The sequence below is a fragment of the Vanellus vanellus genome (genome assembly GCF_965231255.1).
Source record: "Vanellus vanellus genome assembly, chromosome: 4".
NCBI lineage: Eukaryota > Metazoa > Chordata > Aves > Charadriiformes > Charadriidae > Vanellus > Vanellus vanellus.
In genome coordinates this window covers 50,196,000-50,267,513 of record NC_138909.1, presented here as the reverse complement: position 1 = coordinate 50,267,513, position 71,514 = coordinate 50,196,000, and the positions used below count along the sequence as shown (strand labels likewise).

Genomic DNA, 71,514 nt, shown 5'->3' with positions numbered 1-71,514 from the left:
AAGGTTGGTCTAATTACATTTAGAGAAGCTAACAAATATCACTAGTAAGATACTACCCAAACTCTTACATGTTAGTTCCATTGCTAATTTTGCTTTGGGTGACACCACTGATACCGTTAATATCAATGTATTCCACAGAGTCAAGTACTGCTGGGTACTACTCACAGCTAATTTTCAGAGTTATTCATAGGACCTGCAGTCTCTGTGTCACTGTCTCTCCTGTGCTCTCTGGCTATATCCCAAAACATTTTCCACACCAGTGCTGATTTCTGCCTGAATTTTGTGTTCTGCAGCCAGAAAAAAAAAAAAAAAAAAAAAAAAAAGTGCCCAAGCACCTGAGAATTTTCTTGTAGGTTTGATTGGAGGTTTGCCTCAACCAGTCATTATTTGAGGAGTCCTTCTCATTGCTCTCTGCTCCTCACCATCCTTCTGGGTTGTGATTGTATCTCCTGAGCCTGATCTCTGCTGTGCTTGAGCCCTGGTGTCTGATCCACGTCTGCCTGACCTCACTCCCATGTCACTGCTCTTCCTAATCTTCAACTTAATCCCAGGCTAAACTTTTCTTTTCTTCTTGAAAGAGTTCCTAGATATATTTTGGATAAATTTCTGGCCTTTCATCTCACTTATCTGGACCACTGTATTCTTCAAATTCACATCCGTTGACCACAGTCATCCTCATTCACTTCTTTTGAGCCTGGTCTCACCCCGACCACCTTGCTGAGACCTCTTAGCAACCAGGGACCTGGTTAAAGGACATGGGTGACTAGCAATGCCACTGACTGTTCAATAACCAGCATGCTTGGTTACCTTTTCTCCCTGATACAGATCAAGCTGAGAATCTATGAGGCTGATGGTACAGCAGGCTAGAGGAAGAAAGGAGACTTGCTCAAACTTATACCCAAGACCATTCAAGAACAGCAGTGAAGACTCCAGCTGCATGCCTAATGATAAATAAAACAGGTAATGGCTATTTTCTAGCTATTAGGTCAATTGTCATAGCATAATACGGGTCTGGATGGCGAAATGCTACTCATCCCCACCCGGGGCAGGGGCAGGGGTAGGGGTGAAGAAAGAGAGGAAAAAAACCCACGTTGGCCACGTGCGAACTGCCCATTGGGAATCGTTCCTACCCCAGACTATCCCTAACATGTGCCCAAGCATTGTCTGAGAAAACTCACTTGGCCCAGACCAAATCCATCCAATGGAGCGCACTTGTGATTTAACAGCATGGACAACAGCTCTGTCCTCTGATACGGTGTGCATCTCTGGGTGCAGACTGAAGGATGGCCTTAGTTTGGCAGTCTTTCTGCCAACCTGAGAAAAGCTTCCACGGTGGGGAAGAAAGGCCTGGCTGGCATGTTGACACAATCCTGCTATGAGTGTCCTCACCAGGCTGATGGGACAGGAGCAAATTCAACAACAATAACAAACCAATGCATCTTCAGCCAGCTGAGGGACCACCAGTCCTATGACTAGCCAAGGGAGAAAGTGACAAATCACAGACATGGCAATTGAGAATCAAGCTCTTCACACTGTCCCCATGTCACCCAGGTGGATGGATATGTCCAATTCTCAGCACTGAACGACTCACATCCAAGATAGCAGGATACCCAAACCCAACCCTGAAGGCAAACTCCCACTCTAAGGCAGCATCATATTTGACAATGGATCAACAAATTTTGGCCAAAGCCCAGTTCTTCAGCTGCCTCAACATGCTGGGCTTTACAGAGAGACTTTGAACTCTGTATCACAAGTTGACTACTGTACTTCAGCCCATCAAGAATTTCTCTTTCCCTATTTCCTTTTGCTACACTGTCCACCAGGACCCCGATCAGCGTAGAAGTAAGAAGTTCACAAACAAAACTGTCGGAAAATTGATAATGTCCACAGTGTATTCATTTATGTGCCCTGAAACATGTCAGGAGGCCACGGTGGAGAAATTGTATTGCAGAACTGGCTTGAATCTTGGCAGTGGTCATATTTTATATCATATTAAACCTAGAAAGACATTTACTGACTAGTACTAAACCAAGTCCTGCAGTAAATTGATGTATAGGTTACCAGTCCTATCTTTCATATGTTAAGTAATGGAGCTTTTTCTGTACTTGTAAGATGCTGACAGGGAGTAGTACAAAACTGAAGACTTGTGCTGAAAGGAAGTTGAAAGGGAAAGTTCGGAATCAAATGATTTCAGGGATCACAGAGTTTATTTAAACGGCACCTTTTTCAATAATGCTACATGTTAATAGAATTAAGATCAGAATAAAGTCTATTACCAGTAAAATACAGGAATGAAGTTCGAAAAGGGAATATAAAAAAAACATGCACATAGGTAAGCCAATGTTAAAAATTAATATAAATCTATTAAAAACCATTCTGAAGAGCAATTTCCTAAAGCTCTGAAAGCTAATAATAAAAACTGTTCCAAACACTTTCAAAGCAAGTAGTTTGCCAGACAGCTGTTCAGACTAATCGATGATCAATACGTGATAGATGAGCACTCAAGACACATTATGTCATGATAGCAAAGTCAAATAAATACTGAGCATACATCCCATGCTACACTCTTTCCTTACTGGGAGCGTGTCTGAAGAGATATCTCAAATTGAAGCGTCAGTAGAAAAGATTTTCAAACAAACTGATAAAGTGTGTAAGACAAATCTGCAAAACCAGATGGTATTCACCCAAGAGCTCTATGGAAATCCAAAGAGGAAATTGCTGAACGGTTTTCTGTGGTGCAGAGCCAACCTTCTGTTTAAATCAGCCTATGTCAAAAGAATAGAAGCAGTAAACGTGATGCAAAATGAAATAGCAGTTTCCAGACACAGCCCATTGAAGAAATAAATACAGACAAGTGTGATTCTGTATAAACTGATAAATATTCTAAAAAAGAATATCAGACACATCAAGAAGCAAGGTGTAATGGGGAGGAGTCAAGTATTGCGCCTATAGGTGGAAGTCATGTCTCACAAATGGGGTGAGACCCATTTGAGGGTGTCACTGAGTTTTGGGGGATGGTGATCTGGGTAATACAGTTCACTTGGACTTCCAAACGTGGGAACCTCTGAAAAAATTAAGCTGTTCTTGAACAAGGGAGAAGGTCCTCTTGTAGCTCAACAACTGGTTAAAGCTAGGAGTCCAAACAAGGAATAAATGTCCAGGTTTCATAACAAAGGGAGGACTGGATGAGGCTTTATGCTGCTAGGACCTCTGATGCCCAACACATTTATTCTAGAAAAGACATAAGAAGTGAAAAGCAGGGTGACAACTTTCTCTGACAATACTAAACCATCTAAAATTTTCCAAACTAAAGCTGTGAGCAAATAAATTCAGTAATGCTAAGTGACTGCACAATAAAATGGAAGACAAAATTCAGAGTAATATAAGTAATGAGAAAAAAACAATCCTAAGGATACATGTACGATAATAACTGCTGAGTGAGCTACAATTGTTGGGAATAAGATCCTGGAGTTACCGTGGATGGTTTTCTAAAAAAGAGAACTTAGTGCTCTATGGGGATTAAAAAGGCAAAGAGAAAATTAAAAACTAGTAGGAAAGATTTCAGAGCAATAGAAAGAACTTTTGAACATAGCTCCAGTGCACCAATCTCATATAGGACAGAGCAGAACTACAAAAGGCAGGAAAGGGTGACAAGACACTAGAGACAGGGAACAGTTTCCAGACAAGAAAAGCCAAAATAGACTAAACCCCTTCATCTTGGGTGAAAAGAAGACAGAGGGGGTCTGAGGGAGGTCTATGGAGTCATGAGTTGTGTGGAGACGATGAACAAGAAATAATTGTGCACCATTTCAAGGGCCAGAGACTAACTAATGAAATGATCAGGCAGCAAGTTGAGAACAGAAAGAAGGACATACCTCTCACAAATGAGTTATGAGACTCATTGCCACGGACAGAAAAAATTACAAATGAGTAATGGGCTTAAAATAGAAATGGTGGCTGGCTCCAGCAGGGCTGCTAAACACCATAGTCCAAACTCAACTTTTAGTGCAGGAGTTCCCTTAGCTGTTGACTGCCAGAAGGTGGGGTGGTGTACCATGGGTAGGACCATTCTGCACTCAACCTGCTTCTTTTTTTTTTTTTTTTTAGGTTCTTACAGTTTTTCTACTTTATAACTCTGAGACAGTATGACGCTGGACTCTCATGCCCTTATTCACTAACATGCCTCTAAAGTAAAGTATCCCAACGTGAAGTTCAAACTTAACCAGCAACAAGTTGCTACATGAAGTTTTGTGGAAAAATACCGAGTTATGCTGTCGATATACTCTAGAAATACATTCAGCCTTTCTGATGAATGGTTAATAGAAGAAAATAATTAACTTTAGCAGGTGATAAGACCTCCTTCATGAAGATAAGCCTTTCTGGGAATCCTCGACCTTTTCAAAATCTCGATTTCTGCACCATGGTGGTGACTGCCCACTGGAGATGTGGTACTTAGCTCATGTAAATGCAGCTCTCAGTGGTAGTACTCTTCCCTTTTCACCATTGAAAGCTCTTTCACACCTGGAGCATCTGACTAGAGAGTTTATAATAAATGTGCCTCTAATTGCACTCTCTTTAACCACTAAGAGTCATTGGGAATTTTGGGGACCTTGCAAACCACATTCAACAGCCACCATTAAAAAAAATCTGGCAGACAAGTGCTTCCTTTGCCCTCACTCACAAAAGTAAACTTCCATCCAAGATACATAGGTTTGAACTAAAAAAGAGACTGTCCTCTACCTATGTTCTATTTAAAGTTCCACTGTTCTTTTTCTAGAGCCAAAGAATATCAAGTACAAGACTTTAGCATCCTCACACCTCATCCTTTTTTTTTTTTTTCTTTTCTACCACAATTTCTCTACAAATATTTTTAATATTCTGGTTTTGCCATGGCATTTGTCACTAAGCATACAGTCACTGAAGACAGTTTTATCCAAGGTCACCTCAGCCTCTTGTCCACCTGCATTTCAGAGTTGGCCAAAACCTGCAGAGTGAACCAGGCAGTGCAGGAATTGGGCAGGGTTTGAGGCAGACCAGGAATATCAGCTGATGGAGGGGACAGGTATAATGGGACGAGCTTGCTCTCACTGAACAGAGAGAAGAAGCAATGCTGGAAGGAGACAGGCTGAGAGAGGGGACCTGAAACTCCAAAAGAAAAACCAGCAAAGCCCAAAGGATGCTCAGCAGTCATGGGGAAACTAAGGCAGAGGGAAGCCCGACGCTGCTTGCGTGAGCCTGTGTCTCGCTTGTCTAGATGTAAAAAGTAATTGTTTGAAAAGCCTAGAAAATACCATCCGCTTCAGCTCTTACCACCTGGACAAGCTGAAGGACGAAGAGTTTGAGCTAATACTGATACTGGGCATCTTCTTGGTGCTGTAGGGCACATGGACCACAATGAGGAGGTGAGTTGGGGCAAGGAAGGACATGGTACTGCTGCTTGCCAGGACCCACAGGAGACCAGGAGCAGTATGGGGAACAACCCGCAAGAGAAGTGTTGGCAGAACTGGGACTGCACCTCCTGTCCATCTCCACACACAACCCCTCTCCTGACCACATGAACAACCTTCCAGCCTCAGACAGGTCTTAAACAAACAAATGAGAGGATTTTTACTGGTTTCAGTGATGGATGAGGTCACATCGGGCTGAAGCCAAACCAGCTGCACATAAATCAGTGGATTGGCTCACAGATGGAGAAAAAGTTGAGGTTTTTGCAGGTCCCTACCCAGCTATTCCACCTTCCGTACATCTCACATCCCTGCAATGCAGGTGCCCATATGTGCTCTTGCTGAAGTCAATGGAAGAGTTGTCCTTCATGGCTCCAGGGTCACTCTACAAGCTGCTACTACAGTGTGGCTAAGCCTCCTGGCAGGTTAATGGAGACACATCTTTCATCTTGCCTTAGCAGGGTAGGCATTGAGGCATTGGTCTGGGTAATGTAGTACTTCCACTAGGAGTAGGCTGAGAACTTCAGCCTTTTTAAAATTTAAAAGAAAATGTTTTTTATAAAATTGAGCCACTCAATCTATAGTGGAATGCATCCAAATCGATCTGCAAGACCACCAAGCACACAGTGGCTTCCACCAAGATGTACACTGATGTTTCAGAAAGTCAGATAACTGATTGAGATTCAAAGATATTAGGGCCAGAGGGATCCTGTGAAAGTATTTAGTCCAGCTTTCCACATAAAATAAATCCATACAATAACTACTGTATCGAGTCCACAGCTTAAACTGTAGCATAGATTTTTAATGTCCAGCTTCTATTTATACAATCCGAGCAGTATAGACTCCATTATTCCTTTAGGTAATACATTGCAAATATCATTATGTTCAGCATAACTACATAGCTCATCACGAGCCTCATTTGCTTTGCCTCTGGAAATCATTGCGCTTCTTTCTCATAGACTAGAAAGCCACTGGGCAGCAACAATGTCCTCCTCATGGAGATGTGAACGGGCCACGAGCATCTCACCCTTTTCTCTTTGCTGAGATACACTGACAAAACATATTTTTCAGACCTTGAATCACTGTTACAGCCCCTCGTTAAGCTGAGGAGAGGAGAGGAGAGGAGAGGAGAGGAGAGGAGAGGAGAGGAGAGGAGAGGAGAGGAGAGGAGAGGAGAGGAGAGGAGAGGAGAGGAGAGGAGAGGAGGATTAAATGTCATCATTCAGTCTAAGAGAACAAAATTAAGCTGCAGACTGTCGTAAGAACTTTTCCCTCTGAGCGCATAATTACTGTGTCAAGTAAAAACAAGCATTTAAAAAGAAATACGATTTTAAGTCAGTGACAGATATGACTCCAATATACATTGGGTGTGAATAATTCTCATTTCTTACCTCATTTCACTATCCTTCCTCAGTTTCATATTATCCAAGAGGACTATCCTATAATCCTGCCCATGCACATTTGCCAAGTCCCCAAATAGCTTTAAAAAATCCCACTGATGAGAGACCACCAACTTTACGGGTTCTTGCAACTCCCACTGTACATTTTATGAGTATTTAGCAATGCTACAGGGTTTTCCTAATGCTGGAGAAATTTCTCTTCTCTTCACTAATAATAGACATATGTTTCAGCAGCTTTGTCTCACTTTTTCTCTCCTCTTCTGCCTATATTCTCCAATTGCTGATTTTTAAGATGTATTTTTCATAGAACTATAAAAACTGCATTTTTTCTTGTTTCTTTTTTTTTTCCCCCCAGATTAGGGACTGGACAAACTTTTAGCCTGCCAAGCTTTTTTTTTTTTATTTCTTTTTTGTTGTTGTTTAAATACTTCACAACAAAAGAATGTGCTCCTGATGGAATTTTTATTGCAAAAAAGAAAAGTTCTCCCCTTCTCCTTTCTTACATCTTACACACTGCAAAACACAGAGTGACTCCCAAGAAAAACGGCTGCCTAAATGCTGTCAGACTATTAATGATAATGTCAGAGTAAATGACATATTTAAACATTAAAAGAAGAAGGATTAAGGCTGCATCTCAATCTTGCTTTGATGACTCAACTTTACATTGAAATACTCAGCATGCCACTTGTGATCAGACTTCTGTTTTTGCTCTTCAACAGCACTTTAAAATAATTCCTCTTGCCTAAGAAGGATGTTGGAAAATGTACATGAGAGTAAATGTTCTATTTTAACAAGGGCAGAGCTCTGGTTTTTCACAGGATTTGGAAGTGTGTTCTGGTTTTCAGAAAGTACAAAGCTGTCACCAGCTGAATCACCTTTCAGAAATGCTCAGGATGCTTTCCTGGGGAAGATGTTCTGTCCTTCGGGCTCTGCTTTGTAAACATCTCCCTGGCACCCACCTGCAGCATGTCTTTCCCCCATCGTTTATCCTGGGCACTGAAGACAAGCCTTTGAAACACCCCAAAACTGCACCTACCACTAAATCTTGCTACTTAGAAGATTGTTTCCAGTTCCTTTTCCTTTCTAATTATTTATCCTTTAAAAAATATATTATCTGAAGGCACATTCTGGGGTTCCACGGTCAACTCTTTCAACCACATCAATTTTTAGCAGAGTGGAGAGTTGCCCAATGAGGTGTCTCATCCACTAGCAGAAGGCAGAGACCGGTTTAGGGCATGGTGCTGCAGTGTCAGGGAGAACTCAACCCCGTACTGGATGGAGCTAATCCATGGCTTTGAGTAATTCAGCACTAGAAGATGCTGGAATGAGAGGTAAACACTTCTCCAGTGACAGTCTCTGCTCAGATTTTTACCCAGGACTGGCAAAGTGTTTATTTCCTTATGTATTTACCCTTGAAGATGGAGGTAGCAGAGTTGCACAGGAAGCCACTTGGCTGGTGTTTATACCGAAGTTATTTTCTTTGTGGGTCTCACAGCAGAGGAGCAACCCCTTTCCCACTCCACCAGCATGCAGCCACGGCCACACCACCACATCACAAAATACCAGGCATATTAAACAGGACTGGGCTGGGATAGCTTTGCTCACCCTGAGCAAAAAGGTCCCTAGAGCTGGCAAAGGGAGGCAATGAGAGTACAGCGAGGAGGAGGAAGGGCAATGGGATCGGAAAGTGGCACCGGACCACAAGCTCAGCTCTGCTATAGATGAAACCTCCATCTGTGTGTGCCTGTGCCCTGCAAGTACCTGTCTTACCTGTACCTGTGAATACTTGCCCCAGAGGACACTGCAGGGCTGCTAAAAAGATGCAACTCTGAGTACAGACAAGGTTGACATTAAGTGGTCTGCAGAAAGGAAAGGTCAGAAGTTTTGCTACAACTCATAACCACGGCCCTGTTACTTCTGTACTTCTCCCCCTAAGGCAGGCGATTCCCTCCGTCTGTTTTTCACTCCCATGCCATCACTTTGGCACGCAGGTACCATGCAGCAGAATGAGCTGCTGCATCCATATGGCACAGAGCAGCCAGCAGCGCATGGAGATTTTCTAACATTCGGTCCCGAAAGCCGTGTTTCTCTGGTGGCATGGCACGAGGCCATGCTGCCCTTAGCCCGAATACCGATGCCAGCACGGTCCCACTGCTTTGATTTCCAGAGGGAAGGTGGTCTCTGTAAGCTCAGGCATCGCTGCCCATCTCCATTGCACGTGGAAAGCACACCGGTGGCTCTGGGGCTACCACAGCTTGCACTGAAGGGCAGGGTTTACTCTACAGGGAACTCATCCTTGCTTAATTTAAAGAATAACTTTCAGCTAAATAACTTAAGCTAGTACAAGAGGCTGTATGGACCCTTTCATTGCAGTTTAAATCTCTCTCCCTTCAGCTTAGTCTCACGCAAGTTTTAGTTTCAGCTACCTTTTCAGCAAACAGGAGCAGAGTCCACGAGAGAGTCCGTATGCAGTGTGCACTGCTTTAACTAATGAAGCGAAAGCAGGTTAATGCATTCGGCGCAGGTTTGTATGTACACGGCGTCTGTGCTGCATGGCTGGCAGCTGTCGCTGCTGTATCCTCTGCGAACAGGGCACAGACGGGGACAGGCTATATGCACCATGCGGTTTGTCACCCTGAGGGACAGGGACCGTCATGACCCAGCCCTGCTTGGGGCCTCCCCAGCTCTCTTGTGATACCCATAACCACAGGGATACTAAAATGAGAGAAGGGGAAGGTCTGACAGGCAGTTATGTGACTAGGGGCACTCAGGTTTAGGTTTCTTCTTGGAAGCACTCCGTAACGCAGCTACCGCCAAGGGAGCAGCTATATAACCAGCACCCAGAAAATACACGCGCCTTAAGGGCAAGACATGAGAACCCATGGTGTGAATGGCTGCAAATTCCTTTGGTTTTAATGGGCTTCATCTGTTCACCCTCCAAATGGATTTTGTCCACAAAGTCAAGTTGGAACTGCAGGGGGATTTTAGGTAGGCAGAATTTAATGGCTGAGATAGAAATTTGGCCAAGATCTTGGGTTTAATCCTCCTTCTCTTGTGAGAAGAGCCACCAAATGTTTAAAGTAGGCTTCCACTGAAAGATAAACCTTGCTGGAGGGGCTGGTACTACTGCTGCTACTGGGACATGTGGGAGAAACCCGGTCAACCAAAAATCCCTTTGTTGGCTCTCATCTTTGAGAGTTAGAGGAACTCAGAGATGAAAGATGGAGAACATGGTCATTAGGGCATGCCCTGGCATTAGTAGCAATAATCCATAGGCTCTAGCTGAGGAAATCAGAGCAGTTTGCCAGCACCACCAACAAGGCAGAGGGAGATGCTACCCACACTGGGAAGTCAGGCACTTCTGAGTTCAATCGACTCACCTGAAGTCCTTCTGCAAAAGTAAATCAAACATTAGCCACCAGGAAGAGCTTGTCTTGCTTTGGGGACCTCAATTAGGTCAATAGAAGCTCCCTCTGCCCGCCCCATGTGGTGCCAATGGCTGCTAGGTTGACATGCCATGGGAGGAGGTGGGTTAGGAATGAACATCCTTTTCTCTGCAGTGAATTCAAGCATCTCTCAGCTCACATTCCATTGATTGTCAATATGACCTAATGTCAAAGGGGTTTAGGTGACTTGCAAACAGAAGCCAGGTGCCTAAATAACAGATACTTCTTAAAATGACAGATGAACTCCTGAGGTCCCTTCTGTCATGAATTTTCCTACAATCCTGTGAAATGAAGTTTATTCCCAGCTGAGTCCCTGCACTTCTCCATCCCTCCCTCCCACCCTGCCTGCCCATCCTGCAAAAACTCCTGTCCCTGTGGCTCTGGGGCTGCTGCCCCCAGAGTGGCTGGGGTAAGGGGAGTTAAGGGGTTTCGGGGTGCCAGCAGAAGGCAGCCCACGGCTGGTAGCAATTACCCACGCGTCCGGGCTCCCTTGTTATCCCTGTGAAAAAAGAGGGCAGCCCTTTCCTGCCGAAGAATTCTTCCGAGCGGATCCGAAGTCGGTAGCAGAGCAGCAACCGAAGGCATCAGGGAGCCGTGAAAGGCGAAGCGGCGCCGGGCGGGATATCTGCGAGTTGTTGGGAGCTTCCCCGGCTCCCCGGGCTCCCCATCCCGCTCTCACTGCTCCCGGGCGCACTTAGGGAGGAAACGTGAAGTCAGGCACCCCCCCAGCTCGCAGATGAGGATCTCGATGAGGGAGACGAGTGATAGGAGGAGAGAAGCGGAATGAAGTGGGGTTGCAAACCAAAGCACATCACGGATTTCCCTGGGGAGGCAAAGGGGCTGGGGGGGGCGGGGGGGAGGGTGCTGGGGAGGGAAGCGCACACGGTGGGTCGCGACGAGTCTCCGGGGGGCAGGATTTCTCTTCCATCGCATGGAAGACCGAGATTAAAGAAGAAAGTGGGAGTGGGGTGGGAGGGGAGGGGAGGGAAGGGAAGGGAAAGGAAGGGGGGGTGGGGGGGGATGAACAAAGGAGATTGGCAGCACAGCTGTTTTGGGAAGAAAAAAAAAAAAAAAAAGCCAGCCTTCCTGTTTCTTTAAAGCCGCTCATCTGCGCGGCGGGCCGGCTGCCGGCGGTGGGAGGCAAGCTGCGGGGAGCCGCCGACAGACGGACGCACGGACGGACGGACGGACGGACGGACGGAGGGGGCGAGCCGGCCCGCCGGGGCTCCGCTGCACGCCGCGGCCGAGCGGGCGCAGATGGGCGGCGGCGGCAGCGGGGCGGCGGCGGCAGCAGCAGCGGGAGCGGAGCGGCGGAGCAGCCGGTGCTGAGCGCACCCGCGCAGCGCCCCGCGCCATGCGGAGCACGCCGCTGGCGGAGGGCGAGCCCTGGCCGCGCCTCTGCGCCGCCGCCGAGCTCGGGGGGCTGCGGCGGCTGCGGCGCAAGCACGGCTGCAAAAGTTTCCGCGTGGAGCTCAAAGTGCTGAGCGGCAGGCGGACGGGGCTCCGCGCTCACCCCCCGCCGCCGCCGCCCCCCCCCGTCGCCGCCGCTCCGCCGCCGTCCGCCTGGGAACCGCGCAGCGCCGCGCTCGGCCCCGCCGCCAGCGCCTTCCCCGCCGCCCGCCCGCCGCCGCCCCCCGCCGCCCGCCCGCCGCCGCCGCCGCCACCGCCGCCGCCCGCCGCCTCCCCGCGCCCGCGGCCGGGCGAGGCGTCCGGCGTCTCGCCGGAGATCAAAGCCCTGCAGCAGACGCGGCGGCTGTTGGCCAACGCCCGGGAGAGGACCCGCGTCCACACCATCAGCGCCGCCTTCGAGGCGCTGCGGAAGCAGGTACCTGCCGCCGGCCGGGGCACCGCACCGCGCCGCCAGCCCCCCGCGGGGAGCCGGGGCTCGGCGGGCGGGCTGCGGGGAGCGGGGTTTGGGGGGGGGGGGGGAGGGGGTGGTGGCTCCGGGCATCGCTTTGCAAATTTCAGACAGCCCCCTAACACACACACACACGCAGAGCCCCTCTGCTCTCCCTTTGGGTGATGGGGGGAGCGCCCGCCGCGCCGCACGCCTGAGAGCAGGGGAGGTTAAAGGCAGGAGCCTGGAGTGGACGCCTGACAGAAGGGGAAGTCGGTTCAAAATGCCTGGAAGTACCAACCCTAGAACTATGTTAACAATCAAGATAAATAAATCAGGGCTTTTAATTTGCTTGCAGTTAGAAACTTTTCGGACTTCCCCCCCCCCCTTCCCCCGCGGAGAGAAAATCGCATGGAGGGAAAAATATGAAACAAACTGAGAAAGCCCCCCCCCCCCTCCCCCCGAGTGAAAAGGCAGGGGAGAGAGAGGCCAAGCTGCGAGCTGGGTGATGCTCCTGTACCAAGAGCACGTGTAGCTCTCCTGCTGGGGTGGGCTGCCCCAAAGGGATCACAGGGAATTTGGGCAGCATCACGCTCCCGATGACTTTCGTGCAGAGTGCCTGACCCCTTGGGCCCCGTGGGGCTTCCGCAGCTGCCTCGGAAACTTTCAGTGTGCCCCATGTCCAGCAGGAGTAGGCAAGTTAAGTTGTGGTCCCCTCCTGTTTAGTTTCCCATGATTTTTGCTGTAGTGTGTGCTTCAAGGGTGTTGGGTGCCGGGCTTTCTTGTTGAGAGGACTTAAAAATCCTCACGATCGTCCATGAAGGGTAATAGACACTTTCTCACTGCAGGGTGGAGCTTCTGAAAGGTAAATGAAGTTTTGGACAAAATCCCTCTGTCACCTCCCTGACATGTGGAAGGTGAGGAGAGATCCAGAGAAGCCATAATACACCTTTGAGGTTCTTCTGTCTTCCCCACAAGGTTACATCAGTGCCCTGGCCCCTATACTCAGCCCTATACTTCTCTCTGTGTGTAGGCACCCTGTAACAGCTCAGTGATAGACAAAGATGTGCTGTCACACTGTGCAAGCCCAGCTGTCCTGGATTTCCCACCTTTCCAGTAAATGCTGATGGGAGTATTCCAGGTGTGTAGGAAGGAGGAGGTGCACAGGGCTTGGAGGTCTATGAGCTGCAGATGACTGATCATGAGAGATGCTGAGCATCGCCTCTCCCAGGATGGTCCCTCCAGCCTGGTGGGAGCAGCACGCTGTGCTTACAAGGGGAGCTGACTCACCCAGGCTTTTGGCTACTGTCTTTCAGACATTAGTTATCCAAGCCATTCCCCCAGTGTGCTCACTTTAGGGCTCAATCCTCTTCCCTGCTTAGAGGAGCTCTGCTTGTTCCCATCTCCTGTGTGATGCCTGCGGCACTTCCCCAATGACCGCTGTGTGTTGGGTAGCTGCACCCCAAGAGTTAATCCTTCCCCGTCATCCACTTCTGCAAATAGACTCCCAGCACCGACCTCAGTAGGAAGCGCAGGCTGAGGCTGGGGCTATCTGTCAGGAGAGAATTGCTGATGAGCATATAAACTAGAGCATTTTTAATCGCCGTACGGTGGTGGGATCTGACAGCTTCTGTTATAACCACAGTAATCCAGTATGTGCTGGATGCTGTCCCTCCGGTGGTGAGAGGCTGCCCCTTGTAGATGCAAACTCCAGACTTGATATATTTTGTTTCTATAAGCTGTTTCCATATCTCGGTTGTTTGTCGACTGCGTAAGGCTCTTGGAAGTGTCAGTCTAATTCTCCGTGGACAGACATCTACACCACCAAAACCGCAAGGGGAAGTAGCACTGATTTCCCAAATCACTGGCAATCTTGTTCTAGGCTGAGCCTCAAGCAGAAGTCAGGCGAGCAACAAATTAAAGCCACACTCTTTTGGGAAATGGGCAACTCTGAAAAGCCTCAGATTCCTGGCCTTGGCCCTGTCTCCATAAATCATTTCAGCCCTGGACTCAGCTAGGAGCCCAAAGAGCCCGGAGAACAAGTTGTTGTCCTCTCTTCCCATGAAAGCTGGTCTCTAGGGTCAGCACGGAAACATACTGGCAGAGCTGTATTCGCTCTGCAGAGAGAAAGAAATCATTCTCTGGGAAATGTTTGCTGTGAGGTTTTCCTAGCAATTTGCTGAGGGGTGGGCTGGCTGTCCCGACCATCATTGGATGACATTTGGATTCATTTCTTGTTGGGCTGCCAACGGCGTGCTTGATGCCGTACGTGACATCAGGTGACAGTCAGCTTCATTGCACATACGCGCGGCGCTGGCTTGTCACTCAAATCATTCACACCGGTGCCGGCGGAGAGGTTTTTGAGGAGCAGTTTGGATCAGAAGAGAGGACGTTGCTTTCCGTGACGTCTTGGGCAGCGGGGCTGGGAAGCGGGAGTACAGAGAGATGCGTTTGCAGAGGTAAACCCAGCAGGGACGCTTTCTCCTGCCTCGGGTGAGCGCCGTCCTTTCACATCCCTGAGCGTACAAAGGGCCTTCAGCCCCGTGCAGGAGGCAATCCTTGCGCGCTGGCAGCCGCAGACCTCGGTTTACTTCTTGTTCCTCGGTTAGTCCTCCGTCCCCTCCTTGTCATCACCTATCAGGCTCTTAAGCAGCTGGGAGGCTGTTCCTGAGGCACTGAAACCGATACCTCTCCGCAGACAGGTGGGCGAGGAGCGCGGGAGAGTGCCACGCTTGCACGCAGCTGGCCCTTGCCCTGTGCTGCTTTGGGAAGGGGTCGGGTGCTGGATGGGGCGCCCCTGGAAGCAGGAGCCTCGCTTAGCCACTGGTTCCCAGCACCCATGCAGGTGGTGTCCTCTTCCCCACCTTGTTTGGATGCACAGGGCTGGAGATACCCATCCTCACTGGCACGAGTGAGATAAAACTCCAACGCTTGCGGGATCAGGCCCACCACAGCCATGCTGTCGGGATCCCATCCACACGTGGTGAGGAGGAAGGGGAAGCCGTGCATCTCTGCAGGACACCATCCCCATCTCGGCAGCCCACCCAAAGGCGAGCGACTGGCATGCAGCGTGCCGGGCAGATGGGCTGACAGCGGCATCCCTGTGCTCTGCAGCTGTGTACATATGGCACACATGTTTCGGCTTGTGTCAGCTAGCTCTCCAGATGGCAGGAAGGGGTGGGTTTTGGTTGTTTTCCCCAGTTCTCAGTGGAGGAAGAACCGACCAGAGTCATTTCACATAAGGAGAGACTAATCCAGCCGTGTCCCTGAGCACTTAGCTGTCCCCAGCTTGCCTCTGAGGCCGGGCGCCCTCAGAGGTGGGAGGTAGATGAACAGCTGCCGGCTCTGGGAAGCTGCCTGCTGTTGGGAGAGATGTGTCATTGCCATTGTGCTCGCCCCTTGGTGTCATGGCCACCAGGAACGAGGACTCTCTTCCTCTCTCTGTATAGAGCTGCTGCCTTCACCATAGGGCCATAACACCGAAGTGGGACTGAGGTACTCCTCAGTAGAGGAGATACCTCAGCTGAGATACAGCTCCTTCTCCCTAGTCTTTGCATTTGTGATCTTCAGCTATTCAGTCTGGAAGCGATTTCCCCCGCTCAGTCCCCCAAGCATCATTTCTCTAAGTCATCCTTTCACTGGCAGTGGACGCCTGAGGTTAACAGTGTAGTTCTCTGTGGAAAACACTCACCTGCTCTAAAACACTTTGAGATGGAGGAGATACTTCTGCTATACTTTGATGTCCTTCTGCTACTGCCTTTCTGGGTGTCCCTCCTGGGTGCTGCTCCTGTCCCCATGGCTGGGCAGCTCCTACCTGGAACACTGGTCTTCTGCCCTCGGATGCCCTGGCAGGCACTGGTCAGTGGGTTCTTGCACTGTCCCAGCTGCTCCAGGACCCTGCGTAAGTGACATGACGAATTGTCACTTCCATCCTTTTTCTCTCTCTCCCCATCCTTTTTCTGTCTCTCTCCCTGCTGTTGTGGGTGGTCAACGAACCCAAAGATCTCTGATGCAGACAGAGACACAGCACTGAGTTTGCAAGAACCTGAGGTCATCGCCTCCTCCATCTGAAGTGCCCTTGTGCTGGTAGATGTTCCAGTTCATGAAGCTGTGTGGCCGTTTGGAGAAGACAAGATGTGACAACACCACTGCACATCTTCAGAGCAACTGCTATCCAGGCCAGGCCACGGTTGCCAGCAACACTGGCTCCTTTTTTTGTCTGCAAATTCTTTTTGGCAGCAAGAGTATCTTACTGCAGCACATCCCAAGTGTGAAACAGAACCATCTTAACGTGTATCATGGCATGGACTTAGCCACCAGATTTGCTCCTGGAGGCCTTGGCCAGGAGGAGATGGTCCTCTCCACCATTAGGCTGCAGCGGGCACCCAAGCAAACCAACTCTCACCAGTACATTGCAGTTGCAGGAGTTGCAATTGAGCTTCTCAGCTGTGCTGACAGACCCTAAGGTGGCAGCAAACTCTCCTTCGATGGACAGAGACAACCACAGCAGCCTTCCTGATCTGGAGCCTGCCTAAGCTTGCACATCTGGTTTCTCTCTGGAGCACTGCTGTCCAGCTCCTCCAAGAAAGCAACGCATCGAGCCACAGCGAGCTAGAGTCTGCGCCGGGAGCAATTGTGTCCACAGACATTTATTTTCCCTTGAAGTATATTGGCGTTTTTCTAAATCTTTTCACCACTGCATTACCAGGGCGCTCTCTGCCTTAGCAGCTGACAGCCTTGCTCTCCACACTCATGTGGGTTTTGGAGATATTTTAGGGTTTTATAGGGCTTTTTAGCTGCTGGAGTGGAGGTTTTTTTCCCCCCGCTAGCATCCTTTCACTTTTTTCCTGCCAGCAGGCACATGGCTGCTGTGGCTCCTTGTTAAATCAGTGCAGAAAAGACCCCGCTTGCTCCCGTCGGGAGTGTGGTGGGACGTCAGGAGTGGCAGCCTCGAGGCCACGGGAGGAGGTTACGTTGCCGTAGGGTGGCATGGGGGCAAGCTGTCTGCAGGGGTTTGAAGGGACAAGCCAGGCACTAAATGCAGGCAGGACCTGTGGCTTGAGCAGCGCCTTAGCCACAGGCTGCTGGAGGCTGAGACTGTTCTGGGGACGCATCATTACGTGCTCGCCCTCTTTGTGTGTCATCCCAAAGGCAGCTGTGGTTTGTCACCCCTGTAGGTGGGACACCATATGCGACCAGTGTCGCTGGCGTGTCCTTACTGTGTGGTGGGGAGGCTGAGAGCTTTCCTCCATCACCTGCTGACATCTCACAGCCCTATTCCCAGTGATTCATCCCCCCATGATGCCACCAGCAGGAAACCCCAGGATGCCTTAAAACCCGGCTCCTGAAGACAAACCGCCCGTTGAGCTCCCTGGGGGTGACAGCTGGGCAGGAAGGTTTGGCCCTGCTCCATGGTGGCAGCTGGAGAGATGCTGCTGGGCTTCAGAAGAGCCGGACCATCCTCCACATGTTGCTCACAATGTATGGTGCTATCACTGCACGTTGTCATTGAACAGCACAGCATTAACCGGAGTGTCTCGGTGGTTTCAGCCAGTCTGGAGTGATGCTTACGGTTATTTAGAGCCCGGTTGGGGCAGAGCGGGGCGGCACTGTGGTTTAACAGCTAAAGAAGATGACAAAATACTGGCCTGAAGCAATGCAAGGGGAGAGAAAATAAGGGAGAAACCAGACAAAAGGACAAAAATCCTGAAAACAATGACAGTGTGTCACCAAGAACAGGGTTTGTTTGCTCCCTTGGCTGCTGTATAACTGATTTTATCCTCTGCTACAAATCCCCCTCCTGTCGGGAGGTATTTGCTTTGCCTGCTGTAGCCACCCCAAGTTAACCTCTGTGTTTTCCTACGGCTCCCACTGAAATTGGAGGAAGGAGTCTGCTTTTCACTGTTGGGCTTTGAATCCAGCCTCCGCTCCGTTCCTTAATCCGCTCTCAAATTCCTCTCTGGGCTGCAGTCCCCATGGTGGGGAGGTGGGACACTTTATGGTACCTTGCAGCAGAGCTCCCCAGGCTCTTTGTTCCCAGCCTGCATCTCCTTCGGTCCGTGCCGTCTGCATTCACAAAGTGATATGTCCCACCCCAGTCCCAGTTTGCACTGTCCCCTATGCCAAGCAGGGATGAGTGTGCAGCAGGAGGGTTGAGCTCCTTGCAGCTGGCCATGGTCTCAGGGCAGCTCCTGGGTCTACGCAGTGATAGCAAAGGAGTGGAAAACCCCGTAGTATCCAGCAGTGGCTGGTGACTAAAGAATCACCAAGACCAAGCTGGGCCTGGTGTCATGCCATTAGCTTTGGTGGAGCTTGTTCTTCTATTCCCCAGGTGAATAGGACCAATTGGACCTCATAGATGAAGATGACTGATACTAAAATGTCACCCCAAAAAAGTGTTTCCCCATTATAGTCCTTGAGGGTAGCCCCTTCTAGAGGAGATTTTCTGTGCCAAATGGTCCTGGGATTTCTCCTGTGATACCTTAGTTGTCCTCTGTGTAGTTATTATTTTGGGAGGTGGTTCATAGAGCATGCACTAAGGTAAGAACTTTACTGCAGCCCGGCAATGTGATATTTTTCATGCATGAAACTGAGAGTTTGTGTTGCATGGCCCTGAGGATATGCAGGAGGCTTTGAGGGTGCAAAACTTTCAGGGATAGTGAAGGACTGTCCGAAACGGAGCGGAGCCAGGCCTGGGGTAGCGTTAACCAGACTGCCGTTTGGAAGAGATCCCTGGGGTGAACTCACCCAGCACCACACCTAGGTTTTGTTTGGAGGAAGCCAATACATTCGCTCCAAGGAGTGAACTCATGTTTCTGCAATGTGAGCGATGGGGGAGCCAGGAGCTGGGAGGCAACTGGGAGCTGGGTTATTTGACAGCGTGGACCCACCCGAGAGGCGAAGGCGCCTCGGTCTGGACTAGTGCTCCCGCCTGAGCGATGCTGCTTTTGTTCTTGTTGGCATTTTCAAGCTAGGTTTGGTCCCTGGCTGGATGCTTCGCTGCCTGTGGCGAGGCAGGGATGAGGCTTTCTTTCAAGCTGCTGTGATTGCTTTGCTAGCACGGGGCTACCCGTTCCGCTGCAGGCTGGTATGAAATAGCCATACTTCATATATTACCATATACCCAGGGTATGAAATAGCTGCCCATCGCTGGCCGGAATAGAGCTCTGCAGAATATCTGACACTGTGACACCCACAGATGGTCAAGGGAGGTGATTCTGTCCCTGTGCTCCACTCTGGTGAGACCCCACCTGGAGTACTGTGTCCAGCTCTGGAGCCTTCAGCGCAGGAAAGACGCGGACCTGTTGGAGCAGGTCCAGAGGAGGTCCACAAAAATGGTCAGGGGGATGGAACACCTCTCCTACGAGGAAAGGTTGAGAGAGTTAGGGTTGTTCAGTCTGGAGAAGAAAAGGCTCTGGGGACACCTTACTGTGGGCTGTCAATACTTAAAGGGGGCATATAAGAAAGATAGGGACAAACTTTTTAGTAGGACTTGTTGCAATACAACAAGGGGTTATGGTTTTAAACTAAAAGAGAGTAGATTTAGGCTAGATATAAGGAAGAAATTTTTTACAATGAGGGTAGTGAAACACTGGAGCAGGTTGCCCAGAGAGGTGGTAAATGCCCCATCCCTGGAAACATTCAAGGTCAGGCTGGACGGGTCTCTGAGCAACCTGATGTAGTTGAAGATGACCCTGCCCATTGCAGGGGGTTTGGACTAGATGAACTTTAAAGGTCCCTTCCAACCCAAGCTATTCTATGTGTCCCTTCTCCAAAAGCACTCCCCTGAGAACCGTGACATTTATCCACAAAGTAGTATCTGGCCTTACTGGGTTCAAACCCATGCTGTGCTGCCCCAAAAGTCCAGTTCAGAGTAGTGAGCCCCAGTGGCATGGAGGAGCCATTGCTGGAAGCAGGCTGCTGCTGTGCCATGGGCAGGAGGAGGGCTATTTGGGGACCAGGGCCATGCATTGGGCTCTGCTGCTGTGTGTGGGAGTAGTTTTGCGGGCAGCAAAGCTGCCTCTCTGGTAGCTGCAAGTTGCTTGGTGGCTCTGAACCACACACCATGGTTCTCCTGAGTCCTAAGTTCAGGCACTCCGTAGAAGTTGTCTACTTCAATGGTGCTGTTAGTGCAATCGCCAGATCCACCCAATGATAACCAACTGCACTGAAGGGGTCTGGCAGGACTGTGAAAAGACATCCCAGCAATGCTTGCAGGCTTTTCCATCATACAGCTGTATAAATCACCATCGTCCCACCTGGGATGTTAGGAGGACTCAGGGCATGTAGCTCTCAAGAGCAAGGTAGGGGAGCCAAGTCCCTTGCTGGTGAATCTGAACACACCAACTAACCAATCAACCAGTGAGTCCCCGGAGAAGTAGAAGGACCTATACGTGTTCACCTCCCCCCTGGAACTGGGTGAACAGAAAAAGACTGCTTCCAAATCCTTCCCAAACATGCTCCACAACGTAACACATCTTGAAAACAGCCAATGATCTTCTGTACAAGGCTTTCAGCTTGTTAAGGCTGTTTCTTATAAAATCACAGAATGGTTTGGGTTGGAAGGAACCTTTAAGGTACAGGTCGTCTAGTCCGCCCCCCTAGTATGGGCAGGGACATCTTTCACTAGATCAGGTTGCTTCAAAGCCCCATCCAACCAGACTTTAAACACTTCCAGTGATGGGGCATCCACAACTCTCCTCCTCCTCCCAGTAGCTCTGCAGACAGTGACCCTGGAGGTACTTTGGGATTGTGAGAGAGGTTTCCCCTGTGCTTAGGACCGACAACCAAGAAACACCAGGAGTCCTTCTGCCCCAACCTGCTGCCTTTCCCCCATGGTACCTTAACCCCGAAAAATGTCTGACTCACCCCAGGGTGGAAGGAGGAATGTGCAAAAGCCAGAACTACTAAGCACTGGACATTTGTATGAACCTTCTGGAAATATTTTTGGCAGGAGGCGCAGCACAAACAATGAGACAGTGCAGTTGCGCTGTGTGTTCGGATGCAGGGAAGAGGCAGCCAAATGCTCTCCCGAGGGGGGGGGGCCTGATGTGTTTTAACTCCCAGCATAAAAATAAACCAGATGAATTAGCAGACAGGTAAATTCAGCAGCTTATTATGGCATGTTGTGGAGGAGCTAGCTGTCAGGAGGGCTTAGCTTATGCTGCATCATGAACATGGATGTCTCTCTGCCTTGGAGCCAACCTGTCTTCCCTGCTGTACCCATGGGGCCCAATTCTGCCCTGAGGGACCTTCATGTGGAGGGGATCTGTGCAAGTCTGTGCTGTTAAGTCCCATTTCTAACATGGTAACAGAGAGGTCTAGACCCACAGCACCCGACGCTTTTCTTTCTTCCAGTGCATTCGTGCAGCATAAAAGCAGAGTGGATTTGGCTTTACAGACATTATCTGTACAGGTCCAGAGGGTGTTTCTAGAAATTGTATCTTATTGATAAAGGACAGAGCTACCAGTCCAGAAGCTCAATGGTGTGAACTGGCTTAACGCTTCTGAAGTCCATGGGATGCTCCTGGTTGTTCCCCTCAGACCCATCATGGTGAACGTACCCTACAGCCTCATATGACAGGGGTGGTTATTGTACCCTCTCACTCATCTTTTTCTCTAGTTGTTCCCCAACCTCATCCCACAGTCTCCTCTCCTCTGCCCTGGGTGAGAATCAACTCCAAGACCGTGTCTTTGGTGGATGACAGCAACCCTCTGGGGAGCTGCAGTGGAGCTCTGCGTTCCTCAAGAGGTCTGGCTGCGGGCCGAGCACTGCTCTGGTCAAGTGTGCAGCAGACTTCCCACGGACTTCAAAGGGAGCATCTTTGGTCTTCCAAGGGCGCTGCCTCTGAATTGCAGACGTCAAGGATGGAAAAGACCCGTTAGGTCATATCCCGTCCTATCATCCTGCCAAAGAAGGGCTCTTCTGCACAGGAATATGTCTCAAGAGCGTTCCTCTTGCGTTGCTACAGCTGCTGCCAGCCTGGGGATCACTGATAAGACCCATGAGACTCTGCAGAGCCCTTTGCAAACACAACCAACAAACATTCTCTGGCTGAAGCTCTGGTTCCTACTGGTCCCGGCCCACTGCTGTGCTGATCTCCAGAAGCTGAGGATGGTGCCAGTATCCTTTCCTTTCTAGCAGACAGCTGCATTCCTTTGGATCGGTGTGAAATTTCAGTTGCAGTTCCTTCCTAATTCCTTTTAATCATTGCAAATATTGCAGGCAAGATGGTGAGCTGCGCTGCCGCTCGGCAGAAATCAGTGGGGTCAGATAAGGGAAATATTTTCATTAACTGCATGGGAACTTGAGCTCTCCCCTGGTTCCCCCTGGCTCTGAACAGACCTGCTCAGCTCCCGTCTTCACAGCTTTCCCACCAAAGTGCTGATGTCTGTTCGGCTCAGGCGTAATGAGCAAGCAGGTGGCAGAAGGAAAGGGCTTGGTGCTCACCAGGAGCGTGATGGATGTCTGCTCGCATTACCTCCTGCCAAAAATCTGTGTGGCGCAGACCCCATGGGAGCTGGAAGGGCGACACCTGCATGGCCACACTGCCATCAGGCATTTTTCCCATTTCTAAGACGCTCGCTCTGTTTGGGGTTGGATTTTGAAGATCTTGACATCCAGGTGTGTTATCAACACCCTTCACTCCAGCTTGTGCAAATCTGTGCCCTCTTCCCTGCTGGCTTTATGTTAAAGAAGGGATAAAACCAAAGTTCACTTTCTTCCCTGCCCCCCTGCCCCTGCTTGGGGAAGCTTTGGATCTGGATCTGAACTAAAAGCGGCTCATTCCTCTCTCAGTTTCCCATGTTTAATTCAAAAGGAAACATTAAAATGGCAGGAGCTGAGCCAAGACAGGGAGGGTTCCTACAAAACAGTTACTCTAACACTGTTACCATGGCAAAAACTCTTATCTCCTAATGTCGGGGCCCTGCACCCATCACGGTGGTATCTGAGCTGCTCAAGGTGAACCTCTTCCCCTGTGCGTATGGGGCAACTCCAGTTTGGACTTTGCTGCAGCGTGTGGGAAAAGTGTTGTGTAATCCCAGTCGAGGGTTTTGTCAACTGTGTTGGTACTGAGATCTTTCTTGGAATTTGTAGCAAACGTCCTACAAAACAGTTTGGGTTTTATTTTGTTTCTTCTTCTTTTTTTTTTCTTTTTTTTTAAATAAAAACAAAACACAAAAGAAAGAGCAAAACAGATGAGGAAAAAAGACATTAGCCCGCCTTCTTGTGTTGTAACTGGACAGCGTCTGTGCATCAGCCTCAAGGATTTCGTGGTCTATTTTCCTTCCACTCGATTTAACTTCCTTCTTGCTCTAATTCTGAAATTATTCCCACATTTCACTGAATCCTTCCATTTTAGTTTCCATCTTGCTTTGGTCTTTTGCACTGCCGTTTGATCTGGGATCTCCGCTGTTCTTGTTACATCGGCATCAAAAGAGTCTTGGGTTTTTCTGCTGCCCAAAGCTCTTGCTTTCAAAATAACTCTCAGCTTATTGCATCTGGGGACCAGGTATTAGGGTCTGAGGGCAAGCACTGCCGGTGGGGCATAATGCTGGCAAAGAACTGCAGGCGAGGATTTGGAGAGGGATTTTGTAGGGTAAGAAGAGGCCCTTTGTGCCACCAGACTCCAGCCGTTTCCAGCTACCCCTCTGATTTACTCTAGAGCGATGGGGACAACACTTGGCCTTGGCTTTTCCTTGGCTGCCAGCTTTGCAAGGAGGGCCTTACAGAGTGTATCTCACATCCCATGTGACACCTAGTGCTGTTTCCAGCAGGATGGGCCTGGAAGTGGCTCTGTCCCTTTTGGGTTTCTGTTACCAGCAGAGAAGTTTCTGCTCTGTACAACTGCCGCGGGCGGTCAACGTGGCGGTGGCAGTGGGTATTCCCAAAGGATAAATAAGATTCCCTGCCTCCTCAGGGGTATCAGTAGCAGATGGTGTGTATAGAAAAAGGCCCTTTGAAGCTTGTTGTCTTGCACCTGGAGAGGTTGGATACTACTGGGCACCTCAGCTGCATCATACAAGGGTTAACAGCATTAAAATCCACGTGCTCGTGGATAAGGGTGATCCAACCGATTGTAGTTGGTCTGGATTTCTGTAAGTATTATGGCAGAGCTCCTTCCTGGGAGAGTTTGAAGAAACCGAGCAGCTTGAACGGGAGTGTGGATTAGCGATCAGTGGACAGGCAGGGTAGAGTGGGTAGGGAAAAAGGACCGGTTGCTGCGGGGAGGGATGTTATGAGTGGACAAACCAGGGTCTGACTCTGACATTGGCTCTACTTCGACCGGGGAGTTGGGTTGGAGACCTCAAAGGTCCCACCAGCTGAAACTGTGACTGTGTGAGCTGTGCTGCTGAGCGTGTTTATAAATGACTTGGAAAGGTGGGTGAGCAGTGCGATAGGAAGTTTGCTGGCAATACTCAAGCAAAAAGGTACTGCTGTTTGCTAAAGGTAGTAAAGATAAGAAGAATTACAGAGGGACCTTATGACTCTGAGTGACTAGGTAATAATATGGCAGATGAAATAGCTACAACATAGATAAAGTGAAGTGATGCATATGGGAAAAACCCTACCGGATTCCCCATATAAATTGATAGAGCCTGAGCTGACCATTATCACAGGGAAGAGAGACCTCAGGGTTTCTGTAGATGATTCAGTGGCAATCTCAGGTCAGTGCCTGGTAGTGGTCACAAATCAAATCAGGAGTTACAAGAAAAGGAATATTAAAGAAAACAGAGAACATAAGTGTCTGTTAAATAAATACACAGAGCACCAACAACATGAAAACTGTGTGTTGTTCTGATGCTCTCCGCTCCAAAAGGACTAGGAAAAGTTCAGGGAAGAGCAGCAAGGGTCATCAAAGGTATGGGATGGCTTCCACACAACTGTCTGCTAAGGAGGTTTTTGCTTCTGGAAAAGAGGCTGAGGAGATGATGGAGGACTAAAAACTTGTCGCAGTGGAGGTGAATAAAAATCTGGTGCCTTCTCTTCTAGTACAGACTGGGGGACATCAAGTGAAGACAGTAGGAGCCAAGTTTGAAACAGGTAAAAGGAGGGCAGTGTTAGATAGACTGAGGAGAAAACTTTGCAATAGGATGTTGTGGGTGCTAAAATTCGACAGGGGTTCAGCTTATTAGACCAAATTCATGGACAAAAAATCTATCATGGGTTGCTAAATACAGGGAAGGTACATCTAGCTATGTTCATGGAGTTCACATCAGTTGGAGCCTGGCAGAATACTTGGGGAAACCCTATGTATGCCTGAGCTGTTCTGCTCCTCCCTTGGCTTCTGCGTATGGCTGCTGTGGGGTTCATGGAGGGGGTGAACCCATCTTACCTTATGTAAAGTCAGGGACATTACTCCAGGGATGAGCCTGGCTTTGTGCCTCTTTGGAGAAAAGAGAAGCTGAGGCATGAGCATGGCAAGAAGCGTTAAAAAGTCTCCAACCCTAAGCAGAGTGTGACATCCTAGAGGGATGAGGAGGATGCAGACTGGTATGGAGGCAGATGACAGAGGGACATTGAGGCATTCCAGTGATTGTTGTAGTACGAAAACTTAGATTGATGGGCAGTCAGACAACCTGACTGGCTGGGATGGATTTCCAGTTTCCTGTAGGTGATAGACTCTTGTGCGTTAATGGCTGAATGACCTCTAGCAATTTTGCAAACTAGCAAACAGGGCCCCAAGCTTACGGAACTCAGACGAAGACCGATCTCTCAGCTGGACGTGTTGAAGTCGTGTGCCTAAAATTGAGCATGTATGTAGTGTTGCGCTGGATCGCAATCGGAAAGCCATCAAACCTTCTGCAGCAGGAAACGTATACTCTTCAGTTATTTAGACACATGCTGTTTAGGTTGAATTATTTGAATGTTTCCCATTACACTAGAAATCTTCAAGGGTAAAGAAATAAATTGCATAAGATACGGCCAGGGCCCTGAACCAGGCCCTGGTTTGGTCTCTTCTGAGAGGTGAGGTACCGTGACGGGGTGTTTCAGTAGGTAGGAATTACGGTCTCTGGGTCCTGCTCCTACAACAGCACCGTGTTTTTACACAGGCTGGAAGTCATGATCGGTGTTGTTTGAGCGCAAATACACCAGGTTGTGATATATTGGCTGTTACTCCCCTTATTGCCTTTTTCTGCAAGAACTGAGATGGCATTGGAGCTACTTGCAGGGAGTAAGTTACTCAAGACGAGTAACTGGGTGGCATGAGGGTTGCAGGTTTCTGAGAAAAACAGGGCCTCGAGAAGCGAAGGGAATGGCAGGCAGACGTCCCAGGCCGTATCCTGCCATCGCATTTTAAGCTGAACTGCCCCGCTGAAATCAAGAGGCTTCGTGCGGCTTTCATCCCCATGGAGATCAGCGGGGGAGTTCTTCTTAAAAACCTGTTGGGACCATATGGCCTTTTATCGCTTAGACTTCCTATTTACGTTAAAAACTGCTAAGAAAATAACCTGCAGTTGTTTTGTCATGCTTCAAGCAAGATATTTTGTTTATCTGGCCTACTTTTTAATTAATTTTTTTTTTCCCTGTTACCCTTTCTAGGTTCCCTGCTATTCTTATGGTCAAAAGTTGTCCAAACTGGCCATCTTGAGAATAGCCTGTAACTATATCCTTTCCCTGGCCAGACTAGCAGACCTGGATTACAGCGCTGACCACAGTAACATGAGCTTCTCTGAATGCGTGGAGCAGTGCACTAGGACCTTACAAGCAGAAGGAAGATCTAAAAAAAGGAAGGTATGTTACAGCCTCCCCCCCTCGCCCCCCAAATAACAGTAAAAGTTACAAAAGGGGAGGGGGGGGGGGGGTAAGGGGAAAAAAAAAAAATGAAGAAAAAAATCCAAAGCGGTTTCCTTCCTTTCTCAACCCCTTGAAATTTTCCTGTTTTTTTATCCCTTGCCTTTCTCTCTTGCTTTTTCTCCTCCATCCCTCTGATCTTGTAATAACCGCATTCCTCTCTAATCAAAAGCTTTTCTCTCCTCCCCGTCCTCCGCGCCCAGGCTCTTCCTCTCGTTAGTCGCCCATCGTGTGTTTTAACACAAGCATGATCCTATTAGAGTCATCTTGGGGCTGTTATTTGTTAAACCAAACCAACCTCGAGTCGCCTTTTGGAGCCCATAAAACACAGTCGCCCGCCTGTGTTTTCTGTTTTGTTTAAGCTAACACTTATCTCCGAGAAAAATCACCCGACAACAAAAAAAAAGTAGCTAATGGAGACGTTGTATGTATAAACACATTAGTAAGATGTATGACCTGAAGGACATGTGGGTATCTTGAGGAAACAACGTTAAATCTAATTACGCCTTGCATTCCTTTAGGTTACTTAACACTGAACCAATTAGGTGAAATCATCGTCAAGCGGCGGGAGGAGGAAGCGGAGCGTTCTGCCAGTTTTCCTCTCAGAGAGTGACGTGGGTGAATTAAAGGAGTGATTGATGTCTTTGTTCGGGCTTTTATGACAAAAAGAGTTTTGTAAACTTGGATTGAACTTCCCCCTGCTTTCTGGGCTTGCTTGTCAGGCGGGATAATAAATCAGTGGGATTTTAATGGATGAATGGGCAGCTAAGCCAGGGAGCAGGCTCCTTCCCCAGTGTCGTTAAGATCTGCCTCCGATTCGGGCAGGTTTCCTCAGTTTTCCTCCTCTTTAGCCCAACAAATCATCCTGCAGAAACTCAGTTTATAAATAAACACAATAGCACACTCCCTGTCGCTTCCTCTTGCTGTCACGGGCCATATTTATGCCCCTGGAGCAGCAGTGCCAAGCAGAGATGCGGCAGTGCTCACCCACGGCCAACAGCACCAGCTGAAACTGGGAGGTGTGGGGGGAGCTCCTGGGCACGGCCCGAAATTGGGTGTTCATTGTGGGGTCCATAGTGCCACAGGCGGTGCTGTGCCAGGGACACTGATGTGATGCCACCAACCCTAGGGCGAGGTGAGACTTGGGTCTCGGGTCCCCTCCCCAAGTCAAGATGGGGGAGAAGAAGACAAGCATCCTTCCTGGGCCTTCAGCAGATTTCTGGGCTGGTGTTCAGGCTTTGGGTGCCCGATGGACTGAGACCCATTGTCTTGGCTTATGTAAACCAATGTGAGCTTAAAGACAGAAAAGGCAGAGCCACATTTCAAATGATTCCAAATCCCAGGGTGTTCACATCTGAGGGTTAGGGCTTGGCCCATCCTTAATTTAAAAAAATAAAGAATTAAAAGCCTTCCATTTATGGCATTTGTTCTCTGAAGTTCGCTCCGGAGCGGACACGTGGAGAAAAGCCCCGAGCCCATCGAGAGCGCGTGAACAATGAAACTCTCACGGGGCATCGGCACATCCCGCCTCCCAACAGGCCACCGCTGATTTGCAGAAACAGCGTCACCAGGAGAAAATCTGCCTTTTCTCCACATTCATGAAGGACACCCACCCTAACCTTTCTCCAAAGACCTTCTCCAAAAAGAAGGCTGGGCTTTGTACCTGAGGCAGGGTCTTGGTCCCTGCTCTGCCTTGCTTTTCTTTCTGGAAAGTGGCTTGCAAATGCGTTTCTGCTATTTGGGAAAGTCCAAGTTTAGGGCAACCTAAGAGCCTGTGGATTCCCCTGGCTAATAGTTATCATAATATCTTCAGCAATATCTGCTCAGGCACCGGCAAGAGCGCATTCCTGCTTATGAAGCCAAAACCAGTAGGTACCACTAAGTAAGACCAGTAATTCTCAGTAGATAGGAATGGGGATGCAAAGCCTGGGTTGTGAGGACACATCTTGGTATCTCCCTTTCCCCTTGAGCCAAGCAAATCAATGTCATGGTGAGCATGAGGGAGGGAAATGCCATCAGAGGGAAATTATAGGTCCAGGATGGCTGTGCAGGGAAGATCCGAGCTCTGGATGTCAGGTGGTGTGACGGGATGTCTCTCCTGGGGGGTCTCACACGGGCGGCTGGATGAGGATACAATGGCTTGGCCCAAAATCACCGCGCCCTCATTAATTTTGAAATAGGCACGTTTTTCTAAGCTGTGTGTGTTTTTAATCAGGTCTCCAAAACCACTGCTAGCTGAGCAGTTCCTCTGAATTATCGACTTTGGGATGGTTGTTATATTTTTGTTGTTGTTGTTTTTAGATTTTCTTTTTTATTCTCTCTTAAAAAAAAATAAAAATCACAGCAAGCCCGAATGCAGACCTCCACTCCTCGAGCTGTACTGTTGAGTCCACAGCACCCTTATCTCCTGTCATCTCCATTTTATTGTGTCTCTGTCTCTATCGCTTGCTCTCTCAGCTCTCCGATTGCAATGTGCTATGGCACTGTGAGCTTTTCACACAAAAAAGTAGCTGGTTGGAGTTTGTTTTGGCAGTCAGGGGCTCCAGATGTTGCGTGTGCTGGATTGAGCGTCGCCTTTTGCTTTGTTTATGAGAGCGATTTATCTGCTACCCTTAATGTTAGGTTGTTCAGACTTTGCTGTTGCAATAGAAAATTTAATGGGTGTTTTTTCCCCCCCTTTCCACTCCATTTTGTTAATTAGAAAAGTTGGCTTTAGCCTTTCAAACTTGACTACGGAAAAAAAATCCCCTTTCCAGTCCTAACTACAGTTATACAGTGATTTTAGTTGTTGCAATTGAGATTTGACGGAGGGTGTTTGGTGACGGGAGATCTCATTTATAAGCGGCGAAGGGGGTGATTGAAAGGCTTCAAATGCCTTTACCTTTAAAAAAAAAGAGCTGCATGAGGGGGTGGTGAATTCTGATGACTGTCTTCATTTTTTAAAGCTGCCTTTTGCTTGGTTATACAAGTGATCTGGACTAAGCCTTGCCCTTCACCGTGCACGCAAGAGTTGCACCATGTCAGAGATTTGGGCTGCGACAGCCTCAGCAGAGCCCCGAGTCCTGCTGGGGCCACACTGATGTGCTGGGAAACGGGAGGGGATCTGCCTTTGGTTCCAGCCAAGAGCATCCTCTGGCAGCGCTGAGGACGCGGCAGCAAAAGGAGGTGGATCAGAAAGGGGAGTCCGAGTTTCCTCAAACCTGGTGTATACTGTTTCTACACAGGACATGATCCCCAGTGGCCAGAGGTTGTCTGAAAGCCTCTCACAGATTTTGTAGAGTTTTGGGTCCAGCCTACTGTTTGCACAGTCTCTTTTTAAATCCTTTTCCCCCTCAGGGCCAAATTCTGGTGCCCTGCAGAAAGGCGGTGTTATGGCTCAGGGTAGGGTTAGGTGATTTAGGGCGCATGGCTGGGTGTTGACCCTGCAGACTGGTGTTGCTGTGGGTGCAGAGCTGTGCACCGCAGACCCCACATCCCCCAGTCCCACAGGATCCACCCCCCAGGGCTGCGGGGCAGACCCTACCTCCCCACCAGGCAGCACAACCACAGCCCTTCAGTCTACACAGAGCAGCATCCGACCCCTAGCAAATACCCTATACAGCACACCCAGCACTGAACAGAAAACCCTGAACGCTAAAAAAAAACCAAAAAAACAAACCCCAAACTCCTATCGCAAGGGTCGTTTTCTTTTCCTTCCCCTCCCCTCTGCGCTTTTGATTAGCCCTCGTGCTAGGCAGCAACATCGCCGCGGCCATGGGAGCTAAGCCGGAGCGGGGAAGGATGGGTGAGGGATTTTTTTTTTTTTTTTTTTTTTTTTTTTTTTGCTTCATCCTCCCCCCGTCCCGGGCTCTTCTGGCAGTCGCAGACTCCAGATGTTCGGAGCGCGAGCTGGGAAGTCCTGCTGGCGCCACTTGGGGCAGAGGGCAGGGGAAAGGCACGCGAGCTGGAACCCGGAGTACTCAGTCACTGCAGGACTTGGCGCATTCCCCAGCTCGCTGCTGGCACATTCCCCGGCTCTCTCCTGGCCATCTGTTCCAAAAAAACACTTTCAGAACCTCATCATCACTCAGGATACAACACTGCGAGCAGCTGTTAGCAAGGCAGAAGGAAAAAAAAAAAAAACACACACTCACACATTTTAAAAAAAAAAAAAAACAACCCAACCCCAAACCATGCGAAAGGTCTCTTTGTGAGAGAGGAAACTGGGTTATGAATAACAGGCGAGCAGTTGGAGCTCAATAAAAGTTTTCGGCTGGAATTTAGTTTCTTGTTTTTGTGCCTGTGTGTGTGGATGCGCACAGACGCAAGGAATTAAAAATTAAAAATGTGCGCTGTCTCTCTCTATATATATTCCCCAATAATTAAATGATATAGAAGCATATATAGAATGAAAAGCCACTCTATTTGTTGCAGTCTGCTGCACTAAAATGGCTCACATTATGTATGTAATTATTGCATTATATAAAATAGTTATTGTGGTGTTCTGCCATGCCTTGATGCCGCCTCATTGCTACTTTGCTAAAAGCAGAGCTCCTGCTGTAGGTAACACTTAGTCCTATTGAAAAATTCAAAGGAGGGCATTCTGTGGGCGTATTTACTGCAGGAGTAAATAAGTTAAGGTTTTATATTATAAAAGAGAAATGGTAGTGGCAGGCTTGATTTGTATGGCACTGAAGCTATTCGCTTGGAGCATATTTTTTCTATAACACTGTATCATGACTCGTGATTTATTTAGACAGAGCCCCAAGATAAAGCCACAGCTCCCACCCCCTGGTTTGCGCGGATGATCCCGGCTGCCGGGGCTTGCTGTTATTGATCATCTGATATTGATTATTATAACACGTTTGGAGCCAACACAGTAAAAAACTTGATGATCTGTGTGGCATTTCTTCCTCGCCGCTTCCCGTCCTGTGTGGGGAGGGGAGCCTGATAATGAGGTTCGACCTCCCCTTCCCTGCAGTTTGACTTAGCAGAGGTTCCTCTTTAAAAATAGCTTCATTTCCCTGCTAGGACTTGCAGGCGAGAGCGGGCAGCCAGCCAGTCTGCTTCCCCACGGCCGCCGGCTCCGCGGGCCCCGGGGAGGAGCTGGACCACAGGAGAGCCGCGACCTGCTCCAAGCTCTCCGGCCGCCTGCCTGTGGGACAGCGGGACAGCAGCATCCCCCAGGGGGAAACGTGGATCCTCCTGGCCTTGAGTTATCCCTGCCCCATGCGAACTGAAGGATTACTCACCCCGGGAACAGACCCGCTTAAAAATAAGGCACCGAGGGGGTAGCGAGGCTTCGTAAGCGCCGTAGCAGGTTCCCATGCTTATCGCTTGCGTTTGATACGTCCCTGCAACCCGAAACAGCAATTGTGAATGGGGCATGGGTGTGAGGCTAAGGGCTCATGACAAGTTCATGAGCAAGTTCTCCCAGCGCCGGACAGGGAGGCAGCAGCAGCTAGATGCATCCCTGAGGGCACTGCACACCCCGCGTTGGCTCATCGGGGTGGTCAAGCATCAGTACCCCAAAGAGCAGGGCCAAAGGCTTTTCCTTGCAAAAGGGATGTGACGTGGGACCCCACTGTTGCATGACAGAACCCCAAAACCCCCTTTGCTTTAAGGGGCATTGGAGCAGACGCATTGCATCACGCAAAGGCTGGGGGCTGGGGATTTGCTTCCGCAGTGGGAGCAGAGTCCCAGCGTAGGCTCCGTTCCCTTTGTAGCAAGGGTATTACCAAGAATAGGGTAAGATCCTCCCCACAGATATCAGGTAACTACAGCAAAAGGAAAATGTGAGTAGAAGAGACAGGAGAAGCCCTGGAACAAAGGCTGACTCAATTCCAGAAGTGCTTTGATTTATAGAGATTGAAATGCTCCAGGATGCTGCAGACTCACCAAGGTCATTGGGCCAGTTGTCAAATTCAAGAGCCATGGGAGTTCTGATATTATTAGTTTAAAGCAGACCCTGGTTAATAAATCTGTCTTCAGAGCTCCTGGCTGGAGTGGAAAAGGGTGGAGGGGGAAAGAAAGGAGCCTGTTCCCACCAAACAGAACCCACGGCCAGCGACGGGCAGTGCGTGGGGACCGACTGAGCGGTGCTGACGAGGTCTGCTGAGCTCCTCCATCACGTTGCAGAGGGATCTCACCACTCCCCTTTCATTTCCTTCGCCTCGAAGGTACAGCACGATTGCCCTTACCTGGCCTTGGCTGGTTTGTACACGTTCCCTCTTGCCCCCACAATAGCTGATCTTCCCCAATTGCAAAGAGTTCAGCACAGAGACCTGCCGCTGAGACTCCTCTACCTACAACCATCCTGCTTCCCAAAACGCACCAATGCTTTTTATCAGCATTGAGCACCCTGAACTAAAAGGTAGGGTCTCTCTGAACGAACGCAGGAGGTGTTAACTGCAGTCTCAGGTCCTATTTGTTCAGCACTTTAAAGAGCACCGGAGGCACAGGAGAGGGGACCGGGGGCCCTGTGACTCCGGTGGCTTTGGTTTAGGGCATGAGGCTGCTGTTGCTGGGTAATTCCTTCCTGCAGTGGAAAAGATTTTGCCTGCTAAGACTGCTGTTCCAGACGGGAACAGGGGGGATTTGTCTCTCTACTGTCTTTTAATATTAATGAGAGCAGTCATTGCTTCCCTCCTTTCTCTTCTTTTACATTTTCTTTCCATGTGGGATAAATTAAACAACCAACTTTTCTATTACAGGTTATTAATATATATTATTTATTGTTGGAAAATAATTTGAGGGAGTTCCCAACAGAAACATTTGCGATACACAAGGCTGCTTGTCATTTTCCCACCTAAACCTCATTTATTCAAAATCCCAAATCCCGATTAAGGTCTTGAATAAGGGCAATAGTTTCTACAATCTTCTGCTCTGAACACCACTAGGCAGTGTCTTACAGTCAACAAAAACACCTCCTTATTGATAATAATTGCAATAACGAGCTCTGTTTTCAGATTTGGCATGTGCCAGATGTGAAAGGTTCATTATTACTTACGTAGGAGAACAACCGATGCGGGCCGGGACCCATATAGTGACATTTATCCGGGGACTTTGTTATTGTTGGGACACATTGGGATGCAGCCAGCCCACGACTCCATCCTGTCCCCCAGCAGAGCTGCATGGCCAGATGCCTCCACCACCATATCCAGATGTGCCGACCCCAGCTCCAGGAGACTGGGGTGCAGCAGAGATCAGCATTTCTTGCATGGAGGATAATCTGGGCCCTTTCAGTGAAATACTCTTATTGAGGGAAATCATGATGGTCCTGGGTAAATCCTGCGCTTCCTGGGGTCTGCACTTTGCAGGAGAGGGTGGCAAGGTAGATTTTGGGTCCCCCTGCTCCTTAGTGTGGCGTGGGTGCTCAGCTGTGATGGTTGATCTCACAAGCAGCTGCCCTAATGATAGAAATAAAATAAAATAAAATAAAATAAAATAAAATAAAATAAAATAAAATAAAATAAAATAAAACAAAACAAAATAAAACAAAACATCAGAATCTTAGTAATATTTCATACCTCAATGTTACAATATCCAGTAATGGAAACGAAGAGGCAGCACAGAAACAAAACGGATTGAGGAAAAAGCGTTTTTCAGGCCAAGCTTTAAGGAGTTTGACCTTTTTAAGACTGTCAGAAAGACGGCTGATCTGTCCACGGAATTGATGACCGTGTCCAAAGGACTTTCAGAGGCTGCACTGCACCCTGAAGGGCTCTTAAATCCACTGGCAAAAAGCAAGAAACGGTGGTTGGACTCGGTAAATGGGATCTCATTTCCAAGTTTCTAATTCCTAAGTTACTTAAAGGAGGATTTAGGAGCCCATGTGATGAAGGCAGTTTGGACAGCAGGGATGTGATCTCATGAAAGAGCAGGCCCTGAGGATTTTACTCTGTTTTCAACGATGCTAAGGATCGCTTGTGGGATATTCGCGGGGCTTAATGCTAAAGGGGGTTTAGATGAGGTTTCCCCTGTCTGAAGCTGCTGTGCTTTGGAGTCGTGTGTTTTCCAGTGGACCTGGCCTTAATACTCTGTGGCCAGATGCATATTACCTAAGTACATCTGCCATGGCCGTGACTCGCAGGGGGATGTGCAGGCACAAGGGACAGGTTGCAGTCCTGCAGGCTGAGAAGCCATGCACGCAGAAAAGTAAATGCAATCACTAGAATACAGAAATAAACCCCGTATCCTGCACAAATCCAGCTTGTCCCAACTACTTTGCTTTCCCTCTGTAATGCTGAGATTGGCTTCTGAAGCTGAAAATAGCTGCAGGTCTTGGCAAAAGCAGGTATTTGCCATAATTTCTAATATTTTTTGCAGCAGGAGCTGGAGCCAGCACCTAATTACCTGGTTGCATTTCTTGCCCAAACCTTCCTCATCCCCTCTCTGCCAGTCCCTCTGCTCTATGCAGGTTCTGGCCACCGTTGTGGCACCTCCAGGGGTGGCTCTGCAAGCCCAACTCTTTGTGGGTCCCATGGTCAACGGTCCCCGAGGACACCCCAACACGTCAACAATGGTCATGCATGCAAGGATCCACCAGGACACCATGCGTTCACTGTTCTGATGGTGCATCTTTCTCTTTCCAGGAGTAATAACCAGGAAGGGAGGATTCAGAAGAGCTTCCAGCCAGAGTTACATCTGTTCTTGGCAAAGGTTGCACGATCCAGATGAAGACTGCAAGCAGCTTTTTTGCAGAAACCCCTTTTCGAGATGACGATTGGCCAAGGAACTTTCTTAATCTCTGGAACACAAAGGAAATAAGGAAAAGAAAAAAAAAGGACATGGATGCTTCTTATTGTTGTTAAGCCAGCCACCTTTTAGTACGTGCAATTTATTTAGCACTTTTCCCTTTGCTTAACTGGGAAATGTTACCCTCTCAGCTCATGTGTACAGTAATTTTTTGTTGTTGTTGTTGTTGCTGTTGTGCCAAAGATTTGATGGAGCTTCTACACTGTGTCTTATTTTTGCCTTAACCTTAAATCTTTGAGCCAAAGAAAAATCAGAGGTGCCATTCAGATGGTGGCGAGCAGGCCAGCCAGCTGTCAGTGACAAATCCGAATTTCTGAATCCTTCTGTGAGTCGCCTCTTATTTCTCCTGCCCGCACTTCTCTGCCTGCAGCCCTGGAGCCAGCGTTCAGTGTGGGCAAGAGCTGGGACAACACCAAATCATGCTTCGGCATTCAAGTTCGCTTCTTTCTTTGAGCTACTCTGTAGTTCTGCCTTTTGGGCAATTTCCTGATGTTCGTTTCCTGCCTGTGCGACACATCCACAGGGTAGAATACTGACACGAAGTGAGAGCTGAATTTATTTTTTTTTTAATAAATAAATAAATAAGCAAAAGCTAAGTGCCATGTAAAACCAAAAAAAAAAAAAAAAAAAAAAAAAAAAGGAAATCACAAGAAAGTTCAGCTAGGCAGAATGGAATGCAGCAAAATGGTTCAGCGGGCGTTTCAGGTTTGTAAAGTCGTTTTTTCTGTGGGGTTTTTCAAGTGGTCAGAAACCCGTGTAATGCAAAAGCATTTGAATCCTATACTGTACCTTTCACTTCAAATTGAAGTAAAAAAAAGAAAAGATTGAGAAACATTTGCTTGGAGTAAGCAGACTTAATAGGTAATGCAGTTTGTATGCAAGACATCTGCTAATGACGAGGGGACAGAGCTCTGTGTTCAAGTAAATGGGTTTCCAAACCAAGGAGATTAACATATTTTGTTTCCCGCTCAAGGGAGAAAGGGTATTTGGGAGACCAGAGTCTCATCCTGGCTACGTCAGCGTGGATCAGGTTCCCGGGTGTCTGACTTACTCCAGTCTGACTGTGGCCGGGCATCACCGGGCGCTGGGGAGGGCGATGGGCTGGGGCGGGCGAGCATCAGCGGGCAGGGGAGGGCAATAGTCTCTGTTTTACTGACATGAATACAAAACTTGAACTCCTCAGTGCCTGCCCGTTTATTTCCCAAGATGAGCAGCAGCTGGCCGATGAACGCCGAGCTGGGGAGCCAGTATGCAAAACCTGAGCTCACCAGAGCGGGGTCTGGGTCTGGGGGGAGCCAGGCAGCATGGTGAGGGTCTGCTCGCTGCCAAGTCCCCTGGCCCGGGCCAGGATGGGCGAGCTCCTAGTGAGCGTGCTTGAGATGTCTTCTACATGATTTCTGGGACACGTGGGGGGACAACTGTGTCCAAGCCCCGCTCCCAGGAGCTCATTATACTGCTCACCCCTCCACCGTCACCACTGGTCATTATTAGCAGCCCAATAAAATACATTTTTAGATTGTCATTTGTATTTCTTTATTCAAGCACAGTTGAACCCTGTCTTTTGTTATACAAATTAAGGCCCATTTTCTAGCTTATAACAGGGAGAGGGCCGAGCTCATGGACCACAGCACCTATGTCATAGAATCATAGAATGGTTTAGGTTGGAAGGGACCTTGAAGATCATCGAGTTCCAACCCCCCTGCTGTAGGCAGGGACACTGATGTCAAAGGGTTGGGTTTACAGTGCTCTCGCTTTCAAGAACTGGCAAGCGACCGTATCTCACAGATGTGGCCCAGTCACAGAAACCAGTGAGAAAAAGGGAACTGGAAGGCAGGAGAAAAAAAAAAACAAAAAAAACAAATACAGCCTCACAAGTTGAGCTAAAGGGGGAACTGCAGGTTTTGTATAAGGCCATGCTGCAATTCTCCTGTCTGGGTTTTGCGCAAGAGTGATGGAGACAACTTGGTGTTGTCCCCACCCCGGCACACACAGGCTACACCATGTAGCCGGGGGCTAAGGAAACCCTGTGGGCATTTCTGTCTTCAAGCATCATCCAAAATTCAACAAGCATTTTTAATTTGAGAAATACCACTGTATTTTACTCACGAGTTCTGCAATGGGTCTCAGTTTGTGAGAGTTAATAATTATCAGTAAGGCAGGGTCTGCAGAGAGAGTCAGCAATACAATGCTGCTGATACTCTTTATTTACCTTTTTTTTTCCTGTCAGTTCTTGTTGATAGATAAAGAAATTGCTGCAAATACGTAAGTCACAAGCTGGGCTTGCGATTGGGGCTTTAGGTTATGCAATATTGTTTCTCCCCCTGATTAGGGGAACATTAACCCTTGGGATCAAGTTGCTTCATTTACAAGTTCCCAAATTCACTTTCCTTAAACATACTCTGCTTTTCCCACCCTACTGCTGCCCTCCAGTAAATGGAGGCAGACAGCCCTTGAAAGTTTAAAGAAAAAGAATGCTTTGCTTGGTTTAAGTGAACAAGCCTCTGCAAGAGGCTGCGTGGATGCTTTTGCATCCCAGCGGGAGGTCAGGCGAGGCGAGAGGAGCGGCAATGGCCATCCCTACCGCTGCCCCGTGCTGCCCAGCACAGCTCCGCCAACCAACTCTGACAACAACAAGGGTAAATTTTTACCAAAAGGTAACAAACATTTGAGTTTGAACACCGTAGCGGAGGTGACACTCTGCCTTCCTGACCAGGCACGCAGCCGGGGTCGGCCGAGGTACAGAGCTGACCTTGCTGCGCTCCTCCCCGGCAAACATGCCGAGCGATCGCTCTCCTCTGCCGATAACAAGGTATTGATGTTTGTTGTCATGCTGGAAAAGCAAAACAGCCCTTGTGCTGTCACCTCCCCAGGGTCAGCAGACCCAAAGCCTTTGCTCCCAGTTGGCGCCGGGCCCCAGCTCCAAGTCTCGGATGGGAGGGCACAGGAGTCCTCGTAACGCAGCCCCCGCGTAGGATGATTTGCAGGAACTCGGCTGACCGTGACCCACCATGGGACAGAGGGGACATGACGTTCATTAGGCAAAGAGGAGGCTGAGAGGACAGTGGGCTTTATCTGTGTTTTTCCCACACGTGAATGCCATATTAAACCAGAAATCGCACACCAAACCAGTAACATCACCTGAACGTAAAGCACTGCACCCCAGTAATGCTCATACTGCATCCGCTGCTCGGACGCCAGCTGCAGTGGCTGAAGGGCATTAGCATTTCCCCGGATTTCTGATCTAACAAATGCTGAGGGAATTTAGCGGCCAAGGAGTTACCAAAGGTGAGGACCAAGGTGAAGATAATCTTATGAATGTGGCAACACTGCCAGATTGTTCAAAGCATTGCACAGGATTCACAGCAGTAGTCACCATCTACCTGCTTGTTAAATAAATGTCCTCACAGCTGCCAAGTCCTTCTTGCACGAGGAGCCCTGCTCTGCACACACACCTCTAAATCCAAACATCTTCAAGCCAGGTTTTATATCAGCTTAAGAAAGGCTGTCTACAGAGTCTCAAAAATACCATGTGTAATAATCTGCACAGTAAAGCCAGATTCTTCTTTCTTTCAAGGGTGTTCTGTTGGGGATTAACAGAGCAGCAGAGGAACAGTAGGACCTTCCCTACCATTTCCACCCTTGAATGCTGAGCATGAAAACACCACAAGAACAGTCACACTGCAAAAGGACACAGCCTGGGCCTCTGAAAACATTTCTTCCTGCCTCACATAAATCAACAGCTCCCACTTCCCAAACTCTCAGGCTCATTAAGCATCAAGAAGATAAAGCATGATCAGTGCAGAGCCCCCACACGAAGGACCAGCCTCCTCCGGGCAGAGAAACCCACGGTGATGCTGCCCCAGCTTGATTCCTGGCCATGACCAAACCAAGCCCGGGCAAAAAGTGAGGCAGGATGTGCATCAGCCCAGGATGGGGAGCCCTGGCCACCACACTTGCATATTTTCTGCTGTGAAGTGGCTTGTGCTCTGCTGTGTGTCTCCATTGAAGGCGATGGTATTATTTTGGCTTTATTCTGATGCAAACTTATGCTGGCCCTTTTTATTGGAAGTAGCTCTTCGTAACCCGATGCAACCACAGTTGCACAACCGCTCTCGCCAGGCTCATGTGAGCACCTCCATCTCCCTCTGCCCCACATGAACAGAAATATTCCTGCTCAGGCTGGGCCATCGGTATTTCCATGGCCAGGTAAAGTGGCTTTGGCAGGCTGATGCTGGCCTCTGTGGTTCCCGTTCATTGTCCCTGCTCTAACCAGGGTATTTCCATACTGAAACAGGGTGGCACAGGCAAAGACCTCTGCCTAAACCAAGGTGGCCAAATGCAACTCCCAACCAGGTGCCCCTGAGGATATGCCTCAGGGATGACCCCAGCCTACGTGCTTTTCTCCTCATATTGTCAGTTTGAGGTGCTCTGGAGATGTAAAGAAAACTCCTGTTAACCTGGGTGAGGGTGGTTGACCCTTATCCTGTTGTTGGGAGAAAGTAGGCTTTACATTGCAAGTTAATGCTGTCAAAAGTGCTGCTGGGATGCTACAGACAGAGCCCAGAAAGCAGGTTAACCTGTCAGGAAAGGAAACAAATTTCAGCCTAAACCATGCAGCAGATATAAACAGGTAGATGTTGAAACAGAAGTCACCGCCTGAACTTCTTTAGTATAGTGGTAAAGAAAAAAAGTCCCCATTGCATCTACCCTCCACCTACCTGCCCTCCACGCCAAGGGCTGAGATGATGCACCTTGGAGTGCCAGGATGGCAGTGCCTAAATCAACCCATTAACCAACGTGCATCAACCCAAATCACTCATAAACCCAAACGCATCGACCCAAATCACTCCTAAAGCTACATGCAAAGGTCAGGACTGGCCTTGCACCACTTCTGTGTCATTAAGCCACGCCACACCTGGCGCTGCCTGATGGATACCACTGCTAACGCATTTTCCCTACAGGCTACCTACATTCGGCAGGGATCAGTGGTCACCTTTCAGGGAAGGTTTAAAGTGCCCCAAAGCACTTTTATTGAAAGTCTTGGGCCAAGCCCAGCTCTTCCAAACTGGAAGGTGAGACGCACCATTTGCACAGCTCGCCTGGTGACCTGCTGGCCCAACTCTGCTTGCTGCTGCGTTTATAGGATTTATTCCCTCCCTCTACAGCCCTGGGGCCTGGAGAACCATCCCTCCCCCCCCCATAATTAACTAGGAGATCCATCGTCTAAGCAAGACAATGTAGATCCCCCTTCCTAGATGCCTGCTTTGATGAAGAAAATTATCGTATATATGCACATACGCACATGCACACACACAAAACTATACAGAGAGGGTTTCCACCTTGGTTTTCAGATGTAATATTTCACGGAGTCTACCGTATTTCACTGGGAGTTTGCTTATTCCTGCCTCTGCCCTGCTATGTGTCACAGTGGTACCAGTTACACTGCAGTTGTAAGATGTGTATTGTAATTATTAGTAATTGTATTCTCTTACTTCATATAAAAAAATCAGCACAGTAACATGAATGATTTGTGTAATGATATATTTGCTGTTATTAGGACCTAATATGTTATGCCTGTAATTACATACTATGCTGCATATAATAGGCCTGGAATTGCTGTGTAAATTTTGGGTAATTACAGAAAACTATGCTACAAACAGGTCCCCCTAGACCAAGTCGAGCATTCACTACGATGAAATAACCATTATTAAAGGCTCTGCAGTAGACAAACCGACAGACCGAAAGCCAAAAGCTGTCTGAATATATAGCAGTAATGATGGGCGAAAAGAAAGAGCATGCAGGTATGTTAGGGGGAGAAATAACCAGTGCAGGGGAGCAAGAGAAGTACCAGTCCAAGTAGTGTTATTTCTGGGGAGCATTTCTTCTAACTCTAGTTTCAACAACACTCTGGCAAAAATCCGAGGAACGTCCAGTGGGTACAATATAAACACCAAGTAGCACAAACTCATTCAGATGCAACTGTTTCAAAGGATTTAGAAGCCATGCTCATCATTAAAAAAGAAAGTTATAACACTTGAATCCAGATTAAAAGTCTGCCAGAGGTCATTACAGCTTAATGCATAGTCAGGCTTTTCCTAATCGGCTGGAAACATTGACATTGATTAAAATTTATCCTCTCCTTCCCAGTTCCAAGAGCTTTTCCAGATTTCAACGCACTTTTTTTTGGTGAAGCTGATCCTTGCCCTCCTCACTGCAGAATCTGCACATCTTCTGCCTAAAATCAATAGCAACAGCACAGTCCCCCATGGGCTTCTTGCAGTCGTGAGTGGTTCTCCCAAGGATGGGACGTGGTGGGAAGAAATGAGATCAGCCATTTTTATGGCTGAGTGAATAGTTAGGGGCTTTGAGGACTTTCTCATGGTCATGAACCTCAGAACAACTTCTGATTATTTTAATTTCACTGCTTCATCATCTACGCTGCCAACTTCTATTAAGGTTCCATTAAAAGCCAATGAAATACAAGGCTTTTTACAATACCCTTGACAGAACAATTTGCCTTTCTGGATACAGTAAAAATTTTTAGCCAGAAATACATCTTTTTGGTAAAAAAAAAAAAAAAGTGAGAGAGAAAGACAATTTCAAGCAGATCAAAATATTTCATAAAATGTTCAGACTGCCTCAGCCAGAAAAAACAACCCAGAAAAGGCTAATTTTCAAAGCAAAATATTGATTTTTCCTTTCTGCCTATCATAATTACCTTTGTTTCCACTTGCTTGTGAAAAGCTCTAGCTATCAGACAATATTTCATTTTGTGTTGAGCTAAGTGTTTTGTTCGGATCAAAATGTTTTCCACAACACTTCGTCATTGATAGATGTTTGGTAATTGAATTTTACTGTTATTAGGTGTACTTTTTCCTTCAAGGATCCTACCATCTCTTCACTTTAAGTGTAACTAAACTTAGCAACAGAGAGAAGGACAAACCCTACCCTCAGATATAACCGGGTGAATTCAAGCAAATCCTGATTGAAACAAAATGTGTTGTAAAAGTTGAGGGCTGGGGGATGATAACATCTAACCCTAAGTTACACATAGAATAAGCTTGCCCGAGACACTGTTTTGAAAGTTTTAACCCACAACATACCAATGACTTACAAAATCTGTGGTCTTTCATATCAGTATTGAAATGACAAGTCTGATTTGGGGGCATCCATGCATGTGCTTGATTTTCCTGAAGTTCATGGGACTTCTCACAGGATTAAGCGCAAGCAACAGGTTTGGTGCCCCGGTGACCCAGTGTCAGGGATGGGGTTTGTGCAGCAAAAGATCACGTAGCTTCAAATATTGGTAGATATTAAAATTAAGTTTCCGCCTCCATGAGCATGTTCCCTGTCGTTTGGCACATGGCACTAAAGGAGATGACTTGGGCTGGCCCCCATCCCACATACGTAAGCACGTGTAAAACATGGGCTGAAGTATAGGGGTCTTTGCAATGAAGCAGAAGATCTCCTTGCTCTATCCCTTTCCATGATACACATTATAATAGTATATAACTCATGAATTACACCATAAATCACTACTGGGGTTGCTGTGCAGAGGAAAGCAAGGGAGCTTTTTGGAAGGAGCCTGAGAGGGCTGAAAGTGAGACAAGTTGGCAAGATCCACAGATGGGTTTGAGCCCCTGATTGAGGAGCCAGAGGAGAAGGGTGGGACTGCAGGGTAGGCAGGGCTGAGCAGCCGAGGCTGACGTGGGGACAGCCGTGACGGGCTGAGATCCTCACCTCATCGGTAGCACACATGTTGGAGCAGCCACAGGGCTGACATGAAATACTGAGTGGGTGCTCCTTGCAAGAGTGATGCCTCTTCAGTGACCTGAATGGAGAGGGTCCTGCACAAAAATACTATATAATGCTCATGAGGCCTTCATGAGACATAGGCTTGTGAAAGCTAAATGAAGATAGGAGGTATAACCTTCATTCTGGAATCTCCTAACTTCTCTGTGATGGATTTCATAGCCTCAGTGCAGTTTATAGGCGTATACTACCTACAACTGACCTGAGTTTTACAGACTGCATGTTTGCGTGTCTACAATTCAAAACTAATTGCGATGACCTCATATAAAATAATAATAATCAACTATCAATAATGCTTTGGGAATTGGGGGAAAAATAAAGGGAAAATGTTCATTCTTAATAAAAACTGGTGCTGACGGTCAGGAAATTGAACCTTCTGCTAACATTAGTTACAGGAGCCAAAAACATTGCTGCTGAATGTTTCTGGGGAGCATATGCCTTATATACTTGAAAGGTACTCTTCTATATCAAGTCTTTGTAATTGCAGAGACATGGAAAATAAAGGCAGAAATCATAAAGATTTCCTTTTCCTCTGGTAGCTAATCAGCCCAGGGTGTGTTTACATACAAGCAGAGAGCTGTCTTCATCCCGGCCTCGTTCCTCCCTGCATCCCCAGGATGGAGCCCTATGTGCACTTAGCTGACGTTCCCCTAATGAATCAAACCATTTGCTCCAGAAATACAAGATGCAGGGCCAATATTTTCAAAAGCTGCCTTTAAAACTCTGGCAGCTATTTAGTGTGGTCATGTTTCCGAGTGTGAAGTTCTTCATGTATGAATGCTTGCACTCAGGATTTATTTGCTTGGACTGCACTCACATCCGTGCAGGGAGCATGACCGTGAACTCAAAGTTTTCCATGTGCTATCTCCTAGATGGGGAAAAATGGGTTTAAAGGATTAGAAACGAGGTAAGGACTGGAAACCTGGTAAGGATTTGCAGATCCGGGGTGGTGTTTCGGGATATAGCACAAAGAGTGAGTCAGAGGAAAGGAAAATGAAAAAAATTCACATTTACATGAAGCAAACCCAACAGTTTTGCTACATTCACTACAGTCTTTCTTTCCTTCTGCTTCACTAAGGGCGTGAGAAGTGTCTTTCTGTGCACGTCTGGGAGCACAGCAACATGGAGCGTGGTGCACAGATCCCAGGGGTGGCCTCAGACCTAGAAATGGTCTGCCTGCATCAGCATCATCCAAAATCAAGCCTAATTAGTCCTTGCGGGAGCATAGCAGCTCCGGTGCTGCGGTGTTAACAATGACATGGGACTGCGATCAGGGCCTGAATGGGGACCTGCTGTTTGGATGTACTAACCCTTGCTGACCTTGCTTGGGGACCCCTAACACACCCCTGCCTCACACCTCATCTGTTATCCTCTGTGCTTAGAAGGGAAGGGCCACAGCTCAACCTGGGCAAGATGTTTGCAATGTGTATTTTTGAATGATTTGTGACATGAACTGTCTCAGATGCACAGGGCAGGACCACACCGTATTGTGCACACCGTAAGTGCAAACTAGAAAGATGCCTCTTGCCCCAGCCCACAAGCAAATCTGCCCCAGCTCTGTACCAGCCCCATTTTTGGGCTTTTCTACTTTTAAAGAAATGCTAAATTTAATACAGAAATAAAACCACCAAGAGTCTTGCAGCTTTTATGGAGAAAAGTGTGCCTGCTCAGGAAGCGTGAAATTAAAAGCTCTCGAGCGTGCGTTTGCCCGGCTCCACACCACGTGTACCTTGCCAGCTCCACAACAGGCTGGGAGCTCACTAATTCGCTCCATGGCCTCATCCTGCAAACATGCACCCCTGCAAGCGAGGCTTACTCATGGAAACACTATGCCTGCATTCCTGTAAACGAGCGGCTCAGGAGGAACCTTCTCCCCAGGCTGCCCAGGGGACATGGCTGGCACTGTCGGAGCCATCAGCCTGGCACCGTCGGGAGGGCTCCAGCAGCACAGCAAGCCACCAAGCCTGGCCAAGAGCATGAGATCTCGCATGCTCTGAAGGACACCCTCTGGCCATGCTCGAGGCCACACTTGGATGTTTTCTGACAACATGGACACCAAAAGCAGTTCTCAACAGGCTCCAGAGACATGTCCAGGAGTTTTATTAAAAGCAGCTTCCCTGCCTGTCCATCCCTGTGTTACCAGTGTTTGCTTTGTGGTGTATTTCCCTTAAGAAAACTTGGGTGGTGTTGTTCCCCAGCTCCCTCCAACAGCCTTCAAGTCCTCAAGGCTGGGTGTGAGATACACAATATGGGCTCCTGCCACTTGACTCCCACATCACGACACTGCCTGGCACGTTTGCAAGGTTGCGTAATGGTAAGTCTCCCACTCCTCAACTTCACGGGTCAGACACAGCGGAGCAAGTTGGCCTCCGATCCACAAACCATGTTTTCTGGGGAAAGACAGGACCACACTGGGTCTGGAAGCTCCATCACCTTCCAGGGCTCCCAGCTCAGACGGTCTCCATGGAGGTTGTAACTCAGCTGTGACACATGACTCTCTGTCCCTGCACCCTCCCATCCCCTGCTGGGAGGCTACACGTATGTGATCTCACACTTTGGAAGAGAAGAAAGCCAAGAGACCTGCCCTTCTTTGGGAGATGGGGTAGCAAAAAGGTGCTTGCTTGCTTTCAAACCCAATGGGGTTTGAAAGGTTTGTCCCCCCTGGGGGAGAACCTCCCCTGGGTTCGAGGTTTGTCCCCACAACAGAGGTGGAGGTACTCCCCAGGACCTCAGAAATCCCCCGAGGACCACAGTGCCTTTGCAGAGTTTTGGGTAGTGCCTGCTGTGACCCCCTCCTGCGTGGCTACAGCTCTATTGGTAATGGTGCACCAACGTGCACGTAATACATTCCAGACTCCTTTGGTTTGACTGATGCATATTTTGACATCTCAGAGAAAACATTTTGCAAGATGCACAGTCAAAGGCTCTTTCAAGCCGAGATGTTGTGGAAAGCCACATGAACTCTCCAAGGCACTATCTCCCTCTCTCTGCCAGCTGCTCTAATGAAAGCTCCCTGTGCAGGCCAGAAGATACAGCAGGGAATAATACATTCCTTTAAATAGCATCCTAGCTGGCTTGAGGAGGCCATGAACATTTTAACTCACTTATAATTTTCCTGCGGTTCATTCCTCTCTCCTGCAGCAGCCTGCTCAGGGCACCAGGGCCAAGCAAAGATAAGGGAAGCCTTTAAAATCATAGAATCATAGAATGGTTTAGGTTGGAAAGAACCTTGAAGATCATCAAGTTCCAACCCCCCTGCTACAGGCAGGGACACCTCCCACTAGACCAGGTTGCCCAAGGCCACGTCCAGCCTGGCCTTGAACACCTCCAGGGACGGGGCCTCAACAACCTCTCTGGGCAACCTGTTCCAGTGCCTTACCACCTTCAAAGTGAAAAACTTCTTCCTAATGTTTAATCTGAACCTGCCCTCTTCCAGTTTAAAGCCACTCCCCCTCGTCCTATCGCTATGTGCCCTAGTAAAAAGTCCTTCACCAGCTCTCCTGTAGGCCCCCTTTAGGTACTGGAAGGCCACAATAAGATCTCCCCGGAGCCTTCTTTTTTCCAGGATGAACAGCCCCAACTCTTTCAGCCTCTCCTCATAGGAGAGGTGCTCCAGCCCTCGGATCATCCTCATGGCTCTCAGCTAACCCATCACTGTTCAGGGAGTGCTCATGTTCCTGTCCTTTCCTGAGCAATAGTGCACACCACACAATACCTGCCCTGTAGCGTGCTGCTTAGATCTTAATTACCTGGAGGTAACTGGCACATGAAGACTCAGCGCTGAGGTCAGCAGAGAAGACCTTGTTCCACCAGGGACTGATCTCAAAGAGATGATCGCTTCAATAACACGTGGCACTGGCCAGAAAATGCTCCCCTAACATCTTCCATGTGATGTTTTTCCAGAGGCAAAGCCAGCTAAAGAGGTCTCTGAATGTCCTCCTCCTTTGGACCCATGCAACCATCTATAAACCAAGTCAGTGAAAGAAAACTCTTGCGGTCAAGGGGATAAATAAATTAATTAAGACTTAAAAAAGTGCACGGACCCCATGTGCAACACGACCCACATGCAATTCTTTTGGCATAGCAGCGGGACAGCAAACTGCCAAACAGCAGCAGAAAAACATTTGGGGCTAAGGAGCATTGGGATTCCCTTAAAGTAGCTTTGCTTGAGGAGAAGCTTGAATAGGGGACTGTCTCCTGGATGACTAGAAGGAGCAGCATGAGGGCAATGTTGAGAGGTTTAGGATTTTTATATAGCAAGAGTTATTTACAATATTTCCCAGTCTCCCAGCCCATAGGAAATTTCAAATAAAAACTTACGATTCAATGGCAACAACAGTATCCAGCCTAAATTAAAAAAAAAAATTAAGAAAAAAGGAAAAATTGTTTTGGGGAAAAATATCAACAGGATCATTTTCTCTGCTGAAAGCTGAAATTCTTCCACAGAAAAAGTCATTTTGCCACTCCCCAGAAAAACAGAAAAAGTATGAGTGTTTTTCCATGGGTGTTTTTTAGCAGTTGCCTCATTGTCTTCAACTTCAATGTTTCTTCTGCAGAGCCCCCCAGCCCTGCCCTCCCCTCACTGCACCCACCAGCTCACGTGTAGCCTCCCCAGGGCAGGACAGGTTTCTCTCTCATGCAGCTCGCAGCACACCCAGTGCTGGCTTTTTAATCAGATTATATTACTGATGGCCATACTCTGATACAGCCGTAGCTTTGCGAAGCTGAACGTGCATGATGTCAGAGCATGTCAAAGGCGCTGGGCTTTCTCTCTGGTTTAATTTCTCTGCACCACCCTGTGCTTCTTGTCTTGCTCTGCCCCAAAACACATCTACTTCTTGTCCCAAAGGTTCGATGATACAGAAATAATTGGTGGCACTGTAATGCTTTTCAACATTGTGAGGCAAAAGGTGTCAAGCAGCCCTAAAACAAGTGTCCTGTGTTGTACAGGGGCATTTTAGGGAATATGCCTAAATCAGATGTTTTCCTTTGTTATGTGGCTCTCCAAAGGATATTTTAAATTACTTATCTTTTCATGGCTTTATTTGCTGGTCTAAACAATTTCCGTTGCATAGGTCTATCAGCAATCCATTCAAGTTTATCATAGGATATTAGAACAAAATGTTGCATCCTCATGAAATTCTCAGCAGAACCAGATCTTCTCTTAGCTGGGAAGATCTGGTTTCTCTATCAGCCTTTAACCTGAGAGAAAGAAGTTCTTTATATTTGCTTTACGATGAGAAATTTGGCCCTCTTGGGGGCCAAAATTACCTTTCCTCACTTATTTCCAAAGTTTGGCAATGGGTTGATTTGCATTGAGCCAAACCATGGGTCAGGGTTCTTCAGACCTGAAGCACGACTCTGTTTTTGCTAGAAATTCATCTCCACGTGGTATTTCCAGCACAAGGAGAGCCCATCGAAACAGCTTCTTATGGGAGCTGAACTGCTTCCACACCTCCAGCCGCAGCTGCGTGAGAAAGGACTCTCTGTTTTAACCGTACTGAAATATTGCGGCTCTTCTGGTGACAGTGAGGACAGGTGGCCTTTCCCCACTTCCCAAACTGAAATCGCAGCAGCTTTTCACTTTGTAGAGCAGCCTTTTGGCAAGTTTGCAGTGAGGGTGTGCACTGTGCCCTGTCACCAGCCTAAGTGCAGTGGGGACCAGGACACACTGACAGCACACTGCCTCTGGGAGAGGACCTATGTCCTGCACACGCTGCCACTGGAACACCGTCACTACCAGGCACAGACCTGCTGCTGCAGGGCTCATCCTCACTTGCAGATGTTTGCAGTGACAGCAAGTGGGACGCCTGCCTTTACCTTTCTGCTCTGGACTCAGCCGCGTCAAAATCCAGATGCAGAGTAACTCTGTGTTTGAGGATTATGAATGCTGAGGGTTTGAAGCGGGCCCTGGGGGAGATGCAAACCAGCCAGATTAGGCACCAAATCTGTTCTGTGAGCTTTCCCATCCTAGGTGTCTCACAAGAATGCTGACCACAGATGGTCACCTATCTTACTGTTCCCTGCCCCGTTCCCTCAAATTACACATAGCTTCCAATACCACACCTGCTTAGTTCCATGCCTTGCACAGAAAACCTCCGTTCACCCCAAATCTTTCACTTCTTTCCTTGCTTCTACACCCATCCTGTCATCACCCATGAGGCAGTTTAGTCTTTTATTCTTTGTCTCCTGCTCAAGGAAGGGAATGTCAGAACTGATGTAGGCAAGAAAAGAAGCCTGTTACCATGGCAAAGCCTGAAGCAAAGACATATTCCTGCTCTGGGCTGGGTTCATACCACACTAGTGCATGGGTAAATTTGTTTAATTTGGGGATCTTCCTATGGCACTGCATCCAGACCCATATTCAGGTTCTGCACCTAAGTCAGGGCAAGCCCCGGTATCAATACAGGCTGGGGGTTGAAGGGATTGAGAGCAGCCCCGCTGAGAAGGACTTAGGGGTATTGGTGGATGAAAAGCTGGACATAAGCTGGCAATGTGCGCTTGCAGCCCAGAAAACCAACCATATCCTGGGCTGCATCAAAAGAAGCGTGGCCAGCAGGTTGAGGGAGGTGATTCTGCCCCTCTACTCCCCTCTGGTGAGACTCCACCTGGAGTACTGTGTCCAACTCTGAGGCCCTCAGCACAGGAAAGATATGGACCTGTTGGAACACATCCAGAGGAGGGCCACACAGGTGATCAGAGGGATGGAACACTTCTCCTATGAGGACAGGCTGAGAAAGTTGGGGTTGTTCAGTCTGGAGAAGAGAAAGCTCCAGGGATAGCCTATTGCAGCCTTTCAATACTTAAAAAAGCTTATAAGAAAGATGGGGACAAACTTTTTCGTAGGTCCTGTTGCGATAGGACAAGGGGTAATGATTTTAAACTGAAAGAGAGCAGATTCAGACTAGATACAAGGAAAACATTTCTACGATGAGGGTGGTGAAACACTGGAACAGGTTTCCCAGAGAGGTGGTAGATGCTCCATCCCTGGAAACATTCAAGGTCAGGCTGGACGGGTCTCTGAGCAACCTGATGTAGTTGAAGATGTCCCTGCACATTGCAGGATGCCTGGTCTAGATGACTTTTAAAGGTCCCTTCCAACCCAAACCATTCTATGATATCAGCTGCACCCAAGCCACAGACAGTTTCAAAAACTCAGTGATGGCACCATTTTGAATGCATGCAGAAGCCAAAGCCTTGCAGAAACACATACAACATATTCCTTGCATGTCAGCTTGTCACACAAGGAGGCAGCTCATTCCTGGACGTGTCCTCCACAGAGAGCGCATCGTAGAGTACCTAACCTGAGGTCAGAGCTGTAGTGCATTCCCCATTACCATCACCATCACCAATTCACCACCTGAAACCCTCCAAATTATAAATCTACTTAACACGAGCACCCAACCCCTATAGACAAGTCTTTCCACCCAACTATTGCTCTTGCCCTCAGTCCTTGCAATGTCAACCAGCTTGTTCAATGTGGAGACCTGGGCAAGCAGGAGGGAGAGGAGGAGCAGTCACCCAGGACCCCAAATCTCAGGTGAAGGCTGTTATCTGCAAAGGTCCCAGCCAGGGACCTCACCAGGGCTTGCTGCCCTCCGAGTCAGGAAGGAGCAGGCTGCGAGCACATCCATCGCTCAGCTGCGGGAGCCTGCAGCCCGGCAAATTAAGTATTCAGCAACCACTAAACTCACAAATAGACAGTAGGCGCCAGAATCCTCAGCTGTGGCTCCTTGGACTGCACTGGATTTACGCTGATTTAAGCCAGCTGAGGATCTGCGCCACCAGGCCAAGTCCCGTTGGCCTACCTCAAGCTGATGGCTAGTTGACGTGACTGATGACTAAGATTTCCATTTAGCCTAACTTGAAGCATGAGCAGTGCCTGTGTAGTGCTACCATTGTTGACTCCAGCCTTTTGTCTCGGGCTGTAACCGATAGGCCTAATAACCGAAATCATACTGCATGCATTCATTCACCCTCTTCGCAAACAGCATGTTATTGAGCTCAGTGGTGAAAAGGCATGCACAAACACAATAGGGCTGGGATTAAGCCCAGCTGCATTACCAAAGTAAATACTTTTGCTGCTGACAGTTTGTCTGTAGGGATTTGGAGAAAAGTTTTGTGCATCTACTTAGGCAACATATGGTTTTATTTTCCCTGTTAACGAAAACAGTAGTGGTCAAAAGTCAACACCCTCTGATGACTGTTCAGTGGCCAATGTGGAATGGGCTTGGTGGTCTAACTCCAGTTCTTTACATGTCCACATAAAAATGATCCTCTTCCTGCATTCCTCTCTCACTTGGCACTGTGGTTTACAGTCTCCGCAAGGAAGCTGAGGGGTTTTTGAGGTTAATCTCATCTGTCCTCCTTCCCAATTGAAAGCCATCAGTGACGTGGCTTGGGTTAAGATACCTTGCTAGCTTCTTTAATTCCTCTTGTGATGAAAACCTCTCCACAATCTGTTTCCTTGAAGCCTGAAGAGAGCCAGAATTAATCCGCATTAGTCGGCAGCCGGGGCATGCCAGCTAGTCTGACTTCTAAAGCAAACACAGAGCCGATGAGGACGAGCATCATGCCAAGAACACAAATGGTCTGAATTTAGCCCTTCATCTCCAAGCTGAACACGTACTGTTCTCCAAAGATCTCTGCAACACTCAATCAACAGCTGGTCACCTTCACATCTGAAACCAAGAAGGAAATCCACGAGGGCCTGGCTTTATAATTGGCAATGACTTCAGTGGGGTGGTAAAGGGCAAAAAGTTGGCTGAGCTTCCACGGGTACCCGTCTCACATACTTCCAGTGAAGTAATTGGCAGATACTGGCACTCAGCATCGTTGGGAATAAAAGAACCCACCACCACCACCATCAAACCATCCATAGCTGATACCCCTAGAAGATTTTAAAGAAGCTTTCAAGGTGCAAACAAGTCTTGTCTACACTGAGGTAATGAGGATTACAGCAACTAGAGCATAAGTGCTAACACTTAGCATCTGCAGGGTCAGAGGCAGCTCGAGGGCTGCAAAGGGGTGTTAACTAGACCTGCCACATGAAGTAATTGTTTTTAAGGGAGTGTATCCAAGCTGGAACACAGCAATGCAGAACATGCACACTAAAACAGGTGTAATCCCAGGCACAGTGGGTGGGAAGCAGGGCTGGAAAATCACAATTAAGAAGCCAAGAGGTGTTGCATAATCCAGAATTCCCCGCCAAGATGAAGGTAATTTCATTGAAGGCCAGATCCTGCATGATGCCCAGCTACTCCCGCAATATGCTTGCCATCCTCAGATGCTACTGACATCTCTGGAAGCTGAAGGTCCAAAGTATTTTGCAGGGGATGCTCAAACCCCCCCGTGGACAGCCAGCGATGGGCAGGCAGCCAGGGCTGGAGGAACTAAGCCAGGAAGAGAAAATGCCACAGCTCAGGTTGACACACAAAGGGAGCTCACAAACGAGGCATCGCAATCCCACGGTCACACATGCATCCATCCACAGTAGAAAAAAGGTAAAGCCAGAAATTGTTTCTGTTCCTATGAGAGACAACAGTGAAAACAAAAGCTTATCTTAACGTTTTTCTGCAGGAGTTGGGGGTTTTCATTGAAAAAGCAAAAACTGAAAAATGTTTAGTTTCTGGCAATCAAAAACTGAAAACATTTTGGCCACAAACCAAAACAATTTGGGGTTTCTGGGTTTTGGTTTTGTTTTGGGTTTTCGCCAAACTCCTTAGCTTTCCTTTGCCAAAAAACTGCACATTTTTCAAGCTTTTTCTTTCTCAATGAAAACCCCAAAATTGTTGTTGAAATTGGACATTTCCCACAGAATTTTTTTGATTTTTTTTTTTAAAGGCATTTTCGGCAAAAAGAATGTTTTGAATGAACAATTTCATCCAGCTCTGTAAGCAGATCCTTTGGAGAGACTATCACACCCTCACTTTTATCTCCTCTCCCCAGCTCACTTTTCTCGCCCTCGGGACTCGGGGCTGTGACCATGTTCTGGTTTTGACCACCATGTGCCCAAGCCTTACGGCTGTGGAGCAGCAGTGCTGACCCACCCAGGGACAAACAACTCTGACCCACCCAGGGACAAACAACTCTGAGGTGGGAATGGATTCAGCTTTTTCTATGAAATACCAACTATCTCTGTGGAAATTAAGAAATGTAGCAAAAGAAAATAAGTATCTGGAATCCAAATTCGGTAGACCTAGTACTAGGATCACATGGGCCACACTTGTGCCCATGGTTCTGGGAAATGAAGATGCTGGTACCTGTCCTCCAAAGCATTCCAACAGCATTTACCCACAGGTTTATTTGAGCTGCTGGCTCTGGGTCCATCACATAAGCTCCACAAAATACATCGCTGATACAGTCTGCAGTAATATTCAAGGTATGGCACAGGAAAAGTGGACATGAAAAATGTACAGGAAAAATTAAGTATTGTGGACTTCTAACACAAACACAGTACTAGCAACTAAAATGAAAATGAAGAACTTTTCTACCCCAAGCACTGAACTCAAAGATGGAGCTGAAGAGCAAACCCAACTCAGAGCTGAGAACAAGTTTGCACCCTGTATCCAGGGATAACTTTGATCTGACCTAACACCAAAACGAGAAACTGCACAGAAGTAATGGAAATTTGGACTGGAGTCTGAGTGCTGGAGTTTAGACTGCACTTTTACAACAGGGATCCAAACTACAATAACAAATCTCAACTTTCTGAAGTTCTGTGAATTTGGACCAGGTTTTGAACCAATCTCCCATTAAATGGCCATTGAAAGAACCATTCTTTGCCCAGTTAAAACTAAGAGATCGTGGAGTCTTTAGAATAAAGCAGAGCCATCTTATGGGTGCTTTTTTTTTTCCTGGAAATGTCCTCTTTTCTTGCTTTCAAGGTTTGTTTGAATATTTTCTTTGGTTGAAGCACTGAACTAGGTATTTGATGACCCTGCCAGAGCTAGGACTTCTGTGAGGAAGGCCAGGAGAAGGAAGGCAAACACGGGGAGGTCAATGTCGGTGGCAAGTAGGACAGTATGCCAGCAGGGAGAGGGGAGGTGAAGAGTCTCAAACTTGGGCTAAAATGGGATTGCCATGCAGCAAAAATGTCAACTTGGAGGACTTTGAGCAGCATGTTTGGAGTGATCATCCAAGTCAAGAACTGATGACAGGAAGGGATGGATTTGGGGCAGTTTGGAGAAAGGAAGGAATAAGGAACGCATGGGTGAGGAGGAGGCAGGTAGGGGGCTGGTTATGAGGATGAAGGGATCTATGAGGAGTTGAGGACAGGTTGGGAACAAAGAGGAGAGTCTGAGAAGCTGGTAGGTTCTCATGGAGCAGGTGAGGACAAGTGGGTAATGAAGGATTAAGAGGTCTGAGTGGATGGTGAGGAGGAGAAGCAGGTGAGATTTTGCTTTTCTTTTTTTCCCCCCACATTTGGATAACAATGGCCCTCACGCTATTTTTAATCTGATTTTCAGCAAAGTTTATTTAAGCCTTGACATAGTGCACTGCCGCCTGTCAGCTGAGCCATGGTTAGCAGTGGCTGTCCCCTAAGCCCAAGAGAAGCAAGGCAAGGGGAATAAATTAGTTTAAATCTCTGCAAAAGGTTTCCCAGTTGCAACAGGGTGAAAGCACAAGCACAGTAAATTACTGCAATTCAGCTCACTGTTAAGTGATATATCTGAACCTTCCAAATATAGGAGAGACACTGTCATTAATACAAACCTACAAACAAGCTAAAATACCAGCACAGGCTGGTTTCAGAGGTCCTTAAGCGGAGCGGTTAGCCTGGAAGGCGAGCTGGAGCTGCCCATGATGAAATCCCCACAAATGGAGAGGTGGTTGACACGCCAGACAGCCCTGGCAGAGGAGGAAATATAGAGATTTATTCAGACATTTGAACTGCAATGACCTTCTAATAAACCGTGCCCCAGGAGTGGGTGTTATTTGTATTTTCTCGACACCAGATAGTGAGAAACCCAGGAAGGGGAAGCTGAGGCAGGGCCAAGGTTTGACATCCAGCTGCATAAGCTCCCTCCATGGTTCTTTATCAGGACTGTTTTCACCCATCATGTACTCACATAGTTAAGAGGATCTAGGAAGCTACAATTCCTTTGCTTTCCAAAGCCGTTACTCAGGAAAAGACTAATTAAGTGGCAGTGTTATTACAGCAGGTCCTCGAGTCTCCGAACACAACCAGCAGCGATTAGGCAGGCGTCAGCTACTGGGCGGGATTTCCCACTGCCCAGCTGTGTAATTATCACGGCAGCTTAGCCAAAGTCATTTGACAAAGAAAACCAGCTGCAGGCTGCGGGTCTGGGAGATAGCACATGTCCAGCGGAGAAACAATAACCTCTTCTCCTCTGTATTTTTCCAAAATAAAGATCAATGAAGACAAGCATGTCACGCTCCTGCAGAGGAGCAGATAGCAGTATCGATTTCTGGGGAGCACCTGGAATAAGAATCAGGGGTACAATACAGCTCACCGCAGTTTTCTTGGAGAATTGAATATTCACTGCTGCCTCCCTGACCCAGGGACATGGAGGCAGCAGGTGGAAGATGCTAAGGAGGGAGGACCTGTTGTGTTGCTTTGAAATATGGACCCCATGCTGCAGCAAACAATTGGGTTTGTTTCCTGAAAAGAGAAGATTTCTGTTGTCTGTGACCTTATGTAACCTTCTGCCTCAGTTTCCCAATCTCTAAAAAGGATGGCATCTGTGTTAGATACCTCACCAGTTATCTCAGCCACATTGCATGATGGGCAGAGCCTGGCCCACAGCTCAGGGGCTTTTTTCTGCCTGTCTGTGACACCAGATGTACCTTCAAGAGACGTCTTCCCTGTCTATGGCCACAAGGCTTTTGATGATTGCACATGAAATGGCCAATAACACCTCCAAAGCTGTTCTTCCCTCCCAGCAACGAGCTGCCTGCCACCAGGGATAGCGATGCACAGGAGGGAGCAAAGAGCCAAACACAGGAGAGACAAACTGGGCTGCTGGCATGTGTAGGAGGGGAACTGAAGTCATTTGGAAGAGCATATGCAGCTCCTTGCCATGGATCAGCAATGCGTTTCCTGGTGTAGCAGGACAAAAGCAGGTTAAGAGAACAAGGAGAGGTTGCAACTGGGGAATATATCACCACCACCAGCAGCGCAGTGTCGTCTCCACCCCACAAGCCACCTACCAGGTCCAGCTGACCTGTGTAGGTAGAGAGTCTTCCCCTGGTTTTTTCTGGTATGTAGGTATCCCAGCACATCACAGCATGGTGTAGATCCGGCTGTGAGGAGCTCAGCATGAGTCGCACATCCAATATATGGCAATGGCCAGGACTGGACATGGGATCCACCTGGACCTCCTGGCATGAAGGATGGTGTGGGAGACAAGGCCCTTAGAAAAGAAGGACAAGGACAAAAGCCAACATTTACCAGATTAACAGCACAAAGTCATCTATTTTCATTTATAAGTAGTAGTTCCCTAGCCAATTCCAATTTCATATCATCATAAAAAGCTATGTCTTCGCTCCCATCTGTCCCCCTTCAAAGGGATAGGACCTTTTCAACAGGTCCCTAATGCACACTGTTTGCTCCGTGAAGCCTGTAAGCAGGGACAGACCTCATTTGATCTGCTGCATGAGGAACTCATTGCTTTCATGAAGGTCCCAGCCTCAGCTTCTAACTACATTCTCAGTGTCTGTGCAAGTCTGCCAACCATTAGCAAATGCCTTCTCAGAGGGTTCTTCAACCTGCAAATCCATTTGCACTTAAATCGCCCAACGCACAACACTTGGCCTAGATGAGTAACGAAGTGTGTGACCTTCCAGCGATCAAGCATTGCTAATATCTCAACTACTTCAAATGTTTAATAACTTAATTCAATGCAGTGAGAATGATTTGATTGAATGCACAATATCTGTAGCAGCTAATTAACCACAGTAGCCCAGAGAGGTCTTGGACTTCATACAACCTTTCAATGTAATTACAAATTTTTAACAGCAAAATGAATTTAAATCCAACCTGACACAGCAATCCATCTTCATCTCCAGATAAAAGGTTGCACACGCAATATTAACATTTAAACAAAAGCCGTGGGCAGCAGAGAGCGACGAGGAGCATTAGCAGATGTGCAGAATGGATTACTAACAGCACTGCAGGAGAGGAGGGCTGGACGAGTGCACTGCATTGTACAGGTCAGACTTACAACACAGCCACTCACTTTGGTGGCTTTGCCCGTAATCCATGAGTTTAGACTTCATGGCAAAGGCAGGGCCCTTTAGATCTCCCTGCATCTCCTCCGGAGGACCAGCCGTGTTGTTACTGACTCATCCTCCTCCTGCGTGTGCAGCATGCCACACACGGGCAGGCATGGGTGATCACATCCCTGCTTTTGTCAGAGCCATTTCGCAGCAAAGTGGATCTGAACACAACCCCCCCACACACTCCTCTGTGCCTGGGTAGGCAAGAAAATGTCCCAATGGTCTTCTTGCTCCCATCTTGCAGTGCCTCATGGGAACCCTCTGCCCTCCTGTGAGCCACATTTGGAGCTTCTCCTGCAGATTTCCTCCTCTCCCATCTTCCCCGACAGGTGTTATGTGCCGTGGCTTGCAGGGACATAAGGATTTGGGTACAGAGCTTGCAGGGTCAAAGTTTGACCACACTTGTTATAGCCATGATGGGGATTAAACTGGACTTTAGGACACTAGGTGGGACTCATGGCTCCCTAATGTGGCATTTCAAGTAGTTCAGGGAAGTTGGAAGCGTCTGTTCCTCTCCACTGGCTGTAAAACACATCAGATGTCAGATTCAGGAAGGGAATAGGTTTGGGTGCAGCCCACATGCAGAGCATCTCTGCGCACAAAACTGTTGTTGGCATTGGACACAAGCATGGCATGGGGTCACTTCCATGCAAAGCCCTGGCATTCAGTAATATCCAACCTGAAAACTCAACAACTATGAGACACCTTCCTAGCCACCTCCCAGGTAATAATAACAAGAGGGACAGAATATATTTGGAGTTTTAATTTGCTTTCTTGGTTTGAGCCTTTTGCATTCAGAGAGCCTCTCCTAAGAGCCATGAAGGCAAAAAGCAGATTTAAAACGAAAGGTGAGATTTCTCCTTCAACAAGCAACCACCTGTCCTCAGCTGCTCGGACGAGTCATTTTAAGCCTCTCTGGAGCCTGTACTACTGTAAAGCTAGCACAGTTAATTTCCATGGAAGCGTTCCCAATTTACACTGGTGTAAAAAAGAACAGGATTAGACTGGCAGTAAAACAGACAAAAAAACCCAATGAAAATAAAACACAGACATCCTACGATCATGCTAGTGAGTAGCATTAGTGGATATTAGTAGCTCAGAATAAATAGATAGGACATAAAGAAACTATTTGTTCTTGCTGTTAAGAACCTTTCAGAATCCCACTTAGCTTGTATCTGTCAAAGACATTTTTTTCCCCAAGAGTTTGTGAAACATTACTATAAATCTGTCCCATGTAGAGTTTTAATTGCCGAGTTCAAAACTAGGCTGACTCTGCCAAATGTGATAGCATCAGCTGGTGGCGTCATTTGTCATTGTTACAGGCAAATAAACCAGGGAGTTAATCAAAGCGGATGAAAAATTAGGAGGTTTCATTTTTTGGAGTCCTGAATCCAATTCCTTCTCCTTTCTTCCCACCAGTCTGCACCAAAATGCCAACAGCACCAGCTGGCCAAAAGGCACTCGTTCAAAAATCCATTGTAGACAATACATAGGCACATTCTCAACTGATAAAATCAAGGACAAGCGGGAAGAGATAATAGTAAGTAGGAGACAAAGAGAAAAAATATCCTCTGGACAGTGCAGCTGAAGGAGATGAGCAGATAGGCAATCACTGCTCCTCAGATGGCACTTCAGTCCAAGTCCCCTCCATATCAAACTGGCAGAGGTGGGGGCTGACCTCTTCTCCCTGGTGACAAGTGATAGGATGAGAGGAAATGGGTTCAAGTTATGTCAGGGGAGGTTTAGATTGGATATTAGGAAACATTTTCTCACTGAAAGGGTTATTAAACATTGAAATAGGCTGCCCAGGGAGGTGGTGGATTCACCATCCCTGGAGGTGTTTAAAAAAAGGGTAGATGTGGTACTTGGGGACATGGTTTAGAAGTGGTTTTGTCAGGGTAGGTTAATGGTTGGACTTGATGATCTTAAAGGTCCCTTCCAACCTCAGCAATTCTATGATTCTATGACATGAGGTCTCTCTGGAAGGGCAGAGTGGTGAAACATATTCTTTTGAAGGCCCCTTGGACTAGCACATAAAATAAGCAGATACCAAAACCTGAATGAGTCTGAGTGTTTGGGAAGCCCCTTTGTTGACAATATGTTACTTGGAAGCTCAGATCTGGGTTGCTGCTAATTCTATGCAGATCCCAATTGTGAGGTGCTGTTTGACCACACAATCACTGTCCTTCTCCTGCAGACAGAAACGGGGAATCTTTGTTTGCAAATCTTTGCTCTTAATATGACAGTGATGGCCTTTATCAGACCCAAAGTAGATGAGAAAATAATGTGGTTGTTTTTTGTCAAAAGGTGCCCTGCCTATCTCCTTCTTAGATCCCTTTGGTGGAAAGACAGAATTATTTACCAGATGGAGACCTAATGTATTTCATGCTGTACCTCAAACTGATAGAGCAGGCTCCCTAATGCCCAAGGAATTCAGTGAAAGGTTTCTCTGATCTACTTCTAGCTTCCCTGAACCACTCTGAAGAAATTATGTGGCCAGCGCCACACCAGAAGTCTATGGAGCTGTACAGGCACTCACAAATAAGCACAGTGGTGGGCTTAGCATTTGAGCTGACAGCTGAGTGTACGCGCTCCTAGTCTGTTACAATTGTGAAGTAAATGTATGAGCTGAAACCCATGCACCTTACAATTGTCAGTATGTGCCTTATGGTTGACCCCAGGATAGAGCCAAGGTCTTCCAAGTCCATGGCGAACACCAGCAAGAGCATCTCTCCTCATTCTGAATATCTTGAAGGCACCTTCCCATACTTTCTTTTCCCCCTTAGGTCATCCCCCACTACTTCTCCTAGCAAACTTTACTATTAATCTAACCCAAATAGTCCTGAGCTTACATGTATTTGTAAAGAAGTGGAAGACTTAAGAGCAAAACAGGGTCCTCTGCACAGTGCTGTCCTTACCCTCCACCCAACTGCCCTTACCCCAGCCACAAAAGCCCTAAAACGGGCCACAAAAGCCCTTGCACATATAACAGTTCTAATTCCTTCTGCCTTTTTCTCTTTCTTAATTTTCCCTCTCTTGAACAAGAAAATCACTTTACTTTCATCATCCCTTGACCTGAAGTTTGTTCAGGCAGGATTAGAACAGGTAAAGGGTGAGGACTAGATACTTCTCCACAACCAGCTGTGACTCCTTTAAACTCCATCTTCTTGATATCTTCACATCCAGAGACAAGCAGGTCTGGCCTTGCCCAGGTGCTGCTCTCCTGAGTGGAAGGGGGTGGGGGGGAGGTGTCAGATGGGGCAAGGTGAGATACTCAGCTTTGCACTTTGAGATGCTGGAAGAAAAAAGCTGTTTTCTTCCTCAATATATATGGAATAGCTTCCTCAATAGATTTGGAAGAGGTGGAGAGAACAGTGACATTTCCTTTGCTCAGAGCTCCCACAGTTTTTGGGGCTTTTAAACTCTCCCCAGAAAAGTAAGTGGGGACTTACCCCAGAAACAAACAGCAACTGTGAAAAAAAAAAAAAAAAAAGAACCCAAAATGAAAAACAAAGTTACCTCTCCCAGGGCTTGATCTTATGTTCTCTGAATTTGACCTCCTGTCCACTAATGTGTATGAAAATACCATCCACAATGAAACATTTCTTCACAGGCAATTATCTTAATTTTTATTACACAGGAATTCCTTTTCCTGTCAGACAGGGTTTGGGTGAGCTGAGTGTGGCTCATGGCATGTCTAGTTCTTCCCAACAGATATCATGGTGGATGATCTCACAGAATGTGCATTTCCCCTCTACACAAGTTTCAAAATGGAACCACATCCCTACAGACTTCCTACAGCCTAGAAGGAGGGTGCATCTGGTTTGTCCCTCCAGCTCAACAACAGCAGTGGCCAGACATTCTACAAGTTTTTAGGAAGCAAAGGTTGAGACAGAAGAGAGAAATGCCATTGTAATAAACAACTGGAAAGCAAATATATGCTACAAAGAAGGAATAAACTGCAAGAAAGAAGCAGCATGACGGAAATTTGGAATAGTAACTGGTGCAGTAGCAAGTTTCTGCAGGTAGGACATATGACCAAGATATCTTCTGTTTGCCTAAAATGCAGCAGTTAGCACACTGGTGTAGTGCATACAACAGCAGTTTGCCTCAGAGGTCAAATCATCCTACAAGGCTCAAGATCATCTCCTTAACCACAAGTGAGAGATCCTACTGCCGAATATCTTGAGCTGATGTCTACTGAGGACAGTCTTTGTATTCCCACTTCTGGCATCACAGTGCATTGGTCATGGTCTCAGAGCCCAGTGTCCTGTGCCAATGGCTCGCTACATCAGCATGTTCCCATTGTGAAAGCAGAAACCAAACCAAAAACATGTGTCGTCTTGCCAAAACTCATAACTCCACCCCAAATCTCATGACCTTTGAAATCTCAGATCCTAGAAGCAAGTCTTTTAGCTCTACCTGGACAGAATTCCTTGGTGGAGAGCATCCCATCCCATACGCCCATAGAAAAAGAAAAATAGTGCATGTTTTCATTCAGCCCTACCAATGAGCTTGCAGCCCCATTGAAGAGAGCCATTGTGGAGCAACTGCATTATAAAAGATGTTAAGACCTCTTCCAGACCATAAAATATGCAACAAAACAGAGTGCCAAATACCAGTCCTTTCCATGGCCCAAGACAAAGAGCCACCCTGCAAAGCATTAATCCCTGCAGCTGCCTTGAACTATTCATGTCTCTCAGCTTTACGTAAGGAGCCATTCCATTCTGGCTACCGCTCTCCCTGAAACAGAGATTTGCAGAGCCTTTAACACAATTAAAGGTCATTTTGTGAACAGAGAACCCAAAGATTTGAATGGGAGACTGTGACTTCTTAGCAGAGAAGACCAGACTATTTATTTTCAGTGGAGAGTAAATTTACCCAAAAATGCAGTTATGATTGTTTCTCCCTTATACACATCAACACCCTTTTCTTTTATCTAATAGCCTCATGGTTAGTACATTCACTCAGACTGTGAGGGATCTCGCTTCAATTTCCTCCTTTTCCTGGGGCGATCTGAACATCTCCCATCTTCCTGCCCCAAACCACCAGACCACAGGACAGAGCTACACAATTAAGCATTACCAAAGCCCAGTGGGTTGTTTTATTGACGTCAGCTCCACAGGAGAAGAGTGCTGTACAGTGGACCAGCCGGGGACCACGCACCACCTCCTACTGCTGGGGATGGCGGCACCCAGCTTCAGATGCCACCCAAGGTGACCTGTAGGAGACACAAAACCACTTGCAGAAATGTGGGAAGCATCATGGTTTGCTAGGCTCTGGACAAAGTATACTCCCAGTCTAGATACAGGCTTTAATGTGCCATCTGAGTAACCCCGCTATAGACCTCTGGTGGGATTTTTCGTTTTCTCTTACTGACACTATTAAATTTTTCATACATAAACATGAATATTGGGAAACCTAATCTACAGGCTAGAGAGAAAGCCATAGTCTCTCCTTCTGTGGCAGCAAGGCTTTTTAGGGTTTTGTCATACAAAGCTCTAAGAAGTAGTTTTGAAGAACGTCCTCTGCTGAGTATCATCTGGCTTTGTGGTGGGACTGGTTGCCTTAGAGTTTGGGTTTTGAAGCTGGACCCTCCACCGGTGGGGGAGGAAATCGCATCTAAATTTCCTTCACTGTGGGTAAACGCCCAAAGAGATGGGCCTTTGGATATAAGGCAGCTACCACTTCCACATGGCTATTTGGTTCTTTGCTTTTTGAACAAAGGCCTGAAAATAAAATGTTTTGCTTTAAACCAGAAGAGCATTTGGCTCAATACAAGAATGCTTTTTAATGTCTTGGGTTATTGAAAGAAAGCTAAAAATTTTAAGCTTGGCTGGAGCTAAACCTAGATTTTTTACAAATGTCTGGTTCTGTAACTAAGGCACACAAACAAACAAACAAACAAAAATCCATTTCTCACAGCTCAGCTTCTCATCCCAATAAAAGGTCTTTCGCCAAACCACTAGTTTTCAGCAACAAGAAGCCCGTGTTTCCGGCACGAAAAGCCATTTTGCACCTTCAGGTGGCAGTTTATGACAAGATCTGTAATAGTGAAACTCATTGCACCAGCAGCCCAGCCTGTATCTCAATTTAACTCAAAAGGGGGTGAAATGAGATTCTGTGATGCTGCACTTCAGATAGAGTAGGCCACTTGGAGGGGTCCAATAGGCAAATGACTCTCTCTAGAAGGTAAGTCCCCAGCTGCCACCCAGCACGGTCCCTGTGGGAAGTAAGTGACTTGCCCGAACCACTCCCCAGGGTGCCCAGCTAGCACCTTTGGACAAGCACTGAAGCCTCCTGGGACAAAAAAAAAAAACACACCACACTAAGACCTGGCAAGATTAAGCTAATTTGTCCTTCCCTATGAGCCATCTAAGTATTTTTAAATGGACCTTAAATAACAGAGCCCTCCTCACTTGTATTGTCCATGCAGTAGTTGAGAGCTTCTGGCCCGAGCTTCTGGCCCCGGGCAACGTCTTATGGACATCATTCTGAACAGGAAACAAAAATACAGTTGTCTCTTTAGCGAAGGGACTTATTTTCCCCACCGTTCAGGTTCACGGCTATCCTGAAGCCCCTAACGGTTCTGGTGCCCTTTTTCGCAAGCACTTTGATGAAGGACTACCAAATCCTGGCTCCCAAGCCCATCCCACACCAGTTTTATGCGACAGCAAACCCTCAGTTTAGAGAAGTTTAATGTGCAGTGACTGAAAAAATCTGTCTGTTTGGTGACCCAAAATGGCTTGGACAATTACATGTCCATTGGGACTCTCAGAGCTGCTGGGTGCATGGAAACCAGTCTATATTGATCTGTCAGCTGTGAAAGCATTTTCACTAATGAATAGGTGAATGCACTGGGGAAAAAAAAAAAAAATCAGGTCAGTGTTTTTCCAATGATTGTGGCATTTGCAATCTAAATTTTTGGGTAAGCTACTTACAGCAAGCTAGACACAACAGTAGAAGTTCAGATGTGTTGGTGTAGGCTCATCCCTCCCGTGCACCAGCTCCTGTGGGGTTAGAGAAGATGTTGTTCCAAACACCCAAAATAAGGGTTATTAAATACAGCCTGCTTTATAGTGCCATGTGTCGATGTAGCCAACTGTAGCGGTATATTGGATAACCTGGTCTTAGAGTGGAGCCACATCTAGGGTTATACATCAGCAATTTGAGAAAAGCACCTTTCGGAGTCTTTCTCCAGCACTGTCAAAGGGCTATTCAAAAGAGGACGCAAAAAAGCAAAACAAACCCCAAACAGATATATTTTAAGATGTGTTGAAATGATGGATTTTGAATTTTACAGATTAATAAATTGGGGTAGTAGACTCAGTGACGCCTGTAACCCTGAAGATTTTTCCCCTACAACATGCCCACGCTGTCCCAGGCCGGGAAAGATGAGGCACGTGCCACAGCTAGTGCTTCCCTATGCACTGCCCAGCAGCAAAGGGGTTGTGGCACTGCCAGCACAGCATCTCCCCGGGGGTCTACTCCAGGTCCCTACTCTCCCTCCCATAAGTTTGCACAAATCCATTAAAAACCAAACAATCTAGGAGATCACCTTGCCTTTGTCAAATTTGGTTGACCAAGTGACTCAGCTAAAGGTAGTAACTGGTTAGCAGAGAGGCTGCTGAGGAAAGGGAAAGGACCAAAAACGGTACAAAACATATCCAGGATACTTGGAAAAATCCCTGGGCTTTGAGCTGGTTACCAGTTAAAAAACACAGGCAATGTGACTTGAGACAGACTTGTGCAACAGGCTGCCTCCTAGTGTGCACGCTATTGAAATCACTGGTCAGGGACACATTTCACTAATATTTCACTGGCTTGCACCAACCCTCTAGCCTACTCCATCTGAATTTCATAGAATCATAGAATGATTTAGGTTGGAAGGGACCTTAAAAATCATGTAGTTCCAACCCCCCTGCCATGGGCAGGGAGACCTCCCACCAGACCAGGTTGCTCAAAGCCCCATCCAACCTGGCCTTGAACACTTCCAGGGATGGGGCCTCCAAAACTTCCCTGGGCATTTTGCTCCAGTGCCTCACCACCCTCAGAGTGAAAAATTTCATCCAAATATCTATTCTAAATCTACCCTTTCCCAGTTTGAAGCCATTACCCCTCATCCTATCACTACACACCCTTGTAAAAATTCCTCTCCAGCTTTCTTGCAGGCCCCATTTCAGATACTGGAAAGCTGCTATAACGTCTCCCCAGAGACTTCTCTTCTCCAGGCTGAACTCGACTCTCTCAGCCTGTCTTCGTAGGAGAGGTGCTCCAGCCCTCTGATCATCTTTGTGGCCCTCCTCTGAACCTGCTCCAACAGATCCAGACGGATATAGACTTGAACTGTGCTCAGGTACAAGCCCAGACTCAAACTCTGGTAGTAAATGAACTGGAACCCAGGACCAAGCTATGAAATTGTGGATAGCATAGACCTCACTTAGGCAACTTCAATCAGAGGTGCAAACTCCCCGTGGAAGATGGAGATGCTTTCTATGCCTCAGCTGCTCCCTTCCCCTGCCTAATTCTCCACATGCTCCAGAAATGAATCAAAGGCACTTTTAGTACTCTGTGGCAGAGAGTGAATCTCCAGTCTCCACAGCCCAGCTCCTCTGGCTTTTGGGGTTTGCTGCGCAGTTGAACAACTGTAAGCAAGAAACCACTCCAAGCTACCATGGGGAAAGGAGGACTTGAGCTACCCCTTGAAATACAGACACTGATGCTCAGGGGAGAGCAAGTGAGGGTGTAATCCCCATGGATTTTCCACCCGATCGTGAAACCAATTACAAGGCAAAGTTCAACCACTGAAGCTCAGAAGGGGAAACGTTTCAGCCACACAGGTCTTTTGGGCGCCTGGGCTGTATGTGCTTTTCCTTGGCTTTACCTTCTTGCTGCTCTCCTTGTTCTTGCTACCTCTCCCTGTTCTCCCCTTCCACAGTCTAGTCTCTCTTCCCAGCTCTCCTGTTTATCTCTCAGCTGTGTCCTTTTCACAGCCTTTCACCTGGGAGAGAAAAAAAAGGCTTTACATCCAGTCTCTGGACTCCTTCCTGTGCAGCAAACAGCAGCAGCTCCCACAAAACGGGCTGCTTTCCTCTCGAAATCACAACGCAACCTCCTTCACAGAGGAGGACAGATCCGTTCCGGCTCGCGGCGTTCAGCCCAGACGCATGCTGTGGGGTTGATAGAAGCATCGCTGGGAAAACCCCGACCCAACGCTTCTCCCTTATTAAAATGTGCCTCGCACTCAGCCAGCAAAGCCCTGGGGACTGATTTGGGTGCGACAATCGCTGCTGCTGCTGAGAGTTTTGGAAATATCTGATGATGCAGCCCCTCTCCTACAGGCACCACGATATAATTAGGCAAAAGTGCGATGGAAGGAAAGATAAAAAGAAAACATGGGTAGATTTGGCACACAGCCTGCTGCTCTCTTCCTTTGTTTATAATATGTACAAGGGAGAAGCAGCAGAGGAGAATGAAGGATGTTGTGTATTTGCAGTGCACGCAGGTCTCGCAGCATCATTAAAGGCTAATTTGATGATCTGCAGTTTTACATTCTGTTCTTCCCAAGATTTGTGAAAAAGTACACAGGATAGGCAAAATACACAGCGTGAGGAGACTCTAAATCTCTCTCCAAAGACAATTAACTGTTATGACTATTCACTAATAATGAGTCTGTGTTTGCAAACTAGCCTGACCGCGGAATATGCTAAACACGTTATCATCAGCTCCAAGCTCAGTGAAACCTGATAGTGCTTCAAAACACACTGGGTTCCTCACTGCGAGGAGCATCGCTTGCTTTTTTTATCTTCTGCCTCCAAATTTCAGTATTATTTTAAAAATATAATTGAATTTCAATCCTCCATGTGCGTGTGTGTGTGTATGTGTGTGTGAAGAAAGGAAACACTTCTCCCAAGATTTACTGCATGTCTGTTACTGTGTGGGCTGTTTTGACTCTGCAGCGTAGCAGAGACCATGCAAACCGCGCGCTATTGGAATCGGTTCAAACTTTTACAGTCCTTCAAATTGGGGCTGGAGCCGGAGAGGAAATACTAAAATCCTGTATATACAACTTCTGTCTGTGAGGGGGAGAGAAATTCCATGAAAATTAAGAACTCAATGATGTATAAATTTATATTCTCTTTAAAGTGTGGGTTGGGTTTTTTCTTTTTTCTTTTCTTTTTTGGGTCTTTTTTTTTTTTCTCTTTAAGAAACAATTGAACTCTTATATAAGGAAACCTAGGATCTTTAAATAACACTGAGTCTTGCGAGCTGGTAGTAGAATAGGGGCTCAATCTTTTTAAGCCAAGCCATCTAATTAGCATGTGGGCCAAGTTTTATGAAGGTGAGTCAGTTCAGATGTGTTACTCCTGTGAAAGCCAAGCCAATTTCTTTTAATGGCATGTGCTGTGAGTAATTAAACCGGATTCTGCAATCAGCATATTGTCCTTCCTGGCCACAAACAGCTGCCAGTAGGCTACAGTCAACAAGCACATCCACAGCAGCTCCTGCCCGGCAGAGACCGGCAAGCCCTATGGCCAGGATGGAAGGAGGAGAGGATTCAGGATGCCTTTAGCACCCTCTGATGGTTGCACAGCCTTGCCCCAAAGAGCCTTTCAGTAAAAAACAAACAAAAAAAATTCTAACATAATAACCTCGTTTGAGGGTTTTCTGTCCCAGAAGGGCAATGCTCAGTGCCTGATATCCAACTTGCCCTGGTCCGCCGGTACAGTCCTAGCACAGCACCAGTTTTGGAAACACAGATGCCGTGACCCACCCTCAGTGGCTTTCCAAAGTGATCTTGCAGCCTGCTCGGCTTCTGCGAACGGCTCTCATCCAGAAGGAAGCTGCTCTAACCAGGACTATTCCCATATTGTTTCCATTATATTTTTATGACTGTCATGTGGACAGGGGAAAAGGGGCGGTGGGGGGAGACAAATAAGAGAAAAAGAGAAGCAAGATGTCAAGTTCAGCCTTTGAGGAGGGAGCTGACAAAAATGCAATGGTCAACTCCCTCTAGCACATACTTGCAGACACTGAAAATCTGAGTGAGCACAGGCAGACCTGCAATGGGACAGACCAAGCACTTCCCTCAAATGCAGTTTTACAGCCCCTCTTGCAAGCAAGAAGTCCATAACCTCAGTCCCCCTTCCTTTTTTGGGTTTGGTGTTTTGGGTTTTTTTTTTTTTTGGCCTGAGCAATTTGCTCTTGATCACACAGGTCAGGAGAAAATAAGCACAACAATTTGACAAATTTCTTTCTGCCTGGAAACCCTCACACAGCTCCAGCTCAGCCCTTCCCCAGCCCATGCCACGTGCTTTTGCTCCAGCAGTGACACCACACGACCCCGTGGGTCGCAGCACTGCAATGGGCACATCACAGTGGGGCCCAACACGCTGGCTGTTTGCAGCTCACACCTGCCAGGTTGCACACACCGATGTGCGTCCCCAGACCCTTGTTGACTGCTGGAGTGGATCAAACCGTCCTATCCCCCATTCCTGTGACAAACATCTGACCCTGCTGAGCCCCATCTGGAAAATGGGACTGTTTTCTTTCAGTCTGGGTCCCTCGGCTGGCTGGTGCAAATGAGTTAACGTGCTGTGGCTTGGCCCCAGGTTGATGTCACCATGCTGGAGCAGGAGAGCTCATCTCTTTTACCCCACACCAGCGTCCATGCCACTGGTGTTTGGCTCTCCATCAGTCCCTGCCCTCCCTCCACGTGCCTGAAACATTTCTGGAGTTTGTCCTGCTCCAAAGGGGAGAAAAATGGGAAACTCACAGAATTTGTCAATGAGAAAGAAGTTTGCTAACCTGGTCAGGGCATGAAAGGCAGAACTGAAGACTTCTCATTTGGTCAAGAAATGGGTGGTGATATCAGGACTGGCTGTCAAAGGAAGAGACAAGAGAGGCAGATTAAAAGGGGAAATCATCTTCTCCAAGTACTTAAACTTAGTAAAAACCCTGCACTAGATATAAGCTTTTTCTATAGATGGTCCTCACCGTGATATTTCTTAGACCTGTGTCCAAGCACCTCACCTGAACTCTCCAATGTCTCCTGAAATAAATTATGTACAGTTATTGCCTTTGTGTTTGGGTACAGAAAAGGCTCAAAGCAACACATCACATGCAAAGTGGTTGGATCCAATACTCTTACAACATGACAATAAGGGCCAGGTGCATATAACTGGGGTGGATTATCTTGTCCGTGTATGGCCACATGTCCATCAATATTGTTTTAGCCTTCCCCCAAAAACTGTTGGTTTTATCATGGACATTTTTTGCCCACATGCAAACCATCAGACCTAAAATGTGCATCACCATGCTTTATGGGAGCTGCAGTTTTCTCCTGGGTTTTCCATTTTCTGCAGAGTCAGGAGGCAGCCAGACTGCATCTCCACGAATGTGCCATGAGAACAGCTTGCAGCCAACAAATAGACATCAGGACAGGCAACCAGGCGGCAGAAACAAACCGGGACAGGAAAAGCGAATTGTCACTGCCACTTTCAGCTGCAACATTTTCCGTTCTGTTTTGACAGACCCAAAAAGACTTTTGTTTTCATCAAAAGTTTCTGCAAAAGAAAAATCACTTTCAGGCAAGGACTCTTTGTTTCCTTCCTTTCTGCTGAGTGATGATAGATGTCACAGAAGCGCTAAGCATAGGTGGAGTAGGAGAACCACATAAATATAAGCTAAAATGCAGCTACGCTTCCTTCCCATGCAATACCATCAACCCTTGTAAATCCTGCAATGTGAGCAGCTGTGTCAGAGGTGGAGGGGAACAATAAACAATGCAGGAAGCAATTGACGGCACTGCTGGAGAAGCTCCTGAAACCACAAGATCAGGGTCTCCTGCAGTGCTGCAAGCTGTATGCTGGGTCCACATGGTCCCCAGGGGGGCTAGAAACCAAAGGGATTATGAGGAAGCAAAGAGAGGTGGAATAGCTGACACAGGGTCACCTAACACATCCATGGCAAAGCCATGCTCTCCATCCCTTCACACCCTGTCTGGGAACCTGTGTATAGACACCAGAATAAGTCAAAGATGGGAAGCAACCTCTCACTCCCATAGTTTGTGCCTCTTTTTCCATTTTACATACTCCATGATGGCTAGAGAGAGTGGGACAAGCTTTGGTAGATCTTTTTAAAAGCTGTCCAGAGGTAGAGAGTGCATCGCCTCTCCAGCTGAGTGAAATAGTAGAAAGAGTCATCTCCAACTGGAAATGTCAGCTTGGTCTCAAGTTTGCACCATTTCTTAAACATCTAAGGGAAAAAGTAAAGTTACTGCCTTTGGTGTCTCTCACCAATGGATTGTGCATGGCTCTTGAAGCATCAGCACAGCTCCTTCCTCAGTTGTTAGCAATTTCTCAGCATCCTTTTAGATGTGGCACAAAGGCAGAGTGACTGCACCACACAGTGTCATGCAGACTTGATCTCTTGGGCATCATCATGCTCATGCACTGCCACCTAGGACTTGCCAGCAGGGACATCCGCTGCCCAAGGTTGCTCTGCAGCTCTTTGTTGGGACTGCACAGCCCACTCTGCCCCAACACCCCAGGGCTGCCCCAGCCACTGTCTACACATCTCTGCTCCCTAGGTAGTTGTCTCCTAAAAAAGCTCATTTAGGCCACAGAATGAAAGCTGAGAGGAGACACAGTTGCCGTCTATAAATACACTGGGGCAAGCACCAGGGAGGCTGTTGAGCTATTGAAGCTAAAAGACAATGTTGGCACAGGAACAAATGGGTATGAAGAGGCCAGGAATAAATTAGGCGAGAAATTAGAGAGAGAAGACAACCCTCTGAGAA

The 71,514-nt window shown here is 47.6% G+C and overlaps 1 protein-coding gene across 2 annotated transcripts; it reads left to right on the top strand.

Annotated features, from left to right (window-relative positions):
* Nucleotides 1-11,347: 11,347 nt before the first annotated feature.
* Nucleotides 11,348-36,304, top strand: ATOH8 (atonal bHLH transcription factor 8). 2 transcript variants are annotated; one of them, XM_082482175.1, is made up of 3 exons: nucleotides 11,348-12,115; nucleotides 26,673-26,864; nucleotides 27,446-27,925. In XM_082482175.1, exons 1-3 carry the CDS (start codon nucleotides 11,645-11,647, stop codon nucleotides 27,452-27,454), a joined length of 672 nt encoding a protein of 223 aa, XP_082338301.1. In that variant the 5' UTR covers nucleotides 11,348-11,644; the 3' UTR covers nucleotides 27,455-27,925. The 2 variants fall into 2 exon arrangements, with proteins under 2 accessions (XP_082338301.1, XP_082338302.1); XM_082482176.1 differs by lacking the exon at nucleotides 27,446-27,925 and adding an exon at nucleotides 35,498-36,304 and having other exon boundaries at nucleotides 11,353-12,115.
* Nucleotides 36,305-71,514: the final 35,210 nt, after the last annotated feature.

Bases quoted from the DNA above. Each gene is read 5' to 3' on its own strand.
- ATOH8 (XM_082482175.1), top strand. From the start codon at position 11,645: ATGCGGAGCACGCCGCTGGCGGAGGGCGAGCCCTGGCCGCGCCTCTGC. The intron at 12,116-26,672 runs GTACCTGCCGCC...TACCCTTTCTAG, and splicing joins TCGAGGCGCTGCGGAAGCAG to GTTCCCTGCTATTCTTATGG.